Raw genomic sequence first — 70,751 nt, 5'->3', positions numbered from 1 at the left:
GAAGAAAGAGATCTTCGCCTTCGTCCGGGAAAGAGTGTGGGATAAGATTAAATCTTGGAGGGGGCTTTTTTTCTCGAACGCGGGTAAGGAAGTCCTTATTAAAGTTGTCCTTCAAGCTATACCATCCTATGTTGCTAGCTGTTTCAGGTTACCGCAAGGTCTTGTTGACGACATTCACAAAGCTACTGCTAACTTTTGGTGGAGGGATCGGGGGGACAACCGGAAAATCCATTGGTGTAAATGGTCGGAGCTCACAGTCCACAAATCCAACGGGGGGCTTGGTTTCCGCGATATTGGTAAGTTCAATCAGGCGCTCCTCGCTAAAACGGTGTGGAGACTCATCAGGAACCCAGAGAGCCTTGTGAGCCGAGTGCTACGGGAAAGTTATTATCCAGACGGACGTATCCTCGAAGCTTCACATGGATCGACGACATCTTTCCTTTGGAAAAGTCTGTGCTGGGGAAAAGAGATCATACGACGAAGGTCTCGTTGGAGAATTGGAGACGGTGAAACAGTTTCGATGGTTGGGGACAAATGGATCCCTAGGCCACCCAATTTCGAGCTTGATGACCCCCTCCTTATTCCCGAGGATATGAGAGTAGCGGAACTAAAATTTAGTTCTGGCGAGTGGAATACTCCTCTTATCTCGGCCATGTTTGTTCCTGAAGACGTTGAGGCTATCCTAGGCATCCCGAAAAGCCGAGGAGGTGGGCCTGATTTACTCCGCTGGCACTATACTAAGGATGGTGAGTACTCGGTCAAAAGTGGCTATCGTGTGGCTATGGAGACTTCGTCTTTGGCAGGTACTTCTTCACCGTCAGGTAACATCGAATGGTGGGTGAAACTATGGAGTCTCAAACTTCCACCCAAAGTGAAGAATTTTGTTTGGCGGGTGTGTCGTGGGTGGATTCCGGTCCAAGGTAATCTTAAGAAGCGCCACATCCTCGCCGATGCTCGGTGCCCGATTTGTAACAAGCACAATGAAACTATTTTTCATGCTCTTTGGGGCTGCCCGTGGGCTCGTAGAATATGGAAATGTGGAGGCTTCAAAAACCTTCTCCCTTATCTTCACGATGGCGATACGATCGGTCTCTTCCTCGAAGCCGCCTCATCCCTCAAGGTAAGCGAACTAGATTTATTTCTATTATTAACTTGGGAAATATGGAATCACAGGAATGGTTTGTATGCGGGGAAAACCCCTTGGTCGCCGGAGGAGCTCGTGGAATGTTCGGGAGGCTATTTGCGAGATTTTCGGGAAGCGACGAACGGGACGAGAATGGCGGCGAGTGATAGTCGGCAGCATATTTGGAAGCCTCCTCCGACCGGGTCCGTTGCGGTCTCGGTTGACGCCGCGGTTCAACCAAAGAATAGAAGAATCGGGATGGGATGTGTCGCTCGTGACCCAAAAGGAATGGTTCTTTGCTCCGAAACCCACGTGCTTTTCCATGGCCTCTTTCCTCAACTCTCGGAAGCTTCGGCGATTCTTAAAGGTATGGTGTTATCTCTCGATATGGGCTGGAAAAAGGTCATCATTCAATCCGACTGTCTTGAGGTAATATCGGTTATTCGAAACAACTGCATCCCGGCCTCCGAGCTTGGAACTATTATTAGCGATATCTTTTTGCTTCGGCCAAACTTTGAGTATATTGATTTTGTCTTTCATCCTCGCGATTGTAATAAGGTTGCTCATAATTTAGCTTGTTTTGCTTTAAAGTTTGATTCGGGCGCCCGGTGGTTGGAATCGGTTCCTCCTTGTGCTTATCACGAGGCCGTGACCGATCGCCGTGGTATTAGTCCTTGATGTAACCACGGTTTTCTTCCGCCATATGTGAGGGCTCTTAATATATTTCTCCCGTGGTCCCGCCCACGGTTCAATAAAAAAAGGAATGTAATTTGAAATTGATTATTTAACATAAATAAAAATTTATGACGAATTAGAATCTTATTTAAACTCAGTCACATAACAGGAATTCCAAATCATGATTCAATTGTCAGCACAACAGATTGGCTATTTGTTTAACGTTTTGAAAATGTAGACTATATCAAAATCTTATAGTTATTAGTGGCCTACTTGGTTGGAAAAATCTTCTTCCTTTTTTTTTTTTTTTTTTTTTTTTTTTTTTATGTTACGTTTAAATTATGTTAAATTTTAAATAGAAGGATATGACTTGTTTAATAATCTCAAGTTGAAAAATGTTTTTTTTTTTTTTACAAAAATGCGGTTGATGGCCACTTTATGACATTTGTAAGAGTTTTAAAATAGTACTCACGTGATAACTAACATTTTAAAGAACTTTACTCTAATGAAAATATTTTTTTTGGTCCATTAGGTATATAGCTATATTTACAGTTTCGTATTGCTATATAGTCAATGTTATGTCTATGTATTTACACGTGTAAATTGACATAAATACCCCATTCTTTTATTTCAATGATATGGCTAAACAAGAATGTCCCATCATTTTTATGGTTATTTACTTAAGATTTATAAAACGTTGACTATATAGCAATCTCAAACGTTTTAATCGGATAAATACCTAATTTTTGTATTTTTTTAGTGTTAACAAATTGAATATTTAATAAACAAGTACGGGCTCACCTATTTGTTCTCTATATTCAGAACCTTGAGATCTTATTAGATCTTACATGTTTATCCAATAAAATGAGAATTACCCGATTCGTATACACCTTATAATAATAGACCGGATAATTGGTAAGGCTAAAATTGTATCTATATACATCGCTCTAAGAAAATAAATCAAGCTTACCTTCTTGTTTTTTTTATTTAAAATTTAAAATTTTTTGGTAAAAATTTATTTAACCCGTTAAGAAAATGGTTGACTGAGTTTATATTAAATGAGATTTCATCTCTACTTCCAAACAAGCTCGACTTTTTTATTTTTCGGTTATCTATTCAACATTCTATATCTTTTCATTTTTCAACTATAAAGTACAACTGCAATAGCTGCTTAGACCCAAACCTAATCCGAGGCCCAAATTATCGCAGCAACGAAAAAAAAAACGATGGGTCAAGAACAAGAACATGAAGAGAAGGAAACTATGCCTCCCGAGACGGCGTCGCAACCCGAATCTCGTCCTCGTCCACCGTTCGATCCCAGTCGAAGTACGTCTCTCATCTCATTCTCGCAATTCAACGAATTTTGTGTTTTTACAAGTGTTTGATCATTTACTCCGACTGTGCTTCTGCGTTTTCCAATTGGCCCTGAGTTCATCAGCTAATTCTTTTACGTTTCTCGTGTACATGATTCTTGGTCATGCTTAGCAATCAGTCAATTTCTCTTTCTTAATTAACAAGTCAGTTGTGTTTGCAATGCAAGTATATCTTCAATTTATTCGCTTTATGCCTTCAATTTTATGTTTTCTTTCTGACAATCGATGAATTGATTTTGAAGTGGTTGGCATTATCAAAAGGAAAGCTTTGATAAAGGAGCTAGCAGCCGCGTACCACGCCGAATGTCTTTCTTACTCTCAAGAGATTTTGGAACTCCAAAGAAAATGGGATGAGGTTTGTCTGATATTGAATTTTTTTTTTTTTTTAGATCTATTTTTTCTGAAAATTTGTTTAGTTGAAAGTTTAGTTTTGTGATTTTTGGCTTTGGGGATTTGAATTGTGCAGCCGTATATCGACCTGAAAGTTCCAGAGGATCCGAGGAAGGAGACAATGAGACCCCCGAAGCGACTTAAGAAAACTCGGTAGGCTCTGATTTTGGTGGTTGATTTATGATTTGAACACGTTCGAATTGTTCCTGTGCATAGCCATGTTGAATATAGCATCTTAATTTGTTCATCTTGTGAGAGTTTTGCCGAGTATTTTATAAGCTTTTAGGGTCCAAGAAGCCATTGGTTGGTCTTGGTCTCAAGACATTGGCGAATGGTATATAGTTTAATTCTGGTATGTATATTGGCTTATTGAAATTGCTCGGCTTAATTGTGTGTGATTTTTTTTTTATCAATGGGTAAATCCTGATCTTTTTTCGTCTCTGAATTACACGTTGAGTGTCTATTTGAAGCCGCATCCAACTAATTACCATATCTGCGATTTCCATAAGACAACAATAATGATCACCATTGCGTTTAGCGAATAATGTTGCTCTCAATCACCTTGCTTTTAGCATTGCCCAAAAATGTCCATCTTGATGATCTCACTTCATGAACGAGTTTCAGATTCAGAGAGCCGGTTTGGTGGATTCAGCAGATCTCTGACTTTTTTTTTTTTTTTTAAATATATAAATTATAATTGAAATGAGCCATGCATATCAGTATCACATTTCAATTTCTATCAACATTTAGATGAAAGTCAAACAGAAGGACTACTTGTGTTTACATTTGAGAGGGGGTTTTTTTTTTTTTTTGGAAAGAGGCAATAAAAGATTGATGTCCCACAACCTGAAAAATAGAAGCTACTCTTGAAAAAAAGAGACTGATTAAAGAAGATTAAGGAAAGATGGGCTTCTAATTTCAATGCCCTAGTTAGTAGTTCTAGAGACCTCGAAATAAAAGGTCACAACAAGAACGTACTCGTCACACATTTAAGAAAAAAACTGCGAGTACAATAGGGAATGACTGTTACCATTTCTTTTTCTTCTTCAAAGTTCAAACTACTATTATTAATTTCTTAGATTTGTTAATGATACCATAAATACACATTTAAAGATAGGGACTAAGAGCGTGCAAAAAAAAAAAAAAATTGTAAATCGGACTTGACCATCGATTTTTAAATGCTCTACGTACACACATACTATCTTCAACCGGAAGGGACTACATTCAAGACTCATTCCATCAAATAATATCTTCGAAAGAGATTCTCCGTCTCACCACATGATTTTTCATTCTCCGAAAAATGTTTCTAGTGATGAGAATCGCTAATAAAAGATGCGTAATGATTCCCAACAAATATTTCAAAGTTGCCGAGTTCAAACTATATATGCACTCTGTCGCACGCTTCACCCAATTTTACACTAAGATTCAGCAAAAAATTAAAAATAAATTAGAAAGGGACCATTCGTTAAATATTCTCGAAAGTATACTATTTGAAAAGTGAAGTTAATTGCTAGCGCCTATTAAACCTAACATAAATACGATTAAACAATTTTACCCCCCTCCGCTCTTTTGTACTGAAAAAGGGGGGAAAACACATGAGTTTGCTAATTGACTGATCTGATTATTGTCCTCCATATAAATAAGAAAGAAGAAAAAGTATTATCAAACATTAATACATGACTTGTGGTGTACGTCTTTACACTTGAAGAATCGCCACAACTTCATCGATCGATTTCAACGTCTTCTCGTAATACAAGTACGACTCGTACACCCTTGGCGTCCGGATATATTCATCGAGCTTTGGATTCCCAAAAAAAAAAGTTGAATTAGTAAGATTTCGCCTTTTTTTTAATCAATTAGATTAAATTTAACACAATATTTTGGAAAATATCTATTAAAATCTAGTTAAAATGCATGGTTTCATCCACGTCACTTGCTCTGGCGGAGCTAGCTAACGCCCCCAAACTTTTAAAACTTGTGATTTTTATCCAAATTTATATCAAACTTTATATTTTTACTTTAAATTTATATAAATCTTTAAAATTTGTCTCCTGAATTTTTATTTTCAAATTTTTCCCACTGTATGGAATTCCTGGTTCTGCCACTGTTCGGTCGATCGCTTGTAGTAACTTTCACTTAAATAATCAATTATGCATTGGCATATATATATATATATATATATGTATATATATATATATATATATATATATATGTATATACCTCGCCGATGTTTTCGATAAGCTCATTGGCGGCTCTGGCGTAGTCGCCGCGGCGAGACTCGGGCAGGGTTGAGACGGCGTTCTTGAGGTCTTGAGAAAGGTAAGCGATTTTGAGGCGGACGTAGAACAAGACGTACCTCCACGCCTCGTTCTCCAACATGTCCCTTATGCTGTGGAGCCCCTCGGCGGTCTGCTTGATCCGAGCCACCGCGTCCTCCGGCGACAGCCCCGGCTCGAAGAACCTCTCTCGGATGAACGATCTCGTCCCCCAGTGGTGTTCCTCCGCCGCCAATTCCCTCGGAGCTCGGCTCAGCCCGAGCCCCAGGACCAGAGCTGCTACGCACGCTCTTCGACCCGGTGGTGATACTTGTGATGATGATAGCGTGTTTCGCAGCGGTTTGGTGGGCCGGGTTTGGGGTTTGGGAGAGGGGTTTTGGGGGAGAGTTGTGGTGTTTGTTATGGTGTTCATGGTTTTATGGTTATTTGAGTGGGAAATTGTTGGTGTTTTTCTTTTGCACAATGTGTGTGTTTTGAGTGGGAATTTTTTTTTTTTTTTTTTTGGGTGGTTGGTTAAGTTAGTTTGTGGATATTTCCGGGCAGGATTTCAATGGCTGAGGCTGTGGCTGACGGAAAAATGTGAATCCAACATGGACCTTTGCTTTTTGCCACGTTGGATTCATTATCTTGCTTTTCTATTTTGTCTTTTACTTTTTTTAATTTCGGGGTGTATTATCTTGGTATTTATTATTATATATTGGAAGAGTAAAATAGGCGGTAGTGTGGTGATATTTTGTACGTGGAATTTGGGATGTTGGGTTATGACCAAGTTTCAAAATATGGGCGCTATTGTCGATATATCGTAATTTTTTTATTAACGGTAAAATATCATTAATAAACATTATTATTTTATAAAATATCAGTCAAATATCTCGATATATCGGCAATATATGAATTTATTGCGATATTTTGCTTAGTTTTAAGAATTAATGACATTTTTGGCCCTCGTCTTTGACCTCTTTAACACCTTGGTCCCTGATGAAAAAAGTCTGCAGTCTTGGCCCATTATGACCAGACAATTTTCATATTTGGTACTTCTGTTAATTTTTCTGTCCAAATTGCCGGATAATGGTCACGTGCAAGTCACGTCTGCGATACAAGGAGGGTAATTATCGTTTTGCCATTGTTTGTATATGAAAAATAATAGAGTAAAATGGTATACTAAATGAATATATAAATTAATGAATTCTAAATTAATAGAACAAGAAAATAACCCCAAATCGAAAGTCCCGACCTAGAAAACCATTCGAGAGAGAAGTGCGATTCGTGACTCAGCGGATCGGAGGAATTGGCAAGCGTGGAAGATCGATGGAGTCGAGTCAAAGTTCATCGTCGCGGAGGAATTTGCGCAAGCAAGGCAACAACGCCGGCAAGGTGACAAGTGAGCGTCGTGGACGAGTTCCGGCGTGTAAATGCGGTCATATCGGAGTCGAGTATACTTCATGGACATCGGAAAATCCTGGGCGAAAGTTTTATGGGTGTCCTTATTATAAGGTATGGATTTATTCTGGATTTTGTTTCGAGTTTGAGATTTTTCAATGTTTGAATTGGTGAACTTTATACCAGGAGAAAAATGGATGTGGATTTATTGAGTGGGTCGACCCTCCTATTTGTGCTAGATCAAAAATGATTATTCCCGGGCTTTTGAAGAGGATAAATTCGCAAGAAAATAGCTTCCCGGAGGTTGCCGATGTACTACAAGAAGATCAAGTAGGAGCAGTGGAAGAACAATTAAGAGCAATAGAAGCACAATTAGGAGCAATTCAAGAACATTTACTATCAATCGAAGAAAAGAATGAACTGAAACTCCTGAAGCGAATGATTATGTTGATTTTATTGATTGTGTTTGTGTTGTTGATGAAGTGACTGTGGTAACTTAGCTTGGTTATGCAACTTATCAATGGTAAATCTTTGGTTATGTAACTTATCTTTGAGCAGGTCTTATGTTGTAACTTATTTTGGTTATGTAACTTATCTATGAGAAAGTCTTATTTTGTACGTTGAGCAGTTGATGAACAATGTAAATTCTTCCAATGTATTGATTCAACTATGTGTGACAAAATTGTAACATTCAATATATAGTAAGTTATGTCATATAATATGAGACAAATCATGATAGTCATAACCAAAATATCCTAAGCACTGTTGCTTCCCCAACGAAAGATTCTTCCGAACGTACATACTTCGGAAGTTCTGGCAATCTATCGATTCTGGAATCAACCCTTAGGTGAGTGAACATTGACCTTCTTTCAGGAAGGCTGAATTCCATATCTGTCAACCACTTCCCACTCGAATCATGCTCCGAAACTCCCCAGACATAAGCTATGATTAGCATGATAGTAGCCTTTTAGCGAATGAGTCAAAGAGCACGGTAACATGATCTAGTAACCATGATCACTTCGGGATTTAGATCAAGTCTCACTGTGACCATCATAGCGACCCTGGTTAGTGTGTCGCAATGGTACTTAAACGACACATCTACAACCAAAGTCTGTCCAGATCGTGCACTTACCACAAGTACAGAATGCTCACACGTTGTGATCAACCTTCACTAGTGTTCCGCATATATGACTTTAGATACAGCTATCCAGGCATGTATCAGTCATTGACCATGTTTTAGTTCACCGTCCGAACTTAGGTGCTCAACACGTGACTCAGTTTAATACAGAGGCTACGGATGATAGTGGCCTTTGATTCTGATATTCAGAGCTCAACTCACTAATCATATGATGCTAATAAAGTAAACCATTATTCTATTTACTAATCATTTATGATTTATTCATTGTCTCTCGTGGGCAAGAATTCCTAACAAAAATCGCCAAGCGGCTTGAAGATTTTATACGATATCGGCGATCTTCTTCGTCTCGCCTTCTTCTCCGTAGGAAATCGCCGAGCGTCGAAGGAATCTTATGCAGCAACGCGGATAATCACCGATATATCCACCGTGAATGCATGGTAAGCTCTTAAATTTAATTTTGATGTTTTAAATTTGTTTTTCATTTTTACATTGATTTAACTCAATTTAAAAAAAAAAATTCATACGTGAGATTAGTACTTAATTATCTTTTAGATCCCCAACTTTTTCTAAAGCTCCGACGAGTTTTTCAATTTTTTGGCAACCCATCACCAATTTTGACGGCGGTCGACGAATTTTCCGGCGAGTTGAAAATTTCCAGAATCATTACTTTATTGAGGTTAGTGTATGAATTATGATATTGTAGTAATTAGGATATTTCCAGCGTGTGAATTGAAATTTATGATTGTGGACGGAAAATCGTGATATTGAAATTAGGACTGATAAATTATGATTTTAAAAAATGCAAATCAAAACTTGTGAGTGTGATTGTGATTAAAAAATTGCGAATTATAAAATGTGGTTGTTAAGTTGTAAATTAAAAATTATAATTGTGATATTGTGAATTTTTTATTTACAAAAATGACCGACGAAGTGGCAAAAAAGTAATGTACCCACATCAAGGGAGTGCGAACAGGTTCACGTGTTACTTTTGTGATTGGTAAACGAAAGGTGACAGGATAACTCGAATGAAATACCACTTGAGTAGTAACGATCCCGAGAAAAATGCAAGACCATGCGAAAAAGTTCTTCCCGAGGTTCGAATCGAGATCCGAGAAATGCTTCTAGAATGCTCCCAAAAGAGGTGGAAGAAGAAGAGTCATGATATTAACATCGGTCGAAAGTTGACTCAGACTCTTAAAGATTCAAATGAAGAAGCTGAGGTGGAAAAAGAGTTGTTCAGACAATTAAAAAAGAACTGTCAAGAAGAAGCCTCATAAATATTTGCTAGGGGGTACGAGGGTCTCGGTGAAAACTCGGGAATAGCGCCCTCGACTCCATCTCTATATCGATCAGAGAGTATGAAGCAGAAAATGGTTTAAAAAAATTATTTGGCTTTATAGTATATATATATGCTGACAAAGACAGTATAAGCCCCCTCAAATTTTTTTTTTATAAAGTTTCTAAAAAAGTATTTAGGGCATATTTTTTACGTTTAAAAAAATACTAAGATAAGTTAAAATTGATGTTGAAATCCCTCCTAAAGTACTAATATAAATTAAAAATTATGTGAAGACCACTATTGTTTTTTCCGGCTGTATATAATCAGGAGTTGTGATGGCCTTTTAATCTTCAACTCCTTTATAATTTCAATAAATAAAAAGTTGGTTTCGACAGCTACAACATGTAGATCTTAACACACACTCAATTACTTTACCACCCGTTGAACAAACTATTTCTTAGAACCACTTTATTAGAATATATATATATATATATATATATATATATATATATATATATATATGTTTATATTTAAAATTATAAATATCCTACATGCTTGCTCATTATTCATAATGATATCTATATACATATTTTTGTACTAAATTATCCTATAATCTTATTAGAAGATATATATATTTTTTTAAGTGATGTTATTGACCAAAATTACATGATATATTAACGTTGCAAGCGCATGTGATATTACTGACTAATATTACATGATTTAGACACATATGACACTATTGACTAATATTATATTATTTAGGATAAATTTTAAGGGGACGTGCATTCTGCAGCCCATGAAATTTGAATTCAGGACCTCTCAACCTATTGATTAATATTATCACTAGACCAACTCTGCTACCATTTTTTTTTATAGAAAATTAAAAAAGATATATTTTAAGACTTCCCTCCATTCTACATAACATTAAAGATTAATCTACTATAGAATACAATTTAAGATCTTCATCAAGTCCTTCCATCTATCTTTCTTTTGCTTCAAGTGGAATTGTGGAAAGCATATTCGACGTATATAAATAAATAAGGTTTGATTTTCATGAAAACCTTATGACGCCATGCGATGCGAACACACCTAATTCACATGACATCATTAAATAGATTTATTTATGCTAATCTAAAGACTAACCAATATAGTGAGGTATTAATATTCTTTATAATAAAAAAGTATATATTAATATGCTTTGATCTGATCAATGCAAATGTAAACATTTCCACCAAAACTATTTTAAGACCATATATATTTGGTTTTTGTTTTTTTGCCCACGCATACTTTATTCCCTTTTTCCTTCCATATTATTCGGTTTTTTTTATTTATTTTCCTGGGATTCTTATACATTAATCCAATCTCACAACGAAAAAAAAAAAACCATTTCTCGAAACTCCAACTAAAAACCTCGATGGGGAATTTCAAAGGCTTGTTTGATCTGGAAAAGCACTTTGCCTTTTACGGAGCTTATCACAGAAACCCAACAAACGTTCTGATACACATGATATTCGTTTGGCCAATCTTCTTCACGGCCGTTCTGATCCTCTATTTCACGCCCTCTCTCTTCAATCTCCAAGTTTCAATTCTCGGACGACATTTTTCTCTAGCCCTCAACTTTGGGTTCTTGCTTGTCGTTTTATACGCCGCGTTTTACGTGTGCTTGGAACCCAAAGCCGGCTCTTTCGCCGCTCTGCTTTGTGTCGTTTGTTGGGTCTTAAGTAGTTTTCTTGCCAGCGTTCTTGGGTTTTCTATCGCTTGGAAGGTACGTATACGAACACCTTAACTTTTTTTTTTCTTTTGTAATTTTATTTTCTAACAGCTTTTATTCTGATGAATATCGCAAAACTGAATTTCCTTTCTTACACTTTAATCATGTGGTGGAAAATTTCCTTGGTTTTCACTGGAAAATTTCTTTCCACTATAAATTATTCAAGCCTAAAACTATTTTTGAGAACTCCGCATAAGTTTTATTATGCAAATAGCTTAATTTTTTTTTTTAATAGTTTGATCTTCATGTTTACAATTTTATTAGACTTATTTCTTTTATTGTTTACAGTTTTATTTAAATTTGAATAAGCAGTTTCATTTAAAAAAAAAAAAAAAAAAAAAACAAATGAGGTAATGTTATAAAATTTGATGCATTCCGGGAATGACTATATTTAAACGATGTACTTATGAAATTTCACCTAATCTTTTGTAAGCAAAGATACGATTTCTTAGATTAATAAAAATTCCAAAGTATATTGACTTATTTTTAAATGAAAAGAAAACCTCATTTAGCATTTTGATATATAATACAAAAAAATTATACTTAATCATGTAATATATTCATTAGTTGTCGTACATGATCGTATATTTTTTGGTACAATGGGTATTGAACCTTATATTATATTCACATCTTTGGAATTGAGTGTGATGTTTATGCCACAATGTAGATAACGTTTCTTATTAGTCTACGGTACGGTTTTGATAAATTATGTTAGCGTATTACTTCTTCTGAAAAAATAATAATGTAAATTAGGCTAACTTGCAATAAGATTAACTGATATTTTATTAGAAAAAAGAAAAATAATGAAATTATAATGAAAGATCTCAAGCTGATGACAAAGCCAACCCTTTATCAGGTTGTTATTGTGGCTCAGATAGTGTGTTGGACCGCGCAGTTCATTGGCCATGGCGTTTTTGAGGTAATTAAACTAGTATATTTCTACGACACTAGAATTTTCATAAAAATATAAAAGTATACCTTAAATTACTAAAATGTAGATATTGATCTCAAAACTGAGAAATATAATAGTCGATTTTCTATATTCTAGCAAAATTTGTGACAGTATACACATTTTTCTCTTTATCATTTAATAATAAAATTATTTAGAATTAGTCAGTCCAAACAAAACCGTAGTTTCAATATTTTAAATCACTAAATTATAAGAGAAAATATTATCAATGTACGAAAATTAGTTTTGACCGGATCACCAATTTATAAAGAGAAAGTTGGAAGAATATATGGCCAAGAACACATGAAATTTGGTTTGGGCCAAAAAATTCGTCATCAATTTGAAAAATGTGATCATTGCTATTCACAAATACCAAAAAAAAAAAAAAGATGATTGCGGTTGTATGCAAATAAAATCATAGGTTTTTTTGTCTAGGTTTGTGCAAAATAATCGAAAAACTGTAAATTGAACCAGAAAATTGAACTTTTAAAGCCATATCCAAAAAAAAAAAATCCAATTGCGGCTGTACGCGCTGATGAACAATAAAATCATTTTTTTCTTTAGGATCGTGCACAAAAATTTGGAGAACGATAAATTGGCTGAACTATTGATTTTTCAAATTGTTGATCCGCTCTTAAACGGTTTTCCCTAATTCGGTCCGGTCCACTTTTTCATTAGGTCTTAAAAGTTTGAAACGGGATTATTTTAAAATAAAATCATATATTTGATTTTATTTTGAAATTTAGTGCATTTGAACTTTATAGTTTGAGTTGAATATACTATTGTTTGAGTTAATTACATAAAATTTAGCATTTTCACGTATTTTTTTAGCAAATTGATTTCTCGGTGACTCGAACCCATCTCATCATTTTGTCAAGTGGGGTGTTTTACCAACTAATTCCATGCCCTCTTGTCAACATTTGTAAAAAATAAAAATAAAAAACACTTGTATGTTAAACAAGTTTACATTAGACCGAACTGGACTAGATCCGTAAAAAAAAAGTGTGATCTAGTTTTGGTTTATTTGCTTATTCGATTAGGTCCATTCTCAAATTTTTTAAACGGTTAGGTCCATTCTCAAATTTTTTAAACGGTTTGCATACGGTATCGCCCGGTTTCATGCACACCCCTAATTTTCTTAATTGATTCGGTATTCAGGGATATTTGGATCTACTAAGTCATATTTTTATGAACTTTCTTAATAAATTATGCTTCTAATTATAGATATCGAAATTATTATGCAATATGTTCAGAATTTGAGATTCCATCGTAGAGTTGAAATATTTTTATTGAGTTCGATGAGGTTATTATATTGTATATTTAATTTTGTTCAATTTTTTGTGTGTGTCCTCCTTAATTAAATTTCTGGCTCCCCCACTAAACACTATTGTGATCGAAACACAGTTTGATGAGTTATTGGTCATATTCCCGTCATGTGTCATCTAATAATGTATTTGTAATATGAAAGGATCTATTCTCTACTGTGTGCAGAAAAGGGCACCAGCTTTGTTGGACAACCTCGTACAAGCCTTATTTATGGCACCATTCTTTGTATTGTTGGAGGTAATTTAATGATTTCATATTTTATTTTTATATTTTATCACCGCTATTTTTGTGATACAAAATATTACTTGAGAGTTGAGACCAAGGTTTTTCCTGTGCAATTATTGACTTTTTTCGACCTCCAAAAAAGGTGGTCACAGTTACAAAACTTACTCAGTTAATTGAGACATTTTTGTTACTTGATTTCAGGCTCTGATTAGCTTCTTTCACTATGAGCCTTACCCTGAATTTCATGCCAGAGTGCAAGCAAGGATTTCTTCAAATATCAGCGAATGGCAAGAGAAGAAGCAGAAACTGATTTCATAATTCTCATGCATCTTTGTCTTCTTCTAAGCTGAATGTGTATATATATATATATATATATATATATATATGATTTTTATATTTTTTGCGTGTGTTGTGCTTTTATTTTTATTTTTAGCTAATGTTTTTTTTATACTACTGTTATGAAAATACGGATGACCTTAACACGTCTGTACTTTATTTCTCTTTTGTTTTATCACCACAGCTCAGTCGAAATATATATATATATATATATATATATATATATATATATATATATATATATATATATAAAAATAAAAGGAAGGAAAATATAGGATGGTGTTCAAGTTTTAAACGATATTTTTTTAAAAGCAGCTTTGCAGCGAGCGGGAAATGGACCTACGATCTCCACTTTGAAAGTGGCATGAAATTACCAACTAAATTATGTTAGGAACTATATTTTAAAGGATATTGATTTCCCATATTTTATTCTTTTTTGAGTAGGAAATATGATTTTTTTTGTTACATGTTTTTTGTTATCCTAGGATTTCTTTACCTTTTTTTTTTATCAAAGGATTTCTTTGTTACCTATAAATATATGATACCTTATTAAACCTAGCGCCTGCCAATTTATCTAAAATTGCCTGATAACAAAACATGAAGAAGAAATTCTCCAGCTATTATCTTCCGATAGTAACTCTATCCAGCTTTATCATAATCACCTTGGAGAATATGGACCTAGTAACTGAAATCCAAATAATTAGACGAAACCTCTATTTTCTCTTATTCATTCGATTTGTCAATCTCATCATCACACCATAAGATGAGCTGAGACTGCAATCTTATTGTTGCTAGAATTATATTTTACTCGATGTTTATGAGCGTCAGTTCATGAGGCCAATCCTCCATGTTCAATTCGTATTGAGAAAGATCAATTATTCTGTTATACATGCCTTGATACATATGAGCCCTAAGCATGGTTGTTTCCTCGGCGAAAGATTCTTTCGTACGTACTTACTACAAAAATGCGCGCAATCAATTGGTTCTAGAATCAATCTTTAGGTGAGTTAACATTGACATTCTTTCAGGAAGGCTGAATTCTGTATCTGTGAATCACTTTTTTGCTTAGATCATATCCCGAATTCTCAAGACACAAGTATTTAGGCATCTTTAAGTAGCCATTAACGAATGAGTCAAAGAACCCGATAATGTAACCTAGAAGTCTGTGACCATTTCAGGATTTAGATCAAGTCTCACTGTGATCATCATAGCGATCCCGGCTAGTGTGTCGTAACGGTGCTTAAACAACACATCAACAACCAAAGTCTGTACATGTCGTACACATACCAAATGTGTAAGTGATCCACCTTTCACTTGGGTTCCACATATGTGATTTTAGATCCAACTATCCAGACATGGATCTATCACCGACCATGTTTTAGCTCACCGCCCGAACTTAGATGTCCAACGTACATGTAATTCTATTTAATACAGAGGTTATAAATGATAGTTGTTATTGATTCTAACCAGAAAACAACTCACTATTTAATAACGCTGGTAAACTCAACTTTCTATTATATTCAGTAATTATCTTCAGTGGGTAATATTCCTAACATCAAATAGTTTCAAAACTAATTTCATTGTCAACACTAGGCAAAAAAAACTTCAAAAAAATTAATCATGTCTTCAATTTTGTTAATCCACTTTTGAAACACAAAAACAAATTACATCACTTAGTCAAGGTACAAGTGAAAAGTGCATTTCATACGTACGAATCCACCTGTTTTCGGTTTGAATCTAGCTTGTTCTTGAGTACATTTGACGATTATATGTTTCATGTGAAATTCATGTTTTGGGAGCTTAATTGAGTACGGGGACGACATTAGAGCTGATTTTGTGCTTCGGGGGTCAAAACGAAGAAAAACAGCACATTTTGAAAGAAAAAAAAAAATCAACGTGAAAGTCAAGTCAAGATTCACCGCGGCACGGTGAAACTAAACGTGCCGTAGTAAAAGCCTGCAACAGACTGTAGAGAATCATGTTATGTAACGCGGCGCGGTGAAATTTGAAAGCGACTCGGTGGAATCTAGCGCGGCGCGCTGACGATGAGTCCTGAAGTGTATATTTCATGTATCTTAGCAAATGTGAACCATTGGATCTTATTTAATGGACCAGATAGCTCCGAAAATAAGCCCTTAACTTATATATTCAGATTTGTAACCTCAAAAACACACATTTTGCTTTATTTTTATTTTTCTTAGAGTGTTTGACTACTTTGAGAGCTTTTGAAGAGAGAAAAAGTGTTCTTCGTCGATCGTCCCGCCAAAGCCTCTCTTGAGCCGTGAGTGTTTCAAGTTGCAGCAAGAGTCCCTCGCTCACAAACTAAAGATTGTGGGTTTGGTTCCGTTTTGGCTTTATATATTTTAGTATTTAATTTATAAATAATATTAATAATAATTTAAAATGATATAAAAAAAATTGTTTAGAAATAGAAATAATCCCATAAATACTATGGATATGGTAAAAATACAATTATAAAGTCAGATAAGTTCTAACGTGAATAAAAAGCATCTCGGATATGAATGGTAACTGCCAAATATTGACGGAAGGGGCAAAACTCGATGAAAACCAAAATCCAGAAATTTTTTTGTGGTTTTTTCGAATTGAGGGGGCAGTTTGTTACCGAGTCCAGAGTTTAGAGAGAATTCTTGTAATTAATCCAATATATTATTATTCTGGTAAGGAAATAATAGCAATTACAATGAATAGAGTAAATGCATACTAATGAGTCAACCTCGCCACGGTGGTTGCCAAGAACTCCACCTGTCCTACAAGAGCGAGTTGCGGAAGAGATAGCCGCATCGACAGAGATCGCCACTGAGTCCATCTGTGGGTTGGGCCAGCGAGGCTCGGTGTTTGGTTTGTTAGCCTCCCAGCCACCCCTGGCAGTAGCTTTGAGGTGGTCTTCGAGCATCTGAATAGACCAATTAATGAGCTCCACCAAGTTGCGATCCCTGCTCGAGTGACGAAGACCTCGTAGTTTTCTAGGGACTATGTTCTCTGCATATGAATCAAGAAGCCGATAATGTCTGCAAAGATCAAGTGGCAGCGCCAAAGAGCGTGTAAAATGTTCTCCGGGCGCAAACGACATTTAGTCTCCACTTGCACGCCCCGTCGAGCCATAGCACTATGAATGGGGACAGTGACGGATTTACATGGGGTCCACGTGACCCCCTCAATTTTTTTTATTACATGTTTAGCTCATTTTTTTTTTTTTAATTATCCTAAAAGTTTACAAATTAGCTCCACTTTAGATATGTTTGCAAATTTGGAAATCTCTGATCACCAGCCAGAAATTCATGAACCGCCTCCTTCAAGCCAACATCGCAAGGAAGCTTTCTCCGATAACAACTCATCTTCTTCGGTAATGGGTATATCCAAAAAAACTTCAGTCAAAATAGTAAATATTTATTTTATGGTATTTATATTTGTTATATATACAATAAAAAAAAAAATTACTGTAAGAGGACTTACCAATCTTACCCCTTATTAGTCTTCAGCAAGACGTACCACACAAAACAAGTTTCCCTGCTTTCCATCGGCGATTATACTACGACCATCGAAGAAATCTACACGCCGAAGATACCAGGAAACGAAGTGAAACCCACCATGTTCAGTTCTCACTGCCACGGCATCGTATGCGAGGTCTATCGCTTGTCACACCGGCCGTGGTAGTGAGCGAGTCGTCTTTTACAACCCGGCGCTGAGAGAACACCGCTCTCTCATCGCCTATTAGCCGAATAACGACACCATGACGTGGATCAACAACGATCGGCCACCGTGTCCAAGGTCAATGCGTACTCTCTACGCACCGTGACCGATCCGCCACCGTGTCGAACGATTCGCTCCTAGCGGCGGTCACGGGGTGTGCCTGAAAGGCCGTTGATGGTGGTTTGGGCCAAACATTTCGAGATCGACGGGCCTGCGACGATTCAATAAACGGCCCATCGTGTTTTGGAAGGACTCTTTCGACGTACAATATTCGCACCAAACAGCTCAGGAAACTTGATGTCCCCAATCCGGGAGCCTCGAGTTTGTACGTCGAGAGTCTTGTTCCCGTCTAGACTGCGACAACCATTTCCGTGTTCTTTAATTTGTGATATGATGATTTCCATTTTATATTTCGATTTCGCTGTTCTAGTGTTAGTGTGCTACTTTTTTGTAACGAATTTCAAATGAATGAAAAAAGATTTCAAGCTTCACCAAGAAACTTGATGCTTGCTGTTGTAAGAAACTTTCATGAGGAATCTAATTCAAAAAAAAAAATTATTTAATTGATTTATGGTATTTGCATTGGTAACACTTTGTTTATTGCTGGACTATGTTAGAAGAAAATTTTGGGAAATGAAAAAAGTGTTCAAAAAAATTGAAAGAATCTGATATAAAAAAATCTATCATATTCTCTGTAGAAAATTTTATACTGGTTAGTATGTCAATCTAACATAAGCTTTGCTCTTGAATCCAAGGAAATAATAATAAATGGTATTTGCATTCACAGATCGTTATTAGACACAAGTTTGAAAGAAAGCTTGCAAAGAATTGTATTTTGTATAACATAGAGAATCAAAACCCATTGTCACAATTAGAAAAAATTAGTCTCATGGAAAATTTAACATGAAAAAGGCCATCAGATCTCTTTTCCGAATTACCAGCAATCACCGCAAGAGCAAACCCCGCCCCGGAAGCTATGGTATCGGTTCAAGTCCCGAACGACAATATCGCGCTTCACGATCTCCGAGACGACCTTCATAACGGCGTGACAGTCGACGCATATCCTCAGGTTCTTGATGATCCGGATCGGGCCCCGCGTCCTGACGAGCCCGAAAGCCAGAGCCAGCCTCTCGCTGTGGGCCCACAAGTGCCGATCCTTGTCCCCATCGTCGCCGCCGTCCATTCGCCGGAGAATCGCGCTCCGGTCCGGAACGAACCCGGCTCTCCTCGCCTTCAGGTTCAGCCACTCGATCATGGCGGCGATGAGCTTCGAGTCGGGGTGCCCGGCGGTGTCTCCGGCGGCAAAGCAGTGAACGACGCCCCGAGTCTCGACCCAGCTCAGCCCGGGCTCTTTTCTCACGCCGCTCCTCTTCATGCTCCTCCGCACCGAGGCCACGCCGTCCCATCTCCCGGAATTCGCGTAGAGGTTCGAGAGAAGCACGTGGGCCGCGTCGTCCCTCGGGTCCATCTCGAGGACTTTCCGCGCCGAGGCCGACCCGAGCTCGGCGTCGTTGTGGACCACGCACGCCCCGAGCAAGGCCCGCCAGGCCATGAGGCTCGGCCCGGTCGGGATCGCCTCGATTAGCTTCTCGGCCTCGCCGAGCCGCCCGACCCTCCCGTAGAGCCCGATCATGCAAGTGTAGTGCTCAACGCTCGGGTCGACACCGAACTCGTCCCTCATCCGCCGGAAGTAGTCGCGGCCGAGCTCAACGAGCCCCGCGTTGCTGCAAGCCGAAAGCACACCCACGAGGGTCACCTTGCTCGGTTTGCAACGCCCCGTCTTTCGCATCGCCTCGAAGAGCTCGATCGCCTCCGAGCCGAGGCCGTGGAGCGAGTACCCCGAGATCATGGCATTCCACGACACCTCATCGCGCTCGGGGAGCCTATCGAACACCCGCCTGACATTCAAAATGAATAAACATTTTTTTTTATCGATTTATATAAGCAAGTTATAATTTTTAAGAAATTAATCATGGGGTCAAAACATTTTTATTTTCAAATTAGCCAAATAAGCCACCGAAAGTCTAAGAATTGCTAGATATCCAATATTTTGTAAATTTTTTGTATATAATCACCTCAACTTATTTACGGCACCCAAAAAGACAAAAATATCAATAAACATTCCCGCCTATTTTGGTTTTTTTTTTTTTACTTTTTGAGTGCCGTAAATTAGTTGAAGTGGGTATTTACAAAAAATTTGCAAAAAGTTGGCTATTATACAAAACGCTATAAGTCAAATGCCTATATAGCTAAAAGACCCTTTAATTTTTTAAAAAAGAAACGCCTTATATATATCAAAAAATGGCCGGAGCCTTGTTACATTGATTTTAACATCACCAGAGGAGCCGATCAGAACCCAAAGATAAACCGGCCGAACGCCAAAAATCACGCCAACCCGAAAATCAAGAGGAACGCAATTATTGAAACCTGGCCGGCCCAAGGTATTATTTGGCCTTAGACAAGAATAAAAAAAAATAGGATTTAAATTATATTATAAAGAAATAACCCCAAGGGGCTGGTCTAGTGGTAAGGGCGATTTTTGGGATCTCGCACATCCCCGATTCGATTGCCCCTGAACACAACAATTGAGGCCATTGGGGTAGCCTCCTGATCGATAATGTCAGGGCTTCGTGGATATTAGTCGAGTCTAACCCAGACACCACGGTTTAGAAAAAAATATATATATTATAAAGAAATTAGGATTTGCCCATAGTTTTCCTTTCTAAAAAATATGAGGCATTTTTCTCCTAAAATTTGGGACCTTCTTTCAATAGCCAAAAAAAATATTATGGCCTTTTTCTCACTAAAAATATGAGGCCTTAAGCCATTGCCTAAATGGTCTATAATGGTTGGGCCGGCCCTGCTTGCACATCTTAACTATTTCACTAATTTTAGATAAACATTGCTTACTGTGCACATTCATAAATTTCAAATGGCTATTTAGCTATAACACCCAAATTTCAAACAGTTGACATTTGACAAAAAAAAAAAAAAAAAAAAAAAAAAATGACCATTACCTGGCGTCCCTGATGGAGCCACACTTGGCGTACATGTCGAGGACGGCGTTCCCAACGGCCGGGTCTTTGTCGTACGTGGTCTTGACGGCCAATGAGTGGACTTGTTGACCCGGGTCAAGTGCGGACGAGCCAGCGCAGGCTCGGAGCACGCTCGAGTACGTGACCTCGGTGGGCTCGACCCCGCACCGGACCATCCTTGAGAACAGGCCCAGCGCCCGGTCACCGTCCCCGCACTGGACGTGGGCCACGATCACGGTGTTCCACGTCACGCCGTTCCTGTCCTCGCACCGCTCGAAGATCGCCATCGAGTCCCCGACCCGCCCACACTTTGCGTACGCGTCCATGACCGCGTTCGATACGAAGGCGTTCGAGTCGAGCCCGGACTTGACCGCGTGGCAGTGGACTTGCTCTCCGAGGAGCCCGTCCCGAGCCGCGGTGCAGGCTTGGAGGACGCTCGCCAGCGCGAACTGGTTCGGGACCACCGAGCTCCGCCTCATCCGGAGGAAGAGACCGATCGCTTCGCTGCCGCGCTCGCTCTGTGACAGCCTCGCGATCATGAAGCTCCACGGGATCACGTCGTCTTTCGGGGTCTCCTCGAAGACCCGGAGAGCCTCGGAGCCGTCGGAGCGGTTTCCGTAGAGCTCGAGCAGCGCCAGAGCCACGAACTGGTGGGATTCGAACCGGGTCTTCAAAACCAGCCCGTGGAGGCTCGATCCGGCGGGAACCGACCCGAGGCCGTGGCAGGCCTTGAGGGCCGAGGCGAGGGAGAAGTTATTGGGCCTCAAACCGGCCCGTCTCATCCGGTTGAAGAGGCTCAGCGCATCGTCGAACCGGCCGTTATCGGCGCAGCAGGACGTGATCCCGGTCCACGAGACCAGGTCCGGAGAGGCTATGTGTTCGAAGACGAGCCGGGCCGAGCCTACTCGGCCCGAGACCGAGTAAGCGTCGATGAGAGCGGAGGCGACGAATGGGTGGGTGTCGAGGCCCAGCCTGTGGATGCAGCCATGGAGGTCCCGGCCCAGCTCGGCTCGGCCCGAGCGGACCAAGAGGCCCAACGCGGCCGTGAAGGCGAACCCGTTCAGGCCGTGACCTTCTCGGTGAAGCCTGGTAAACAAGGCTGTAGCTTCGTCGAAGTTCTCCGACTCGGACAGGGCTCGGATGAGAGTAACGAAAGAGACGGTGTTTCTCTGCGGCATTTCGTCGAACACTTTGCGTGCGTCGGGAATTAGGCCGGACTTAACGTAGGCGTTGATGAGGACGTTGTAGGCGAACGCGTCCAAGTCGCCGCCTCTTTTGAACACGTGGCAGTGAACCGCCGTGGTTGTCGAAGCGTCGCCGATTTCGGCGGCGCGTTGGAGAGTCAGAGCGTACGCCACGGAATCCAAACCAGGAATCTCCGGCGGCGTTGAAGAGAATCGACATTGAAGAGAATTCACACAACTCAACTTTCTTTGAACGATCAATCTGATCATCCGTTTTCTTATTATTCTTTCTGTAGCCTCCGGAATGACAATGTCTTCACATCGGAATATTAACGTAAAAGAGTACTGTAAGTATATTTAAGAATATTTTGGCTTTTTAATCCTTAACCTTTTTTTTTTACCAAAATCATCCTCACTCTTATCTTTTACAGCATATTTCATCCTTCCCGTTTAAGGAAATGTTTAGATAAATTAAAAAAAAAAAAAAATGGCACGTGAGAATGAAATGCACATGAAAATGTTTTTTAATACAAAAACTAAAATCTCTTCTCACTTCCAAAATTCCCAAACATTTAACAACCTAATTTAACATTTTTGAAGAAAAATATAGGTATTTTAAACGAGAGAGTGGCATCAAGTATTGAAACTCCAAAAGTGTAAGAAAAGTGTGACGAAGCAAGGCGAGACATCAAAATCATTTTGAACCTTAAAGTCTGAGGTTTCTTATGTACGAAATTATGCAATTTGGATATGAAGTTCTAACTCACGCATCTCTTATCGTTGCACGGCCGAGATGATTAAGCTTTGAAAGAACCTAAACAAAGGAAAAATGTGACTCACACGGACTTCAAGAGCATCTTATACTTAAGTTTGAGACATTTCTATTTCGTTATTATTTATGGATTTCAACTTAATTTCAAATTAGATTTACCGAATATTGGACATTGAGCATCATTTGGAGAGTCAGGTCTGACTCGATTTTCTTTTTTATCGTGGGAAAACAAAGCACATAAGGTCTTAACTATATCATTCTTCTTCTTATTCGTTCTTTTTCTGGTAGAAAGCGGCAACGCCAGATGATAAGCGCGTTTAATATGTGTTAAACACCTATTTTTAGGCCTAGATTTCAAGCGTTATCGAGTGACTTTTAGTGTTTTTGATGTGTTTTTGAGTGATTTATAGGTCTGAGATGTCAATTCGGTGTTAAGGAGGTTAGTACAGCATCACATGACGTTATAGAGCAATTTTGAATTGAATCGTAGACTTTTTGAACAAGCTGTTAGAGCGGAACAAGAAACACGGAGTCCTATTTTGCATGATTTTGAGATTCTCTATCAAACATTATGGATGAGCACTTTCCACCATTAGATAAAGCTTTCTCTAAGATTTTCAACACGTATTTATTTGCAAGAATCGGACATCGGAGTAATAAGTTATGGCTATTTTAAGCATCACGTGGCGAGGACACCAAACAGACTCCGTCCGCGCATTCATTATCCGCGCCGCGCCCCTTTCAGCCTTGTTTTTCATTTTTTTTACGAGTTTTGAACCTTTTGATGAGATCCAAGGGCTCAAGTAGCTCCGAAAATAACCCAAACCCCTATATATACGAATAAGAACCCCCAAAACACAAGTTTTCATTAAGTTAAGTTTTATTTTAGGTGAGAGAAAAAGAATCGGAGAAGAAGACCCATTCCATTACCGCCATCACCACCATTAATTCAGTGTTTTTTTCCTCTCTTTATTCTTTGGAACTTGTGTTGTTTATGCTTGTTTATTTTGGTTTAATTATAGATTTTGTTTACTTATTTTTTTTTTCATCTGTTACTCTCGTCGCTGTCAATTAAGCCTCTTAAAGGTGATGACCTAGTTTTACTTGATTATGGTTGTGGATTCATATTTATTTGATTAAAGTATTTTTCGTGTTCATTTTATTTTTTGCTTTATTTAATTATATGCTTAATGCTTGTATGCGATTAACTACCTCGTTCATGAATTCTAGATTGTTTAGTTACTCGAGAGAATAAATAATCATGCAAGTGAATTAGATAATCGTAGTACATTCCTAGACTAGAGATATCTAGGATGCTATGGAGTCGTGTGTACGCTGTTGAATGTAATATTTGTTGTGTTTTTAGGAATTGAGATTGAGAGATGATTTTCCGGATATTGACATAGGTTGTTAGATGCTCGAGAGAGATTTAGCAATATTATTACGTGAGCGTGATTAGTAAAAAGAGAGAACCGAAAGATCGTGCTTAAGTTTAAAAATCCTAACCATTAGAGAGTTTCGCGAAATCGTCTTGGCTTCTTCATAGCCGTCCACTCGTATTTATTTTGTGTTTTATTTATTTATGCGATTTTAGTTAATAATCTCTGAGTTCAATTCATCGATAGTTGTTTTAATTATTCGGTTAAATTAGTACTCGTAGGATCGACTCGTACTTACGAAATATATTACTTGAGTGACTACGTGCACTTGCGTATGAAAATATCGCAACACCAGAGCGAATGACTAGACGAAAAAAAGTCGGGAGAGTGAGTCTGTGGGTAGCTCTGAGCAACGCAGATTTGTCGACATACATCAATGGAGGGGTCCATGTGGTGGAATGTGGGGAGTAGAATGAGAGACACTAATGTGAATTGATCTCAGATTTTTATTCTAGTTCTAGATATATATTACTTTTAGTCGTTTGTGTGTCTTTTGAAGAGGTATCGACAAAGAAGACGGTGGCGGAGTAGGGATAAACTAGTTTTTTCCATCGTCCAACACAAATGGTTACAAATTAGGTTTAAGTTCGAAAATGCAGTTAAACTAAGCACTATTTTTAACAAAATAGAACTACATGGATTAATATCAATAACAAAAAAATAGTAATATAAATCAGATATTGCACTACCATTTATCACTCTGTGTTGCAAATATCATTTTACTTTTAAATCGCGTATCGCGGGAAAATTCACACAATTTAATTTTACCGTCGTTTTCGCAACATTTTGTACAATTTTTTTTAAACGGTAAAACACATAAATCGTAAAAATCTTAGTAACACCCGCACGTGGGACCCTATCATGTTTCATATGGCGATTTAATTTGAAAGACCATGCCAATCTCATTGTAGAAACAAAACAATTTGCTTATTATTTTTTTAGGTAATAAAGCCACCTAATAACGACCGTTCAAAAACAGTGGGAAAATGTTAGCGAGTTTCCAGGACCATATATGTGATACAGCTCGTATTTTATTTTATTTTTCGCTCAAAAAGTCGTATATATATTAAGCAGCCTTCTTGGCACACCATTTTCATTGCATGTCAATGTGATATTAATTATAGGTCTTTATGTGATGCGTACTTGTTTGCAAAGTACTACTGCATGAAGGCTACAAATTATATCAAAAATTTCACACGTCTTCTTTCCCATGTGATAACATAATATATATATATATATATATTTCACACGTCTTCTTTCCCATGTGATAACATAATATATATATATATATATATATATATATATATATATATATATATATATATATATATATATTAGACGGACACATTGGCAGCGAAAGTTCACTGCATCTATGCTAAGTAGGACAAGCCACATTCGGTGAAAATATGAAATATTACCTAATAGTAATAAAATCAAAAGGAAGAAGTCGAGATCGCATGAGTTTCACGACTGAAGGTTGACCTGCTCATCAACTAATGTTTGCCGTTTGGTTCAATGAATATATATGGAAAAGTAATTTACATCTATTAATTTCTTTTCTTTTTGCCCAACATCCACTATTATATATCGTTTTACAATTTTTTTTAAAATAGAATAATTTATAAGATAGAAATGCTATCCAACTGCTAATCCATGATGCACACTTAATATTTTGAAAGAATTTATCTCAAGACAAATTGAACTGAATTATGTGTCAAATTTCGATAGTGGAATTCTAAAAGCCTACACAAATCATCGAAATTATCTCGAGTCACATCGATAAAATCTCAAACGTACATAATTTCATATCTAACATCTACAATACATTTATTACTCTAAGTTAACTTCGAGTATCAAATATCTAATTGAATTTAAATACAGGTAAATCTCAAGATAAAATTCTTACTAAAACACTTGCGAAAAAAAAATCGCCTATTTGACTTACAAAATTCCAAAATTCTGCAGAAATCAAGGTATCCCACTCCTATGTGGAAACAAAATAAATTGAATCAACTAACAAAAAAAAACACATTCAAAATTTCGAACCCCAATATCGAAGGTTAATGTTGGTTAATATCTTTAAATAACCATATATAAAGATATACATGGCTAATATCAATCATGAGCATAGGAGATCGTGCGCGGAAATAAGAAAACTTGGCGATAATTAATATATTGATTAATATATATTATATTAGTTATTTGACTTCCAAAATTTCAAAATTTCGCAAACAAAAATCATGAAAAACTACTTATACACGGAAACAAATCAAATCAACTTACCAAAACTAACTCATTCAAAACTTCAAACAACAAAATTTCGAAGGTCAATATTCGGTTAATATATGAATTACAATTTATAAAAGTGTACATTGGTTTTCATTATCTGATGTACTTAGGATGCAAAATTCAAACTAATCACCACATCATAAAATTGATAAATCTGCTTAAAATATTAATACTTGGCTAGGTTTCAAGTGTCTTAATCTGGGTATTTATTTATTTATTTCATTATTTTTCTTTCGACTATAATAATTGTATGGGACGGACTAATCTTGAAGTATGGTGAAAGATACCCAGCTTGTTGATGTAAACTAAAAACAAAATCCGCAAATCGCATTAGTGATGTGAAAGGATAAATATCGAAACTTAAAATTGATTATTAATTATTTTATTTTGCGAATATACTCTTCAACCACATGTCAAACCATGCAACTTGCAATGCAATAGCCAAAACCAAATGAACTGAAATTCACATAACCATATGCTAAAAATATTACTCACATGACCACTTCGTATATTAAAAAACACAAGACTACGAGTAAGCAATGACGACAACACATATCCTGTAGCTAAACACAATATTGTTTTGAACAAAACATAACAAATATCCATGTCAAATAAATAATTCAATTTCACAAAATCATGTCTATTTAACAAATTTACATTTTTTTTTTCCTTTCTTTTTCTTCATCAAGCCAATTCTACGAGTCATACTAACCAATCAACCAACCAACCAACCAACTATACACGTTTAAAATCCTTAATTTCTAATCTAGTTTTCTTTTCTTATTCTTCTTTCTTATTTTTCAACGGTCCAAACCATAGGCAAAATCATATCCTTGGTTCACGAAAACATGTTGTTGTTGACTCAAATTACTAGTCTGAGCCTGATGAGCCAATTGGTACGGCATTTCGGCGAACTCGACCTTTTGGACGGCGTTGCTGAGAAAGTCATGGGCTGGGCCGAAAGGATTGTTGTCGTTCAACATGTTCGAAATCGGACCCAAATAGTCCATATCCAATAGAGTCGCCAGAGAGAAAGTCCTCGGAAATTTCAACCTCTCTTGTTCTTGCTCTTTTTGTTGCTCACCACCATTATTATTATTGTTGTAAACGTTAGTCTCATAATCAACAATTTGAGGAGGGCTTAATAAATACTCCTCCACTTTTGGCTCCACAACTTTTGCCACGTTCCTCTTCTTGTATATCCTACAAAGCACCCAATCATCCAACTAAAAAACAAAAAAACAAAAAAAAGTTAGATATTTTTCTTTCTTTAAAATAAAAATAAATAAATAAAAATTTGAATTACCCTCATGGAGCCAAGTTGGGCTTGTTTGGTGCGAGAATCGGTGAGTCTATACTCGTGCATGATCCAATCGGTCTTGACGCCTTTTGGCGGTTTTCCTTTGTAGAAAACGAGCGATTTTTTGACACCAACGTATTTGGAACCGCTATAGATTGCCTTGTCCGTACCCGTGGCTTTCCAATACCCTGACACCGTGGCTCGGTTTGGCCTAACCCCATTCGGGTATTTCCTGTCCCGGGGGCTGAAGAAATACCATTCAGCCTCCCCAAACTCTGCCTTGTCTACATGTCCAAACACAAATTAAGAAAAAAAAAATTACTTAATTAGTTCATTCATGTATTATATTGTGGCATGTCACATGAAGAAATTTAATAATGATAACTAACCGGGTAATTGCCATGGATCAAACTTGTAGATATCAACTTCAGGGATTATTGAAACCGGGCATGGCTTTGAGGTGGCTTGGTTTTTGAGGTAATACACAATCAATTCCTCATCCGTTGGGTGAAATCTAAACCCAGGTGGGAGTGACTCACAACTAGCTCTGCCCTCCATTTTATTGTGCCTAAGATAAACTTAATTAGGATATACAAGGAAAAAAGAAAGGTTTTTTCTTCTCTCTTTTCTTTAGGGGCTCTTGGGGTATGAGAGGTGTTTGAAATGTTTGAAAGGAGAAGGATGGTCCTTTTATCTTTGGTGGGTTTTTGTCGTTTAGTGTGGGCAACATATGCATGGATTTGATTGGTTATTCCTTTGACCTTTGCAATTCCTATGATGACATGTTTTTTTTTTTTTTTTTTGGCTTTGAGATGACATGTTTTGTTTATTTGTTTTTTCTTTTTTTTTTTATCGAAAGTTTTGTTTATTTGTTACTCTCAGGGAAGAGAACAAAACGCTTGTATATGGCCACTAAAAAAAGACCAATAATTTGGACTTCCTTTCCATTTTTATTTTATTATTATAATATCATCTTTTATGCTTGATAACCAATAATTTGGACTTTATCCTCGGTTCTTTGCACTTGCCATCATAGGCTTTATCCGGATGGCGATTATTCATTTGGAATATTTTTTTAGATGCTTTTTTTTTTTTTTTTTTTTCCTGTCTTGATTTTTCTTCTTATTAACCATCAAGTCTCAAGCCCATACGTTAACGATTATTTTGTTAAATTCCAACTCAAAATCAATTCAAACGAATTGATCTAAAGCGTAGAGATTCAACCGATATATAAATACATGCATATTCACACATACAATTAATGTGAGATTATCTCACTTCAATACTTCCTCTCACGCATAGTGTGATTAGACCGAGTAATAATTCCGCTCACGTTTCGCGTGGGCCGTGCCAAATTCAAACTGTGTGAATGAACAAAGCTCTAATACCATTAAATTTCATATTAAAAGCAATTCATTTGATCGCAAGTCTACCACTGAATTTAGCATATTCTTGGGCGACTCTCTTATCTCATGGAAGAGTAAAAAGCAGACGGTTGTCTCTCGATCATCCACAAAAACTGAGTATGGCGTCATGGCCTCCATCAGTGACGGATCTAGGTGGGGACCAGGGTGGGCCAATGCCCCCCCTCAATTTTTGAAAATTATTTTTTTAACCTCAAATTTTTATACTTTTTTATAACTTTACCCCTAAATTTTACTAATAATTATGTTTTTGACCCAAATTTGTAAGTTTTTTTTCAATAATGCCCCTCCTAAAAAATATTTCTCAAATTTGCCCCCCTTGATTGAAATCCTGACTCCGTCACTGGCCTCCATTACGGCTGAGATTGTTTGGTTGAGATGGTTGCTCGCTGACATGGATATCTCTCTTTCGACTCTCACTTTCATGCATTATGACAATGTTAGTGTTATTCAGATTACTCGTAACTCTGTATTTCATGAGCGCACGAAATATATTGAGATCAATTGTCATCTCACTCGTCGACACTATTAGAATGAGACTATCACGTTGCCGTTCATCACTTCCGTCACGCAGATTACCGACTTATTTACGAAGGTTCATTACACTCCACATTTTCGATTCTTAATTAGCAAACTCTCGATGCTTCACACCTAATGCATCGTGAATTCGAGGGGTTATTAGAATATATTAAGAGTATTTTAGTCTTAACTTATTATTTATATTTGTCTATTTATTTTCTCTCTTGTATTTTTCATGATCACTTTTATATTAAGGAACTCTAGCTTTTTTTTTTTTGCTCTCCCCTCTCTCAGATTCTCCCGCTTCTTCTCTTTCCAATTTCTACGTATTTCTCCACAACTTTTGCATTCCGTTTTTTCTATTGTATAATACAATTTTATGGATTTGTACACGTTTCAGTTAATAAAATATAATATCTATATGTGGATAGATATGTAGCAACGGTTAAAATATAATATATAACTAACTTTGATTATGTAATCCACAAGTTGGCGATAATATAAAAATTCAGCTTTTAATGTATGGATTGATTTGACAAGTATGACGGACTTCAAATTTTATCTACTCCGGAATTATTATATTTTAAAAAAAGTACGATAAAAGAATCATGCATGTGGACATGTTTATAGTTTTGGTTTACCATTTAGCAATATAACTTTGTATTATATAATTGAATTTACAAAACAACGTTTTAAATACGTGTGTGGGTGATCGATACACCGTATTGATAATTCACTACTTGGGAAAACTTTTTAGACTTGTAGGCTTACTTAATAAGTAAAAAACACGTTGATATAATAAATAAATAAACAGAGATATAGCTATTACAAAATTTGATTAGTGGTATCACATAATTTTGAAAAGAAAAAAAAAAGAGAGAGAATGAAATAAAGAGTACACGACGGTCGATTTTTTAACCTAAAGAGGCTATATTACTACGTGATAAAGAAAAGAAGTGGTGTCACTCAAACGAACTTTGAATTTGAAAATCTTCTTTTGTAATGTCTCTCATTGATATCTGATAGATAGCGCTCTCTATGAACAATTAGCACTTATCCACTAGCTTTACGAGGGAGATAGAGGAAGAAAAATAAAAGTAATGATTATCATGTAAAATATGAGAAATTCCGCTTTATTTTATAATTACACATAAATATTTAAAGTTTTAAACAAGTTGCTCGAATAAAATATTTGGAATTTTTTTTTTATCATGTTTTGCAGTTTTCACAAAATGATGGTCGATGAATTTTTATTAGATTAAAAAAATTGTGTAAGTATAAGTCAATTTCAAAAATCAACATGTTCAGCGGACTTTGTTCACATGGTTTAGAGAATAAGAATTTGCTTTTGATTGACGTACTTATTCTTATGCCTACTATTGTGGACGAGTGAATATCAACTGTATTACAGTATTACCTATTTATTTAAAAAGTCTTATATAGCTGAAAGCTAAATGAATTATATGGGATAATATACGTTCTAGTAATTACCGGCTTTGTTATACGTCCGTAAACATTATATGGTTCAATTTATAGCCGCGTGTTTTTACGGTAGGTTATTATATAAGACAAAATATATTATACATAATTGAAAAAGTTGCCATATTAGTGAAAAACATAGCTGTATGTGTCAAAGAAAATGTAAAAGAGACTAGCTGGTCCAGAAAAAAGTTGCTATCAAACTCACTTATTGTGATGACGCGTGTCCTTTCAAGAATAGTACAAAATATTGGGATAAGCACTCCCATTCTTTATCTTTTTTAAGAAAAAAAAAAAAAAGAACTTTCGAGCAACAAAAAAAAAAGTAACAAATATCGTCGTCTCGTTCTTGTGAGTATCTCTGGCAGCTTCATGGTGCTTATCTTGCCACGTCATCTAGTGGGACCACTTCGTCAGATATTTCTAATTGGTTTTTTTGTTTGCCTTTCGCTGCTGCCAAATGTCTGCATTCCATGTGTGGACGCGTGATCCTTGCGTTTTGGATTAAGTCGCCACGTGGCGGTCAAAGAGGAATATTCTTGAATCGCCGCCACATCTTCTGATTCTTTTTTTTTTTCTCTCTCTCTCTGATTTGGGAAAATTTATATGTAAAGGTGTTTATTTCAATTTTTAATTACTTCGGCCATAACCAATTAACGACAGAAATGTTGTCGAGTGGCACAATCGTAAAGTAACAACTTCAACTTTCCCATTCATTGTTTTTCGTAGTTTTTTTCTTTAATCTCCTACGTATAAATGCTTCTTTCAGTTGCAAATTTGAGCCTAATTTAAATCTGAATTAAGTTAGAATGTTTGTTATACAATTCTGGCAACGATTTTGCTTCCTATTTTGTTGTTGTTTATCGTCTTTGCGCAAAGTCTCAATTGATGATTCACACTTCGAATTGCTTTGAGTAGTAATGTAAAAAAAATATACAAATCATTATTACATAAAAAAAAAATTCATTAAACAAAAAAGTGAAAGAAAAAACTCGTTTTTTTCTCTAATTATATTTTTTTTTCTGTCAAAGGTGAATTTGGAGATGACGGTGGTGTTAATGGTCTGTGGGCTCGGTCATTTTTTTTTCTGTGATCAAAAGGTGCTTTTTTTTATTATTATTATTTTTTTTTTTATCAAAGGTATATTTCGATTTCAAAAGTTGTAAACGTCACTTTTTAGTTTAGTATTTAGTATTTATTATTTTAGAAGTTATTTAGAATATCTGTTAGGTTGTTAGTAAGTTAGAAAATATCTCCTCAGAGATATTATTGTAACAGTATGCTATATATATATAGTGTAATCTGAGTATGCACGTTAATATATACAAAGAATCAATAAATATTTTATTTCTCTCTTCTTGTCATGTTTTGTGTTCATTCCTTCTCTTAATATATTTTTATGGTATCAGAGCGATAGAAGTATATTTTGATCCAGGGAACTATGAAACCTACTGGAGTAAGCGAAGGTACTGGTTCGGACGATTCTTCGATTTCTGTCCAACCAACCCTAAAAAATACTCCCACGGTAACTTCTGAAAATATGATGTCTCTACAAATCTCGTCCTTCAAATTGAATGGACGAAATTTTCTTAGTTAGTCCCGATCGGTTCAAATAGTTATCCGTGGCAAAGGCAAGATGTGCTTCCTCGACGGATCTCTACCTCAACCAGCCGCCTCCGACCCGTCTTTCCCCGACTGGGACAATAATTCGATGGTGATGTCATGGCTCATCAATTCGATGGATCCAACAATCGCAGAAATCTTCCTACTTTATCCTATAGCAAATGATATTTGGAATGCTGTAAGCTTGGCATACTCAGATTTGGAGGATGCATCTCAGATGTTTCACCTGCGTACGAGGGCTCGGGCTCTCTGCCAAGGTGAATCCAATGTTACTGAGTATTTCAATACCCTCACCAAGCTATGGCAGGAATTGGACCTCTTATCACCACAAGTTTGGCATGATCCAAAGGATGCCATAATTTACCGTCAGATACTCAACCGAGAGAGGACCTAGGACTTCCTTGCTGGACTTGATAATGGTCTTGACGATGTGCGTGGCCGCATTCTCAGCGTTAAGCCCCTTCCCTCACTTGATGAAATCTTCTCTGAGGTTCGTCGTGAGGAGTCTCGCAGACGGGTCATGCTCTCAACCATTGCTCATTCCAAGAATGCACCTCCACCTGAAGCCTCTGCCTTGGCCGCCCGTCAACTTGACAACCGCAACTCTAAAAGGCCATCTCAGTTCTGCGATCATTATCAACGGCCGTACCACACAAAGGAAACTTGCTGGAAGCTACACGGAAAACCGGCAGATTGGGATCCTCGTCATCTCAGAAATTCTGGCACCAACAGTAAAGGCCTTCAAGCATCATCGGAAAGCGCCCCTTCTTCTGGAAGCGACACCTAATTCACTAAAAGTCAGCTAGGTCATTTGAGCAAACTCTTAGCTGGGAATTCGTTTTTGGCCCATGGTACTGCCGCAGATTCAGCTCCTTGGATCATCGACTCTGGTGCCTCCGATCACATGATGGGTAATCGCACTTTATTCTCAGATTACTCAACAAATCGAGGTAACAGAATGGTTAAGACAACTGATGGATCCTTCAACCTTGTGGCCGGAACTGGCTTGGTGAAGCTGAATCCAAAGTTTTCTCTCATTAATGTGCTTCATATCCAGATTTATCATGCAATCTTCTTTCCGTCAGCAAAGCCACTGCTAATCTCAATTGTGCTGTCAATTTCTCATCTGATTTTTGTGTTTTTCAGGACCAGCTCTCGGGTCGGACGATTGGGAGTGTTAGAGAAATCTCGGGATTCTACTAATATCTGCATAATCGACCCGGTTGTTTCACTGTCTCAAAGTCATCCTCGTCACGACAAAAAGTGATAGATGCGTTAATCACGCGGAAAACTCCTATTTTCCAGACTAAATCCGAGCTTGTTCTCGAGTATTTGTGATTTTTTTTGTGTGTTTTTGAGAGACTTATAGGTTTTAGAGGCCAATTAGGTATAAAGGAGGTTAGTAGAGCATCATGTGAAGTAATGGAGCAATTTTAAGAAGATTTGAAGACTTTTCGCCAAGTTAGAGCAAAGAATAAATACAGCGTCCTCTTGTGAACAATTCTGAGAGTTTGAAGTAAAGATTTTGGATAATCCAATTCGATCATTGGATAGAGCTTTCTCTTAGCTTTCCAACGCATATTTATTTGCAAGAATCGGACATCGGAGCTAGGAGTTATGGCCGTTACAAAACCGGTGCGCGCAGGAAGAAAAAGCGTGCGGCGCGACCCTAGGGGGTCGCGCCGCGAGGTTCCAAAAATCACCGAAATCGATCTCCGAGCATGAAGCGTGGAATGCGAGGTCCACCGGGATGTCAACCTCGCAGCGCGACCCTCGAACTGCGCGCCGCGAGGTCCGCCGAGACAAAAAAAGAGGAAACGCGGATTTGGAGTCGATCTGAGCCGTTGGATCACTTTTAATTACCCAATCTGCTCCGAAAATTAAGAGAAACCCAAGGATTTTGACCTAGGCCTATAAATACACCTCTCAATGTCTTTTTTAGGCATCTTAGCACTTTTTTTTTATTGTTATCACTTAGTATTTGGGAGAGATAGAGAAAAAGAGGAGAGCCGTTCTTCATCAATTCGCGCCAATCACAGTTTTATTCTTCTCCTTTACTCTTGAACTCCCGTATTTTAATTTACAATTGAGTATTTAATTATGGTTTCTTCTTCTTCCTATTCTTTTATTTTCTTTTTATTTTCTCGCTACGATATGAACTAATTCCATTAAGGACTATGGCGTAGCAGGTTTAGGATTCGGTTATGGATATGATTTAATATATTGAAGTTCAATTTTCATTCTCTACTACTTTGCTTAATTCAAATCCGTTTTAATGCTTGATCGAGATTAGCTACCTTGTTCATGATTTTATACTTCAACTTGATGCTTGAGAAAGATTAGGTTGTTAGTGTTTTGGTTTGAATTACTATGATGCATGCCTAGGCTAGAGATAGTTAGGTTGCCATAGAATCACGTGAATACTCTTGATATTAATGCATGTTTTTGTTAGGGATTGAGATCGAGAGAAGATTTTCCTAATTTTGACATAGGTTGTTAGATGCTCGATAGAGATTTAGCAATATTGTTCTGTGAGTATGATTAGCAAAGTGTAGTGAGTTGATCATTGATTGTGCGTCAAATTCGTGTATCCAAACCGTTGAATAAACCCGTGAAGCCTTGGTCCTTAGCCTCTCTTTCTGCTTACAACTTTTATTTTAGTATTTTGTTAATTATTTGCGTTAGAACTTGTCAATAATTTATGACATCTTTCCATCTCATCTTTAGTTCAATTCGTGCTAGTTGATTTGTTTGTTAATTAAGCTTGTTCCTCGTGGGATCGACACTCGTACTTAATTCACTATATTACTTGAGCGACACGTGCACTTGCGCGCGTAAAAATCGCAACAAGTTTTTGGCGCCATTGCCGGGGAATAAGTTTTTAATTACAATTCAATTAACTAGATTTCAATTTGAACATTCTTTTATTTTCTGTGTCTCACCTGTTTTTGAGTTTTCTTTCTCTTTTGAAGGTTAATGCGAAAAGACGGTGATTCGAGTCTCATTCCGATAGATTCCGAAATAGAGAAAACATGCAAGAGAAATCGAAAGGAAAAGAAGCAAAACATACACGAGGAAGACATAGAAGAAGTGATCATGGCCAACGAAGAAAGACCACTCCTCGACTATGTGTTACCCACCACTCAAGGGTATCAACCGGCCATTGTCAATCCGGCCATCGGAGGGAACCAAAGCTTCGAGATCAAGACGGGGACGATCAACATGATCCAGCAAAATCAATTTTCCGGAGCCCCGAATGAAGATCCGAACGAGCACATCTCCAACTTCAACGAGTTGTGCGGGACATTCCTGATCCACAACATCAACGCAGACGCCATCCGACTCCGACTATTCCCATTTTCCCTCCGTGACCGGGCAAAAGCATGGCTCAATTCGCTTCCCCCCGATTCCATCACCACATGGGAATGGCTGTGCAATACCTTCCTCGCCAAGTTCTTCCCGTTCGAGAAGACGGCCCGCCTAAGAAACGTCATTCACAGCTTCGTGCAAATGGACGGCGAGTCCCTCCACGAAGCATGAGCACGCTTCAAGGAGATGCTCCGAAAATGTCCTAACCACAGGGTCACATTGCCGGTCCAACTTCAAACATTCTACTACGGACTCCTCAACTCGACAAAGACCTTAGTTAACACCGTCGCGGGAGGCACGGTGCTAACTAAGATGCCATCGGAGTTCTAAGCTCTCCTTGAAGAATTAGCGCGCTCCAACGATCAATGCCCGATAGAGATGAGAATCATGAAGGCCGGTCCCGCCACTGCTCAAGCCGCGACGACCACAATTGATCCGGAGATAATGCAATAAATGGCGACGGAGATGGCAAATCTCCGAAAGGAGTTGAGAGAGATGAAAGCCACTGTGAACGCCATGCATATAACTCGGGAGCCATGTTTTTGGTGTAACGGACCACACTACACCGACGATTGCCCTCAAGCGATCAATGTCCACCCCGAGAATGTCAATTACGTGGGGAACTACAACAACATGCCCCCGTTCCAAAACTCCAACAACTAAAACAATGGAGTCTGGAACAACCAATACACCTACGGGTGGAGAGAGCCACAACAACAACATGGATTCCTACAAAACCGGCCTCCACCGGCGTTCCAAAATCAACAACAGTGGCAACAACAAGGGTTTCAACCGCGTCAACAACAAAATCAGCCTGCTCCCAAGGACAAGCTAGAAGAACTCATCACCTCTTTCATCACCGAGTCTCGAACGCGAATGACAAATCAAGAGGCGCAAATCCGGAGCCTCAAGACGACGGTGCGGCAACTAGCGAAAGATTTCCATGCGAGAACCCAAAACGCGCATCCTAGCACCTCCAAGGTAAACCCAAGAGAGCATTGCAACGTCATCTCACATTATCATGTTGCAGCTGTCGAAAACTCGAAGAAAGATGAGGGAAAAGCTATCCCGATCGCTGTAACTCCGAAGCCACCCTCGCCGGTCCACATCCACGAGCCGCCACATCCGTTCATGCAAAGCACCACGATGGAACTTTCTGTGGAATGTAGCGCGATTCTACAACAAGAACTTCCACCAAAATTGGAGGATCCCAACCAATTCACACTGCCATGCACTATTGGAGACATCCGTATCGACAACGCTTTGTGTGATTTAGGATCGGGCATCAACCTCATGCCTGTGGCCATCTTCAACGAGCTGGAAATGGGTGAACTAAAACCCACGCGCACCATTCTCCAACTGGCGGACCAATCCGTAAGGTATCCGCGCTGCTTCGTGGAAGACATCTTCGTCAAAGTCGGAAAATTCACTTTCCTTGCTGATTTCTACATCATCGACATGGACGAGAACCGCGACATCCCTATACTCTTGGGAAGAGGTTTCTTGGCCACACGTGGTACTCTCATCGAAGTGACGAAAGGTGAACTGAAGACGCGAATGAAGAATGAGGAAGAGACGTTCGGGATCTACAAAGCCCGAAAGCGCAAAAATGAGAAAAAATGGGTTTTCTTCCTCAAGACAGATGAAGTCAAACCTCTGCCACTCCCATCACCACCACGTACTCCTCCGGACAAAAGTACGAAAGGAAAGAGAAAGGATGCGACGCCGAAATCACCAATCAAACCGACGCGAGGAGAATGGCCAACACCGTTTAAAGAGGTGTGGAAGAAAACAGAGAACCAGAATGAAAATGAAGATCCACCGCCGCTTGAGTGCGGCGGTCACGAGTAGGGGCGTTCGGCCACCCCCGCAAGGTAAGTCCCTCTATCCATGTTTTGCATAATTACATTGGGGTCAATGTAAGTTTTAAGTTTGGGGGGATAATTGCTTGTCTTGCGGGGGATTTCTGTACATCAGTAGTAAATTTTCTGTTGTCAATGGTGCCCACAAGAAAAGTTGTAATCCTTATATTGTACATTTGATGTAATAATGTCTCATGAAGACTCTTGCTTGTAATTTCTTATTCATTAATAAAAAGTTGAAACGTTCATTCATTCCTCGTTGTCTGTTTGAATCTTTATGATAAAACATTAGTCTTTAGTCCATAAACAAACTAAACAACTTACGAAGAGACAAATGTAGATTTGCATGAACAAACTCTTCGTAGTTTGCTTAAAATGATATATTCGCAATCTAAGGTCAAAGGACTATTGACCTCAGTATGATTGTTAGAAGAATCTATGATGTCTGGTTATGAGGCATTGAGAGTTGGAGACTCTATAGTTCTTCTAGGTATCTTCCGAAGGTACTGAATTGACCAGTGCACTTCTAGAGACAAGATAAGAACAAACCATATAACCTCTTATGTCTCGAAGTCACTACGTATGAATTGCATCGTGCTTACCTTAATCCTGAAATGAGACATGCCATTTCATAGCTTACGTATTCTCATTTGAGAAAGTCAGAGTTCGGACTCACTATGTGATTCCGAACAAGGCCTATTGGTGAAGTACTAAGTTGTGAGAATGTCATGAGTAACTTTGTGAAGTTCTCATAGATATGGAATTCATGTACAAGATTGCTGAAATGCAATGTATATCACTTCATGCTTTGTTCCTTGGAGTGTGAATAAATGAACTGGCTAATGTCCAAATTGTGTCTTGACTCTTTTGGATGAAACAATGTGACTTGTTAGCTCCTCGTCAATACATTGTTTCTAACTTATTCACAAGCGACAAATGAGTTGAGGAAATAACATCTAGAAGGGTAAAATGGTAATTTTGTAAATCCCAACTAGCTGATGATATTCATGAAGGGTAAACACTGATAATATTCTGTGGATCCACTCATTACAATTAGGTTGAATTCTTGAGTAGAAAATAAATTCATTTGAACCGAGAGATTTTCAGTGTCAATTCTTTAGTGGAGTCAGTTGACATTAAGCTAAACTTGGAAAAGGTTTGTGAACTTTTAAGTCCAAGTATTTAGCTCGTATCACCCCACCTCGTACAAACCATCTCGTCCTTTTGCCACAATTCACAGTGATATATGGGGGCCCTCAAAAGTTCCCAATATCACTGGAGCTCGATGGTTCCTTCTCTTTGTTGACGACCACACTAGACTCAGTTGGATATACATGATGAAACAAAAATCTGAAACATCCAATCTATTCAAAACCTTTCACAAAATGATCCAAACACAGTTCGACACATCCATTCAAATTGTCCACACTGACAACGCTCGAGATTACTTTAATTATGAGCTCGGCGATTTCTTCAAAACACATGGCATAATTCACTCCAGCTCGTGCGTTCATACCCCGCAACAAAATGGGGTAGCCGAGCGGAAAAATCGACACATTCTCGAAGTCGCCTGAGCCATCATGTTCTCCTCAAACGTCCCATCTCATTTTTGGGGAGAAGCTGTCCTCACAGCCACCTACCTCATAAACAGAATGTCATCTCGTGTCCTTGGCTATAAAATCCCATCTCAAGTCCTTCTAGAGACATACCCTCACTGTCGACTCATCTCAACCCTACCTGCGAAAGTGTTCAGCTGTTCAGTCTTCACCCATTCTTATGGCCAAGGTAAACTTGAACCAAAATCGCTCAAATACATCTTCCTTGGCTATTCAGCAACCCAGAAAGGCTACAAATGCTATGAACCCCGATCACGAAAATTCATAGTCTCAATGGATGCATCTTTTCATGAGTTCAGTCCTTACTTCGCCAATTCAGCTCGTCAGGGGGAGAATGACGAAAATGACTTCCCAAATTGGCTCATCATAAACCCAGAATTCAGCTCGCCTCAAAATCCGACCTCACCTGTTCCAGAAATTCCCAGCTCGCCCAACTCGCCTCAAAATCCGACCTCACCTGTTCCAGAAATTCCCAGCTCGCCGACCTCACCTGGTCAAGAAATTCCCTGCTCGCAAGCCATTGAACCCTCTCCATGCGAACTGAATATCACCCAGAGTCCGGTACAAGCTCGCGACCAAGATGTCTCTCCGAACTTGAACCACGACACTATTGAACAAGGTACCATCGAATCTCCAGACTTACCCATTGCATTGAGAAAACCTCCTCGGTCGTGTGCTCAATACATGATGGCGGATTACGTGTACTATGGGAATTTATCTACGAGCTACCAAGCCTATGTGGCGAAGTTAGATGAAGGAAAAGTGCCGAACTCCATCGAGGAAGCCCTTCAAAGTTCCGAGTGGCGAGACGCAAGTCATGCTGAGATCCAAGCCCTCGAAAAGAATGATACGTAGGATATCGTCGAGCTACCACCAGGCAAGCGAACTGTTGGATGTAGATGGCTCTTCACCATCAAACACAATCCAGATGGCACAGTGGAGAGATACAAAGCCCGACTTGTCGCAAAAGGGTACACGCAGGCGTATGACATTGACTATCAAAAAACATTCGCTCCAGTTGCAAAGTTCAATACCATCAGAATCCTCCTTTCACTAGCAGCCAACTTAGATTGGCCTCTCATCCAGCTCGATGTAAAGAATGCTTTTCTAAACGGCGAACTGGAAGAGGAAGTCTACATGCAACTCCCACCAGGATTTGACAAAGATCAAGGAGCCAATAAAGTTTGCAAACTCAAGAAGTCACTATATGGACTAAAACAGTCCCCTCGAGCATGGTTCGGAAAATTCACCAACGTGCTCAAACGTTGTGACTACGAGCAGAGTCAAGCAGATCCAACACTCTTCTCAAAAATCTCCACACAAGGCAAGCACACCATTCTTAGTGTGTATGTGGACGATATAGTCATAATCGGAGACGACCTGGAAGAGATCAGGAGGCTGAAGCAAACTTTGTCATCTGAGTTCGAAATCAAGGACCTCGGCAGCCTACGATACTTCCTCGGCATGGAGGTAGCTCGATCAGAAAAGGGTATCTCTGTTTCCCAGCGCAATTACACGTTGGATCTCCTCAAAGAAACTGGCATGCTTGGCTGCAAACTAGTTGACACTCCGATGGATGCCAATGTGAAACTTCTAGCTCACACCAACGAGGCCGCCACCGACAAAGAAAGATTTCAGCAGCTCGTAGGAAAACTCATCTACCTAACTCACACGAGACCAGATATTGGATTCGCAGTGAGTATGGTAAGTCGATTCATGAGTAATCCCTCAGAAACTCACATGGACGCAGTCATGAGGATTCTCCAATACCTCAAATCTGCCCCAGGGACTAGTCTCTCCTTCAAGAAAAGACAAAGTCGAGGTGTCGAAGTATTCACAGATGCAGACTGGGCCGGATATGTTCCAGACAGACGATCAACATCAGGCATGTGCACATACGTCTGGGGAAATCTTGTTACCTGGAGAAGCAAGAAGCAGTCCGTTGTCTCAAGAAGTAGTGCTGAAGCCGAGCTCAGGTCCTTAGCAAGTGGAGTATGTGAAGGCATCTGGCTGAAGAGAGTTCTCGACGACCTCAAGATCATCATCGAAGGTCCAATCAAGCTCTTTTGCGATAATCAAGCTGCTCTCAGCATAGCCAAAAATCCAGTCCATCATGACAGAACAAAACATATCGAGATCGACCGATACTTCATCAGTGAAAAGATTGAAGAAAATATAATCGATATGGAATACATTCCGTCAGGTCATCAGCTCGCCGACATTCTCACCAAAGCCCTTCCGCGAGCAACCTTTTCCGAGCTATGTAGCAAGCTTGACCTCCTCAACATATACAGTCAAGCTTGAGGGGGAGTGTTGAAATCGAGCTCGTCAGCTCGCCCTTCCGCGTCGAGCTCGTCAGCTCGCCCAGCTCGCCCTTCCGCGTCGAGCTTGCCTCGGAAGTCCTCTCCTTGGAACTCATTCCACATGGGAAATTGTCGCATTTATTTCTCATGTTATTTCCTATGTCTTGCTCTCTGTGTATATTTATTATTCTCTTTTTCCTAGAAGTAGTTATTACACATGTATTTATTACACTCTCTCTTGTACCCACCATATGTATAAATAGGTGATACAAATTAATATCAAATATAAGAAATATTTCAAAGTCTCGAAACACTCTCTCTCTTCTCCGATTCTCTCTTTCTTTATCCTCTCTCCAGATTCGACTCTCTCTCTCTCTAAACTTCAACATGATGTTTTTGGAGGCCATGGTTTGCTCAACCGTGGTGAAAGCCTATGCGAACCACCATGTTCGATGACACCATGAGAATCTTCCAGATGTTGCAAAGCAGCAAGGCCATCCTCAACGCGCTCGGATACATCAGGGAGTGTTCGGTGTCGAGACGTGGTGATGTTTCATATGGCGGATGCAATGGGACTGGTCGACGGAGTCAAGGCGCAGCGGGAAATAGGTTCTTTTTTCTATTCTTGTTTTTTAGGTTACAATTTAGTTTGTCTTGCTCTGATTAGCTATTTGTGTTGGAGTTTATGTGAGGTTCTTGTGACCTAGTTAGTTATTTTAGTTGTTGTGTTGTTTGTTTCAATTGGTTGTTTTCAGAGGGATTTTTTTTAGGTCATTAAGCCCACCATGTGGGTGGTTCTTGGAGTTCCAAGGTGAGCTATTCACCTTGGTTTAGTTAATCTGGAAGAGAAAAAATGTCTCTGTCCAGGTTAGAGTCCCTCGAGAGGTCGAAGTGGGTTTAAGAACCGAGCTCGTTCTCGGTTCAGAAAATTTTCAGAAGATCTCTTTTAAGGAGTCCGAGGAGTTCGTGACGGGTTTCGTCATTTCGAAAAGACTAGAACCTTGACTCGTTTGCTTTTCTTTATTATCTTATGCTTCTCAGTTTTCATTTCAAGACATATTGTGTTGAATGAGGTACCAATCTCTGTCCATAATCTTTGTATGGACTTAGTCAATTCTGTTTGTTAATGAGAATTGCTCGAGTTTTCCTTCCTCTATTGATCGAAGAGGTTTGAGGAGGCCTACTTAACCAAAAAAAAAAAAAAAAAAAAAAAAAAAAACATGAGGTATATTGTCCCAGTTTTGGTCCTCTTATAATTTTTCTATTTTGTCTTTAGGTAATGACCTGATTCATTGTGCCGGCAGCCGGCTTGTCCTTATCGAATATATGTATTTAACCCCAAAATAACATAAAATACAACCGCATAGTTATCTCAGCTTTTTACAAACAAAAAAATTTAACATATATAAAAATATGTGGTTGCATTTAGAGACGGGATAATGAATTTAAAAATATAATTAAACCGTGTTATGCACACTCCTAGGCAATTGGAAAGGTTGACGATAATTTAAATTACAAGTCATCGTGGAGCCACGTACGGTATGGTTATAGTATGCAAACGTCATATGAAGTGATATAAATATTTAATATGCAGAAGTATCGTCCGTTGATAAAAGATTTGCTTACTACTAACATGCAGTTCCTATAATAACAACTATAGGAAATAAAATCAATCCCAATATAAATTAAGCCACGAAAAACGAAGAAGGAATATATCTCCATTTGAACAAATCATCACCGAATCATATCTTATATTATATGAGTAGTTCTTTTAAATTAAAGATGGAAGATTGGTCACTGAAAGTCAACCAGATAAGACGAACAATTAATAGGAAAAAGAAATTAGCCAAATATTGTACTAATTCAACCATTTATGTGTAGACAGCAAGCATGTTTTGATACCGTTTTTAACGATTCCATTGATAGTGAGAGATGGCTTATGAGTTGGTGTCTTAGTCTCAAGTTTTGATCATATCTAAAATTAAATAAATAATTAATAAAAAAATGATCGTTCAAAAGAAGATCAGAACCATGTCATTAATTTATAGTATGCCACAAGAAGATTCCGGTCATTAGTTTATCTAGCGGCCTAGAATGATCTGGCAATAATAGCCACTCGGTGGAGTTACATGACTTGGATAAATTCAAGATGATCTCTGAAAAGTTATCTGAAATATATGAAAAATTAAGTTATAATAATATTAATGTAAAAAAATAAACAAAAAATTAGTAAAATAGTCAATTTAAACGTTTGGATTTAGCGAAATAGCCAACGTTTCGTAAATTTTAGATAAATAGCCACTGTATTTTATTTACAAATGTATTTTTACAAAAATACCCATAAATAAGTTCAATTTTTTTTTAGAATTTATGGGTATTTTTTTTTTCTAAATAGACGCTTGTAAATAAGTGTAAATAAAATACAATGACTATTTATCTAAGATTTACGAAACATTGACTATTTTGCAAAAACAAACGTTTAAGTTAGCTATATACCTAATGGACCCAAAAGTAAATATAACATTTGTCTCAGCAAAAATCCATGTATGCATAACATGATATGAAGGATACATAAAAATTTAGGTCGGATTATCCATATAATAGACGAATCGAGTCATAAAGAGAAAAATAAATAAATATTGGCAACGCTGATGATAGGTGATAAGCATTGCGGGTCTAAAAAAAAACGAGAGCCCCTTTTTCCACCTTCTTGATATTCGTATATAGTGCTTATATTGTCTATAACGTGTGTTGAGGAGACCCACGTTTTGACAATCATACTGATAACTGCTCATTTCGTGTGCATGAAAGTTATTTTGATAATTGCTTTGGCTTATGTGGCCAATTTGGCTAATGTGCGCTAACTTCTCCGATCTTCTCAGTTCTGTTCAAGGGTTATCACACCTTAACTTATGGTCATGTTCGTTTCTCATTCAAAGTTGCCACGACATATTTGTTCGGCATATAGTTGGCTATTCGATATATATTTAATCAATTTTTCCGTTTGAAATTCCTTTTTTACGTAACTTAACGATATTTCAAATGGACAGTTCAAATAGCCATTTTAATATTGCAAAAGTTCGGATGAGATTTCCTGTTGAGATGATGTGCCAAACAGACTCATTAGTTATTATTTATTAAATTTTCTCAAATATATTATTTGATTATGTTTTTAATAATTTTAATAAAAAATAAATGTACTAAAATTACATGAGCTTAAAACTAAGTTATGGTGTAATAATTATAATGTATGGTTGATTTTTTTTTATGAAATATTATTACTATAAATTTTCACAATGATAAAAAATATACTATCAATAATATAAAGACTTATTTGTTTTATATGATATTTGAGATCATTGAATATGTTAAAAGATGAATTAAATATTGTAAATGTTTATCTATAAGTCACACATAATAAGTTAAATTAAACTACTGAACTTCATGTCAGCCATGGCGGCGAGGATGTGACGAGAGGGGATGGTGACGAGATTTAGCGACGGCGAAGACGTGGTGAGAGAGGATAGCGGCGAGGACGTGGCGAAAGGGAATGGCAGCGAGATTTAGCGGCGGCGAGCATGTGGCGACGAGTTTTGGGCAGCGGGATCTTCATAGACATCGGTCGAAAAGTACTATCTCGGCTTTGGGTCAAAGAAAAAACTGAAAAAACTGAGTTTTGCCTTTTATAGTGGAATCCTAAAAATTCGTGAAACCTCGCCGCGGCGAAAATCCTTCTTTGTCGCGGCGAGAACCTCATGCAACAGATATTTGAACTGTTGTAAAAATATACGTTGTAAAAAGGCCTCGTTGCGGCGAGAATCTCTTCTGCAAAAGTGTTTGATCTCGGTATCTTTCTCTCCGTGGCGAGTTGAACATGCCGCGTTGAGAAAACAACTTCGCCGCGGCGAGATTATCCTACAACAGATTTGATATCTGTTGTAGGAGGTCTCCGCAGCGAAGAAGGAATTTCGCCGCAGCGAGGTTTATTAAATATCATAATTCCACAACGCTTAGACTATCCGTTGTAGAAGGATTTCACTGCGACGGAAAACACACGTCACCGCGGCGAGGATTCTACAACGGATAGTGTAAGCGTTGTGGAAAATCTGAAATATGTGAAATTTTACAACACTTATAGTAAGCGTTGTAGAAACACCAAGTTTTTACAACGCTTAGCCAAAAGCGTTGTAGAAACACCCAATTTCAACAACACTTATTTTAAGTGTTGTAGAATCCCTTGTTTCTATAATACTTAGCCGTAAGCGTTGTGGAAAATGGGTTGTAGAATCCAACATTTATAGTAGTATGACGATACTTTTATAATTTAAATAGCATTATTAAAATGTATTTAGTGATTTTTTGAATAATATAATCATATAATATATATCAATTGAACGATTTTGTAAACTTTTAATCACAATAATTTTAATTTTTTTTCAATTAATAATAAGGTAGTGTAGCTAAATAACCAAACTACTTTGTTCTCGACATTTTTGAAAGATTTTGCAAAATACCAATGAACCAAAATTATCAACATAAAATCTACAGATATATCATTTTTATACGCTGCCTTATGTAAACAGAAAAATAAATTATAATAAACGTCATTAGTACAAATTTTATGCTTTTTAGTTGACATTGAAAATAATTTATTTAAGTTGATTTATACAACCTTGTTTAGTTTTGTTTATTATTTTTAATTTTCACGTAAAACGTGTATGGATGACAAAATCTGAATGAATAATCTATTATGAAATATACATGTATAAATTTGGGGAAAAAATGAAAAATTGTGTATTTTGTAATATCAGGTTTATTATGATAATTTTTTCAATAACATGAGTTTTAATTTTTACATTACTTACATCATATATTGTTTATGTGGTGATAACTGCACGCTTATTTATCAGATTTCCTTTTGAATTGCCTTTTTTATATAATTTTTTGAATGACATTTCAAATGGACAGTTTGGATGTCCAGTTATAATGGAATAATTCGGATGAGATGACCAGTCCAGATGGTGTGCCAAATAGATCCTACGTAATGATGCTTGTTATTTGACATTTAAACTTCAAAATGCAAAAGAATGTGATAAGTAAGGACATAAATAAATCATTATTTTTAATTTCCCCCTAAAATTATATATTCAATTTTTCCAAACCCACTTCATTTTATGTTAATATTAATCTCTCTCATGCTATGTTTTCAAATATCATGTCAAAACGTTTAGGGATAAAGAGATTAATACCAATTACAATTTAACGAATTCCACAAAAATATGGGTGTAGTATCTCTGTAATTCTCATGAAAAAGGCTTTTCTCTCTCTAGAAATCAGTTATCTCTCTAAAACTAGAGTTTTAAATCCCTCTTACGTTTTGACCAAGATTGCCGCCCCTCCGCTAGCCGTCTTTGGCGCCGGCCTCGCTCTTCGAAGCTTTTTTCTCTCTAGAAATGAGTTTCTCTATAAAACTAGAGTTTCAAACCCCTCTTTCGTTTTGACCTAGTTTGCCGCCCCTCCCCTAGCCGTCTTCGGCACCGGTCTCGCTCTTCGAAGATGAGGTCGTGATGGGGAGGGGGTGGCACGTCTTTTTCAAGATATCATTTTCTTCTCTTTTACTTAGCTTGTGTTTTCAGATCCAGTCTGCCCTGTTTTTATTCCGGTGACCTTCGTCGTGGAAGCTCCGTTCCTCACGCTGAGCTCTAGCTCTATCCAATGAAAGTGTCGTCGTTTTCGTCGCGCAAGGAAGACCGAGAGACGCACTCCGCAAGCTTGTAGTGGGTCTCGTCTCCTTGGGATCTCGTCTCTGGAAGTGATCTGCTTTCCGGTATGTCTCGTCGAGGAAAAGCTGTGCTTCACACTGGTTCTCCGGTTATCGTTGCTGCCTTCGGTCGACAACTTTGCTGCTCGGGGGAGTTCCCGAGATGCCATTCGCAAAGATTTTTGCAGGTTTCCGTATCCGGGTGGTCTTGTGACGACCCGACTTTCCGGACCGTCATACTAAGCTTAATTCTTTTACTTAGAAAAAAATCGTGGATATATTTTTTTTAAAAACATCATTTCATTTATTTATTAAGTCTAGACTTTAAAATAAAACAACTTTGAAAATAACCAACATTTGAAATCTTACAAAAACATTTGATGAAAATAAGAGAAATACTTAATTCAGAAAGTATCTTAAGCATAAAAATCTCAAACTGAGTGTATAGAAAATTGCGTAGCGGAAGTCTTTTAAATAAGCGAGCGGAACCACAACCCAACCTCTTAGCCATCGAACGCCTCTGATCCACCCTCCTCACTTGTTCATTTGTTGCTTACCTACAATACGGACGAATACACATAATATAAGCTAACGCTCATCGAGAATAACTATGACTCACAAAAAAGATTAGTAATGCAATGCATGATCGATTAATTAGTGTTTTAGTTCGAACGGTGTCATGGTCTTTCGTATCACAAATCTTATCATATTTTATCTGGGGTGCCCTAGAGTAGTCGTACCAATTTCAGTGTACACTTTGGAAACGAACTACGGGGCTGCGACCTCCCATAGTTTGAACCATCTAATAAACATATCATATGAGAAAACTCCCTTTATGAGCCCGTAGGTCGGCTCGAGAGAATTCTCTTAATACCTCCGTAGCTCGAGGCGGTACGACTCTCTTACTTATCTTATCACTTGATTATTTGCGTTACATACAAAAATGACATATGACGTAAACATAAATAAAACATGCTAATAATTAGAATATGTTATGCCAAAGTTGTACTAAACTCATCATAACAAGACATAACATAATAATCACAATTCACTCAATAACAACATACACGCATATAAGAAATATCACACTCAATCATATAACACATCATAATTAATTTTAAACTAATCCGTATTGTAGTGAGATTATTCTCACCTTGTTTTGGAAACGTGCGATTTTAAACTATCGAACGATCGGAAAAAGTATTTGGATCATGACCTAAATGAAAGAATGACAATTAGGTTCTAATAATCAATTCTAAACATAGCCAGGGTTCTGGAAAAACACAAAGATGATACTCAGTAGTAAAAAGACGAAAATACCCTTCGCCCAATGATTTCGGCAAGAGAAATAATTTCCGAGAAAACCTCGCTGTTTGAAACAGGAATAAAACTTCGCGCAAGAATTTTAATTGATTTTTAGAAAATAAATCGTTAATCCAAAACTTACAAGATTTTTAAGACATACAAGAAACATGTTGAATATTGGGGTATAAAATTCCAAATCACGATTTGTTTGTTAGCTATTTTATTTTAAATCAAAACCTTGCTGTTTGAAACAGAAATAAAAACTATGCGCACTAATAATAATTGATTTTTAGAAACAAAACGGTTCGTCCAAATATTATGAAATTTAAAATACATATTGATAACATCTTGAATATTTCGGTATAAAAATTACGGATCAAAATAATATTCATAAGTATATAAGACGTAAACATTTTCTAAAATACACCAAAATTCTTTTCAACAATATATTCTTTGATGATCATAAGGAAAGAAATACATAAAAATAAAACATTACCATTAAATTAAAAGACATGAAAAATACCTTGAAAAAAAACGTTGAAAGACTTCTCTAAATTCTTCTTAGAACCACAAATTAGATGATATTGAGTATTTGGGTTATTAGGGTTTGTCTTTACTGATAGGGAAAAGTATAGAGGGGAGATAGAGAGATTCTACGAGAGAGAGAGAGAGAGAGAGAGAGAGAGAGAGAGAGAGAGAGAGTGGATTTTTGAAAAAATGAAACTGTTTTTGATTTTTTTTTGTATCGGCTGAAGCAAAGGTCTAAATAAAATCGGTAAAAAAAAGTACTAATTGCTTTCTTATTACATAGAATCTATTAGCATTAATTGTAACGAAAAAACAAAGAAATGTAAAAGTCAACTTTTGCTACTAGGAAAAATTATCTATCAGTATTGTCTATATCATGCGTATTTATATATTTCATATAAACACAAATACTAAAGTGGTAAGTCTATGCATAAATATACCCATGTATATAAGAAATAACACATAAATGTATATATTTCCTCCTCCTTTTTTGTCGGTTACAGTGATTGCAGAGTATCCTACATTTAAAAAAAATCTTAAAAGTATATATATATATATATATATATATATATATACTTAGAAAGTATGTTTTAATGGTAATATAACAGCCTAAAGGTGTATGAAGACCTATATAATATCATCATACATATTTAATATATAAATATATACATATACCCATAACGATCATGCATATATAACTTAAAATTTATATATACACCTTAAAAAAATAGCTCATATCAAACAACAACGGAACAAACTAAAGCATATATAGTAGTAGCACATAATAAACAGCTCATAAATAAAATTCACATACACCAAATTTTAAATTATGAAATGGCTAAGTTTCGGGGTTCCACAGGTCTCGTCGTTGGAGGCGGTGAGTTTTTGCGACGAAGATCGGGCACGTGTCTTGCTCTGCGTTGGAACTGAGATATGTTTTTCTTTATTGTCGTTTGGTTACTTTTAGATTTCGGTTTTTAGTAGTTATATTAAGTTAGTTTGTTTTGTATGATATTGCTAGTGCAACCGGTGCATCTTAGATTAGTTGTTATCAGGCGGTTTATGTAGTTGTTTAGTGCACCAATATGTGTTTTTTTTGGAGTACCAAGATGATCTAGATACCCTGGCTTATGAATTTATAGAGGAAAAAAAATATATATTGGTTGTCTGGTTGGAGAGACATATACGCTGTAGTCTCTTTGGCCGATGTGGAGTACCTAAAGCATCCCAGGTTGGCGTAGGATTCGAGCTTTTGTCTGTTAGTAGACAGTGTTCTTGTTCGAGTCAGGATTCGCAGAAGATATATGTTGAAAGAGCCCAATGTTGTTTTTGTCGGGGTTGGATCCTGCAAAATAAAACTTTTTCATTTTTATTTTCTTTGTTTTATCTTCTACTTATCGTTATTTTGTAAGACATTTATTTGTTTTAAATGAGGTATTGGCTTCTGTCTAGAATTTTCGTATGGCTGAAGCCAATTCCGTTTGATAAGGAGGAAATTCCGTAAAAAAAAAGGTTAACGAATGCCACGAAATGAGTTTATAGAATGAAGGATAAGAGTAAAATCGAGAATGCACAACGAATACTGGAGGTAAAAATTTAGGACCGATATTTTTGAAATTTAGTGTAATAATTGGTACCTCAAGTTATGTCTTCAAACCTGTGACCTTTGATGTCTTGATGGCGCTCTGCTACATTTGAAACATTGCTCCAAAAGAATATAAGGGGCTGTTTGGTTTGTGATTCCAAATTTGTTTTCTATTTTCTAATTCTAAATTCTAGAAAACACTTTTAGAAAACATGTTTAGGTATAGTACCTAGAAAACAAATTTAGAATCATGTTTCTTTTTCATTGAAATTTGTTTAGAAAACAGAAAATAATGAAAATGTGTTTTCTATTTTATCTCTTTTATATTTTAAATTAAACTCTAAAACAAGTGAATGTAAAACACAACCAAACAACATTTTAAAATATTGTGAGACGTAATTCTAAATCTGTTTTTTAAATTTAAAATTAGAATAAGAAAACAAAATTTAAAAACAAAATACAAATTTAGAATACAAAATCAAACGGCCCTAAATGACTTTAGAAGTATAATTTTTTTTAAACTTAATTCTCAAAATATATTTTTATAAATATTTATTTTTACAGTATTTTCTTGTAGTTTACAGTTTTATTTCAATGTTATTTTCTACTATTTACCATTTTTTTTTTTCCATGATTACAGTTTCATTTAGGGGCAAACTCACCTGAAAATTAAAAAAACAAAATGATTTATGGGATGGTTAGATATGTAACTATTTTCGGAATTATTATCGTACTTTAAATAGGATATTTGTGGAACTATTCAACTAACTAAATAATGGGTTCATTGAAGCCCAACTTGTTATTAGTGGCCCAAAAATGGTTCACCTTCAAAAGTTCTTAAACGGCGTGTCGTTTACGATGCAGGGGTAAGAAGAGAAGGAAAGCTGTTCTTGTCCTAAGAACACAAATACAATCTAAAGAGTCCTCCGTTATTTTGAGTCTCTATGTCGTGTTTTCAGAGTTAGGGTTTTTCTCCTCTCTCTGGTCGAAAAAAAGGCTCGTTTTTTCTCATCTTCATTTGTTTTGTTCTCGCTAGGTTTCGATTCCCCTTCTCTTCGTGAGGTTAGTAACGAGTGAGATGATTTTATTTCACGTCAGATTTGCTCGATTCTATATGTTTGATAACGAAATTCCGATGCTTTTGATTTCAAGAAAACAAAAAAGATCCGAAATTGGTTTGACGCTGTATTTCTTTCTTGCAGGACCAGTAATAGTTCTATATGCGAAAGAACATGTATTCCTCCAGAGGAAATAATGCGTACGGTCAACAATCTTATCCTGGGCAATCTGGTTATGGCCAAAACGTAATTATGGTTTTTTCCTTCTTTTTACATCAGTTTTTGTTTCAAGGCTATATTGATTTTATCGATCATGTTCTTTTTCAGCAGTCGCAACTTTTAATTCTTCATTAAATTGACTGCCTTTGTGTAAAATGGCCTTTTTTTTTAATCTCTTAACTTTTCTGTGACCTTTTATGTAGTTGGGTTCCAATTACTCTGGAAGTACTGTTGGAGGGCCTGATGGGAATTCTCAACTTTCCATGGCCTCTCGGCACTCGTCCATGCTAGCTTCTTCTGCAGAAGCCGATGGCGGTGCTTATAGAGGCAATACTTCGACCGCAGGTCATTACGGGAGTCAATATAGTTCCATGTATGGATCGTCTTCTTTGAGCAGTGCATCTCAGGTAATAGATGAATAAAAAAAAAAACCCTCATTGTTTCTTGTTCTCAATCGTTTTCTTGTCAAGGTGGTTCCTTTAATTTTGTTTTTTAATCGTTCGTTGCAGGTTCCTGCAGTAGCTTCGAAAACGGGTTCATCGGCGTTAGAAGGTCGTGCTGGCTATGCCTCTGCTGTGTCTCAGTCACCGAAGTTTTCATCCACAGAATATGTCCCGACCTCGAGTCACGGGTACGGTCACAAAGGTGCTCCGTTATACGGGGAGAAGGTTTCTGACTATCCCGGGTTAGACAGAAGGCAATACGGAGAACGCCAGGGTTCGTATTTGGGAAGAGACATGCAGACCGAGCCAGCCGGAAGATATGCTGATTCCGTTAGTTATGCTCATCAACAACAGGTGAAAATCTGTGTTTGTCATTTTTTTTACTTTCTCTGTTCTTTCTTTCGTTGCTTGATTGTTGTTATTGATGCACTTGTAATGTCTGGCAGAATGAGATTTACGAAAGGATTGATCAGGCAGTCATGCTTCGTCAAGAACAGCTGCTGAAATCACAGCAATCACTGCAATCGTCTTCTCTTGATGGGAATCCCAGGTACTTTTCTGTGATGTGTACGGTCTCGATTGATTTGCACTCAAGTAAGCTTTTGTTCGACTAGGTTGCTTTACTGATTAATAAAACAAAACGAACTTTGTTCGTGCCAAAGCATTACGACATTGGCTCGGGGTTTTCCTGTGGCGAGCTATTATAGAGTAAAATGTTGTAGTAGAACTGAGCAGCAAATGAATTTCTGGCAGAGAAACTGACTATCTTGCAGCAAGATCCGCTGCTAATCGTCACCCACCGCAAGATCTCATGTCTATGGGAGGAAGAATAGACGGCGATTCTCGCGGTTTATCGATGCTGAGTTCTTCTTCTTACAACGCACATCACGCGCCCACTCCTTCTATTCTCGGCGCGGCTCCGCGCAGGAACGTCGACGATCTCGCCTACGCACAGAGCTCTTCCAACCCCGGCTATGGAGTTAGTCTCCCCCCCGGCCGGGATTACGTGACGGGAAAATCGATGCATGTCTCTTCGCTCGACTCGGATTACCCAAGCAACGTGCTGCCCCGCGGAGGCCTCTCGAGGATCGACGAACGCAAGGACGATAGGGCTAGTTACCTCCGGGAGTTCGAGATCCGGGAGGAGGAGCGCCGCCGGGAGCGCCTCCGTGACAGAGAGAGGGAGAGGGAACGCGAGCGGGAACGCGAGCGCGAGCGCGAACGGGAACGCGAAAGGGACCGCGAACGGGACCGCTTGTTGGAGCGGAGGGACCGCGAGCGAAACCGCGTGCTCGACCTTCGGCGCGAGAGGAGCCCGTTGCGAATCTCCAGAGACCGGCGCGGCTCGTCTCTGTTGAAGGACGGGAGAGCTCTTCTGCGGCGAGATTCTCCGCAGCACGAGGTTTCGCATAGGTGGATCTTCTTTGTTTCAAATTTTGCGTCGAGTAACTTCTTCTGCAATATAGCGCTTGTGTATCTTGCAGCCACTTGTCACTAACTTGGTGTTCTGTTACTCTGAAGGCGCCGTTCCCCGGCTAAAGATAAAAGGAGAGAATATGTCTGCAAGGTAAAAAAAAAAATAAAAAAAATCAAGAGATTTGTCTTTCAATGAATGTGCTCGCTCCTCTTCGTCCAATCAAAATATGTTCTTTTCCTCTGGAATCTGGAATTTCGATGCTGCCTTGTGATCTAATCAACCATGGCTGCTCTACCAATTCACTGTTTTGGGGAATTTCCTTTCACGCTTCTTCATGTTCAGTTGTTGCTTTCATTCTCATCTCAGTTCTATTTCCTTTTTCCTAAAATTCTCCTCTTCCTCTACTCCTCTACGTGTCTAGTTCATTTTCCTTGCATATTCGCCCGACTCTGGTTGACTTCTTTCTCCCTTCTTGTATCTTCTTTTCATTTCGACCCCTTCTGTTGCTGATGTTTAGAATTTGGGATTCATGGGCTTTATGTAATAAATATCTCGACACACACCGTTATCATGATCTTTCTTAGCCATTGTGGATGGTCTAGGAAATACAATCAAATTAGATGCATAATGCAGTTGTAAGAAACTTTCAGGGAGAAGCTCAGTTATCGCATGTTTTATGATTTCTCTCTATAAATGTCACATTTTCTGGCGTTTGCATCGGTAACATTCTGGTTATTGCAGGTTTACACGTCCAGTCTCGTTGATGTGGAGAGGGATTATTTGTCCTTGGAAAAACGATACCCAAGGCTGTTCATAGCTCCAGAATTCTCAAAGGTCTATCTATATGAACTGTTAAACTTTTTTTTAATAACTTCCTAACATTTTTTTTTAAATTGTTTAGGCTATTGTATACTGGCCAAAGGAGAATCTGAAAATTTCTATTCACACACCGGTCAGGTATGCTGTATTGAATTTTATGTCGGTTAGTATTTGTTAGTTCTTTCTTTTCAATCAGGATGTGGGGTATATATTGTCAGAATTGTTTACTTCTGCAGATACTTGCTTTTATGTTCTGATGTTTTCTTAATTTTCTACTTCTAATTATATTTTACCCTTTTTGAAAATAGAGAAGAAACAAACCTTGGGGGCGGTTATAATATTTTAATATGGTCGTTTCTTCGGTGTAAAAGCTTTCTTTGCCCTTTGCAAACCAAATATGTTTTGGTACATGAATTAATTTATGTGTACTAAATGGAGTTATTTAGTACCTTGTTCTTGATCCTCTTGACAGTTTTGAGCATGACTTTATTGAAGAAGAGGGTGTGGGACCGAAAATGGATTCTGCTGAACTGACAGTACCTGCTACGAGTCATGGGAGTACAATTTGGAATGCAAAGGTCAGAATTTTCTAACTCTGAACGGTTATTTACAAGTTTGTTCGATTGAGGGGATGAATTTGAAGTTATAATGTATATGCAAACAGCAGAGATTGAACTTTTGTTTTATTTACCATCCTTGCTGTGGGTTCGGATATATATATATATATATGTATATATATGTATATATATATTTGTACAATTGTAATCAGTATAATCTTGTTTCAGCAAGTTTCAAGCTTTTATGTCATTTGTTGCATATTCCTATGTTATGTCACCTTTTTTTGGTAGCCCCAATAAGATGTGATAAAAATATTCTTCGTATTTTCTAATGCATTCAATTTTTAAACTGTATGTTTACACTTCATGGTATCTTTGATCAATTGTGTGCTTTTTAGGGTATGAGGAAGCACGATGACTATTTCTCTTAAATTTTTTTTATTAATATCGTTTGGTTTTTGTCTTGGGTCTCTTTGAGCCTTTGTGGTTCATGATTAAGAATTTTTTATTTTCACACATCATAAAAATTATAATTTTTTTTTTATATTTAGATTATAGAATTTGGAACAAAATTCATTTTCGTTGTTTCTGTTCATTTTTTTTAAGGTGTTAAAATCTTATATGCTTGTAGGCCATGAGTCTATGGGAATTTATGGCATGAACCTTATGTTCCTCTTTGTCATTTTGTCAGGTTATCTTGATGAATGGAATGAGCAAGAATACTCTAGAGGAGCTCTCCTCTGAAAGAATTTCCGATGATCGTACACCACATATCTACAACATCCTTCGGTTTGCTGTTCTTAAAAAAGATCGCGCTCTACGGGCAATCGGTGGTCCATGGGATTCTATTGATGGTGGAGACCCATCAGTTGATGATACCTCACTAATTCAAACTGCAAGAAGGTTATTGTTTACCCTTTTATTTATTATTTTTACTGTTCTTACCGAGAAGAATAATGGTGAAAGATTTTTTAGTACAATGTGGTTTTATGGATTTTCATTGTAACTCGGGAGTTAGTGATCTAGATATTATCTGATTTGTAAACTATGCCCTATGTGCTTGCGTAGTTGAGGATTCCTCATCCTCTTTGAACTCCCAACTTGATAAGATTTTTTAAAATCTTAAATTCTTTTAAATAAGTTTTTTTTTTTTTTTTAAATTTTAAATGAAGTAAAGTTAATTTTACTCGTGGTATGCATTCTCTGAATTGACAAATTAACTGGATGACTTTTTTTTTTTATAGACATGTTAAGGAGGTTGCTCAGCTTGATCTTCAGAATTGTCGGAACTGGAATCGATTTCTTGAGGTTCGTTTCTAACTTTTTTTTAGTTGAAAGTATTTACTTTCAATTTCATTGGCTTAGTTTAACATCTGGTTGAATTTACAGATACACTATGACAGAATTGGGAAGGATGGATTATTCAGCCATAAAGAGGTCACTGTGCTGTTTATTCCAGATTTGTCAGAGTGTCTTCCTACGCTGGATGCGTGGCGAGACCAGTGGATTTCGTACCAAAACACCATTGCAGAAAGAGAACATCGTATCTTTTTGAGAAGAGAGGTTCGACCTTTATAGCCTTGACCATATATCTCTGTTTCATGTTTAGGAATCGTTAAAAATAAATGTGATATACTAGCATTAATGACAGATTTTTTAGGAATTGACATCCCTTATTAACTATATGTAACTTGTTCAATGTTTCAGAGATTGAAGGAAAAAGATACTCTTAAAGGTACTGAAGTCTTTGCTTATTTGTGTGAACATTTTTATATTATTTTCTTCTAAGTCTGTAAGGTTAGCTAACTCCCAATTTTGGGTTTTGTTATATATTAGACAAAGAAGGAGATTCCTCAAAAGATGTCAAAAGGGTGGACAAAGATGAAAAAAAGAAAGATTCTGTAACTTCTGCAAAGGCAAAAGATTCGGAGACAAAGGAGAGAAATGGTAGTAAGGATGTAAAGGGGAATGGAGCGAGTGACAGGCCAGAGAAGAAGGATGAGGTGAAGGGTAATAATGAAGGCGTCGTCAATGATGATGATAAAGATGACGAAGAAACTACTCTTGCACAGACACCAACTACTAATGTGAAGCCTGTAAAGAAGAAGATTATTAAGAAGGTTGTCAAACAGAAAGTTTCCAAGAAAACAGACGACACTACGGGCAAAGAACAGAACGGAAAAGAAAGTGAAGATAAGACAAACGTTGAAATTTCAGGTCAACCCGGTCCGGCTTCAGCTAGTGGGGTCAAAACTTTTGCGAGAAAAAAAGTTGCCAAAAAGGGGGTTGAATCTGACGCGAACGAGGGCAAAGATGCTCAGCCCGAGAAGGAAATCGAAGGTTCCAAGGAAAAACCGAAGGATACTTCTGATTCAAATAGTGGTCCGGTTGTGAAGACGGTTGTAAAGAAGAAGATCATTAAGAAGGTACCTAAAAAAAAGATCGCTGGTTCGCAGTCTACTGATGAGAGTCCCGAGGTTAAGAAAGACAAAAATGTAGTCGATAAAGGAGATGTAACACCGAACTCTGGGAAGAAAAAAGCAGAGGCTGATACTAAGTCCGCTGATGTTAAGAAGATTGAAACAAAATCAGCATCTAAAACCGAGGCGTCGAAGCCACAGGCTAATGAGAAGAGAGAAAACATTACAAATCCAAGCAAAGTAGAGGTGAAGAATGAAAAAACAGACGAGAAAAGTGGTTCTGGTTCCAAGGAAGTGAGTCAGAATGACAAGCAGAAAATAACGCAGAAAGATACCAGTGACAGCAAGAGAGCAAAACCGGCAGATGATGACAAAACTAAAGACGAGAATGAGAAAGAGAAATCTAAAAAGGACGAGTCTAGAAGCAAATCGAATAAAGAAGTTAAAGAAAAGAAAAAGTTTGAAGAGCCTCCTCGACACCCGGGTTTTATTCTTCAAACGAAGTCGAGCAAGGATTCTAGGGTAGGCTGTTCTGACCCAAAATATCAATTTGATGACCTGTTCTCTCAAGTTCTTGTTTGTTTATTTTTCAGTAAGTTTGATGTGATGGTCTATATTTTTCTCAGATGAGATCGTTGTCACTGGCCCTGGAGACACTCTTGGATTATTCGGATAAGGATGTTGAAGAATCGACATTTGAGGTTTGCTTTTTTTGGATCCCAACTCTATAGGACTGTCAAAGTCATTACATTGTAGTTTTCAAGTAGTTTGATGGGTTTCGTAATTGTTAATGGCTTCTCTACCCTTTTATTTTCTAGATCTCTCTCTTTGCGGAGACACTCTGTGAAATGTTTCAGTACCAGATGGGTAGCCGCATATTAGGTTTTCTACAGGTTGGTCCACTAAATTATATTCATCTGTGTATACATAATTCTAATCACGGTCTAAATATTTCTCGTACATATTTCGCTTATTGTTTTTCTGTACAGAAATTGCGAGTGAAATTTGTGAGCAAAAGGTCTCAACAAAAGAGGCGAAGGGAAGAGAAATCCGAGAGCGAAAATGAAAAACTCTCGCCTACTAAGCGCCAGAAGGCTGACGAACTCCCCGACAAGAAAGAACCTATTCAAGCATCTGACCCGATGAATGAGGAAAAGCCAGATGATAAAAAAGAGGACCAAAACAAAGCAGAGGAGCTGAAATCAGTTGAGCTAGTCAAAGAGGCTCAAGTGGAGAGTGAATCGGACGAGGAAGACCCCGAGGAAGATCCCGAGGAAGACCCTGAAGAAGACCCAGAAGAAGATGTTGAAATGGATGACCCTACACCTCAAGAAGAACCTATTTCTGTCCAAAGCAATGTTGCGGAGAAGAGCTTTAAATCTGATGATAAACCCGCAAAAGAGAAACTTGAAGCTGACAAGTCAGTTAAAGAAGAGCCTCACGAAGAGACTGGGGTCAAGACCGATGCAAAGAAAGTTGAGGACAAAGTGGAAGCTGTAAAGAAAGCGCCTATAGACAAGGAACTATTACAGGTATTTTGACTTGATACTTCTATATAGTGATATGCTTATTATGCATCTTGTTAAAAATGTGCACTAATGATATGATTCTGATCTGAAACAGGCCTTTAGGTTCTTTGACCGGCAAAGAGCAGGCTTTATCAGGGTAATATACCCTTAACCACTCTTGTTTTTTGCTTATTATTTTGTTACATGTTCATGAATGTTTCTTTTTCAGGTTGAAGATATGAGGTTGATTATCCACAACTTAGGCAAATTTCTCTCCCACAGAGATGTCAAAGTGAGTCTCCCTTCATAAGATGAGAAATTTTATTTTCTAGACTCAAAAGTTATGGAAATATCTCAATTAGACCCGCTAGTTAAAAAATATCCAAAATTGGACTTTTGTACCAATTTTGGACGAAAATACCCTTAATTCAAAAATAAACCCTCTCTCCATCTCTTTCCATCTCTTTCCATCTCTTTCATTCTCACTCTCATTTTCTCTCCACGCCAAAGAAAACCAAATCCGACGTGAGCCCCATTCCGACGCCCAACCACACCAAATCCGACGAGTTCCAACGCCCACCACACCAAATTCGACCGAATTGGAGGTTATTTTTTTTTTTTTTTAAGGTTGAGTTGAATGAAATTTAGAGGTGATTTTTTTTTTTTTTTTAAAACTGAGAATTTCCGATGGATTCCGACGAAGACCATCGGAATCCATCGGATTCCGATGATCTTCATCGGAAATTCCCAGTTTTTAAAAAAAAAAAAAAATCACCTCCAAAGATGGATTCCGACACGTTCCGACGAGTTCCGATGGATTCCGACACGTTCTGACGAGTTTCCGAAACCCTCAAAAACTATGGAATTTTTTTCACCGAGAGTTCTAATCCTAGCGCAACCAATTCGAAAGTGACAAGAATTGTGATGAAGATGATTTGAAAATGAGAGAAGAATATGAGTTATTTTGAATTAAGGGTGTTTTCGTCCAAAATTGGTACAAAAGTCCAATTTTAGATATTTTTTAACTAGCGGGTCTAATTGAGATATTTCCATAACTTTTGAGTTTAGAAAATGAAATTTCTCCATAAGATCGTGTCTCTGATTTTTTTTATTTATAAATTCTCATGGACAATATTTGGTTTGGCTGCTCCAGGAACTTGTTCAGAGTGCATTGTTGGAGAGTAATACCGGAAGAGATGATCGGATCCTTTACAGTAAGCTCATTCGGATGTCCGACGACCTATAACTGTTTAGTGAAAAATTCTTTTTAACTATTTGGGCTCACTTCCTTTCCTTAAGTTTTATTTCGTTCTCTAGGCTTTCTATGTATTTATTAATGGAATTATGAATTTTTCATTTAATTTGATAGAAATTTAAAGTGACGAGTACAAGGCATGTCTGAGTTTATGAATATCAACAGTTCCCTATGAACTTTTTTTTTTTTTTTTTTGTATTTTTTTTGTTTGTTAGTAACTGTCAAAATCTGATCTTCATCTCGCACCTATAATGACCTTAATCTTGGCCACAACCTCATTACTTGGCAGTCAAGGAAACAACAAACAATTTTTTCGCTCCAAGTACAAGGCATGTTATCAAAGTTTAGCATGTACTGTAGTTGAACTTGCCTAGTTATAGTCAATATTGAAGTACTATTTGAGCAAATGAGAATTGAGGTCAATAGCATAAGGTCAAACGGAAAAGCTTAGAAAGTGACAGACTAGAAGAAAAGTATATCAATATCGGGGAATGGACATGTTTGTCCCAATTTTTTTTAGAGTGGTATGCCCTATATCATATTTGTTTTCAAATCAAATACCATATTTGTTTCCAAATCAAATGCTTCGGTATAAAAATGTGTAAAAAATATGACGGAATCTATGAAGGGATGTCTAAAAATCATAAAAAAAAATTGATTTAATGTAAGGTAATTTGACAACAATTATACCATTTGGTGTGCACGTACCAAAAACGAATCAAATCCAAAAATTGACATCTAATCCTAAATACTACTAAAGTGAGGTGGTGGTTCCTAGTATAGTTTAGTTGGTAATTCCACACTTTTAGAGGTCATGAGTTTAATCATCACTAGCAGCAAAGCTGCCTTAAGAATAAAAATACCAAAGTGAGGTGAGAGAATATATTTCTTACATCATTCTTTCTTTTTTGCTTTCGTTTTCCATTCTTTCCGTCACTTCTACTCTTTCAACTTCGAATATATCTCCTAAATCTAACAAAAAAAGAAAAAGGAAAAAAAGAAGAGTTAATCCGAACCTGATCCTCGGCGGCGGCTTTCGTCAGCGAGATATCACCAGTGCCTCAAGACGCTGGTTCCAAGCGATTTTGGTCTTGGCCAGGTCGATGACGTTGAGGATGTAATCAATGGCAAGAGGAGCGAGGATAGTTGAGTATTGATAGACGACCTTGTTGTTCAGAGAAATGACTGCCGATTTCGTGAGCGCGTCGCGGTCAGAGAGCTCGACAGGGATGGCCATAGCGACGAGGACATCGAGGGCATTCATAGATGTTTTGTGAAGGGCATCAGAGATCAGAGATCCAGTTCCAGATCTCCCCGCCAGTGAAGAGATACGAGTGTGGGTTCGGGATCGTCGTTGCTTGGCACTTATTCGAAGACGCTTGGATCTTTTCTCTTTTTTTTTTTGGCTAAAAAAAACCCAAATCGAAACCCGTAATAGTTCATCATCATCATCAATTTCTCCGGTCAAAATTGGAGTTTGAGAGAAAGGTAGAGAAATATGGCAGCGGTAGGCGGCGTGGAGGGCTCACTCGGCGATGGCTTTGGTTCAACTCTTCACTGTCACTGCGAACACGACCCAACTGTCGTACCAAAAAAAAAAACATTGTTCGAACACCTCTAATTAAGCAAACATTGGGAATAACAACTTTCTTGATGGAATTTTAGCATAGTGCTAGTCATCCTTTCAAATTTGAAATAAAATTTCAGATTTGCTGAAATGGAGTTCAACGTATTCATTATGGAGAATTAGTGTTTAAATATTTAGCCTTTTGGAATTATTTATAAGTCTAGTTGAGTTGTGGTGTGGTCTGAAGCTCATTTGGATGCGACTTTTGTCGCATCCAATGGTCAAAATGGATGCAGCTTTGTTGCAATAGTCCGCATCTGATGACCATGGATGTGGCTAGTCGCATCCAATAGTCCAAGTTTTTTTATGCGACTTTTTGGATACGACGGATCGCATCCATTATCGCATGAAAAACTATTCCGTCATATTTTATTTGGCGGGATAGTAGACTATTGGATGCGACAAGTCGCATCCAATCCCAATCATGCCAAAACACGGGAACGTTTAGGATGTGACTAGTCGCATCCAAAGGTTTTTCGAAGCTAATGGTGTAAATTTTTCCTAGTGTTTTGGCGGTCGTAATGACGGTGCTCATGACGAGGCAAAAAGGCTGGTTTAACGTATTTTTCGAAGGAGATCGCAAGCTTCTCTTTACTGCAAAGAGATCATTTCCCTGCTTGGAGAGAATCCTCTTTGTTTTATGAATTTTGAATTTTTTGGATGTTAAGTTTGGCTGGATTCATAGGCTGTGTAATTCTGTAGCTGATGGGTTGAGTAATTGGGGCTTTCGGTTACAATTTTGAAGGCTGTTGGTTCCACTCTTCTCTCCCTGCAACTTTGTAATTATTTGTTGGTTTTCTAGTTTGGCCGTGATGCCTAATGTATTTATACTAATAGTGTTCCTTCAATTATGTATTCAATTCTACATTATGAAAATAAGAGATTACACTTTTGAGGATGTGTTGGTTAATTTCCGTTATATGTAATGCTGCTACAATCTGGGATTCATATTCGTTAATCAAATCTTGTGTTGTCTTCTTAGAATCCGTGTGTAGTGCAGGTTATAGATTTAGAAAAAAATGTACAAAATAACCATTTTGTGACAAGTCTATTACGAAATTGAAGAATTTCGTGACATATCTGGCATGAAAATATGTGTTTTGTGACACATTTGTAACAAAATCCTGAATTTTGTGACTCATCTGTCATGAAATCTTGAAATTCCGTGATCGATCCATCACGATATCTTGTTTTTTGTGACCAATCTGTCATGTGTTTCATGACCAATCTGTCACGAAATCCAGAGATTCATGACCGATCTATCACGAAACACATGATTTTGTGACACATTAGTCACAAAGTTCTCAATTTCATGATAGATTTAATCTCGTGACTTATTTGTTACGAAATTCTTTAATTTCGTGACTGATTAGTCACGAAATCTTATCAGTTGGTCACGAATTTTAATTACGTGACCAATCTGTAACATTACGTGACCAATCTGTAAAATTACGTGAGTATTTGACACTCCAAAAAATAACGTTAATCAAAATCTACATTCACCACCCAACTTCCCCTTGCTCTTCTTGGTCATGTACCGTGATTAGCGTTTTCCGAATGAGCGTTTGTTTGTCCCGTCATATCATCATGATAGATGCCACGATTTCTTTATTTTCTCATTCTCTATGTTTGAAACTGAGGTCAAGAAAATAAAGCACAAATAATCACTTCCCAAAGAAAGTTTGGATCTTTTTAATTGCTTGAACATAAGAAACGAAAAGTATTATATAATCATATGAGAAACAATTTCTAGCCTTGCATCTTACAAATCGTCAGTCTAATCACATTGCAAAATATAACCAATAAAATTAACCAAGAGCCACAAAAGTTATTGTTCAAGCTTAGTATTGACAAGTAGAAAAAATCACTCTTTTATGACCCCTTTCATTGATTTTCGGTTAACTGAGTAACTGAGAACTTCAAAAAATCGAAGACAAAACTGGAGAGAATCTTTCGACAAACTTCAAAAGTTTGGTGCGAAGAGAAAAACCTAAACCAAGTGAATCAGGAGACGAAAGTTCAATGCCAACAAGATTAATGGGAAGCCGTGAAAGCCTTGTTGTATCATGATAACAAAAAAAAGCGATGACAAATATAGTGTTACAAACAGAGAAATTTAAATAAATTAATTGTTTAATCATACATAGAGCTCTTGAAATGCAAATTATTCTTAAATAGCTCTATAAAAGTATTAAACTTATTCTAAAAACATTACCAAACGAATAATCACCGCGCTTCAGAAGAGAGCAATTTTCTGCAAGAATTTCTAGACAGAAAGTTTAGGAAATTTAATATTTCGAACCCTAATATTTTATTCTAGACCTCAACCCCTAGGTTAGGATCGAATAACAGAGAGAATCGAGGCTTCCCTGTCCTTATATGGAACGAAACAACTCTGTCAACCTTCTCTCTCTCTCTCTAGAGAGAGCATTGTGAAATAAGAGAGAGAGAAAGATGTGTAAGAAATGAAAGAGGAAAAAGAATAGAAAATGGAAAGAAAATGAATGAGGGTATGCTAGACTTTGCATATGTCTATTATAATAGATGTGTTAAATTTTTTGGTTGATTTTCAGTAAGTGACACTAAATTAGTATTATTGCTGTCAAATTCCCTTAACTTAGTTAAGAATCAGATATATTAATAAATATGAATAAAAAATGATATTTAAATAATAAAAAAACTGAATTAACTTAATTAAGAAACAAAGATATTCATCAATATAAATAAAAATAAAAATAAAATATAACCATTATGCTAATTTCACCTTTAAAGGTGGTTACAAATTCCTCGATAAACCTATAAAGTCGGTTAATATTTTGGAGTGGGACTATTTTGGATCGGTTAATAAACCTAGAATTTAGCCGTCAAAAGTTGCTACTAAATAATTTTAAAATGTAACTTCATGAAGTATCAAATTATGTTTTTTCTTTTAGTTTTTGAAAACTCAATTTAGCTGCGACAAAGTTATTATGTAACGATTATTAGGGGTGTGCATAGTCCAGTTCGGTCTGAAACCGATCAAGAAACCAAACCGGACCGACCTAAACGGTTTTAAAAAGTATTTAGTTTGACCGGTTCAAATAAGAATGAATTGAACTGGACCAAATTGATTAAAACGGTATAGTCTGTTTTAGACCGTTTCAGATTAGTTTAGACCGAACCGTTTTCAACTGTTAGACGGTTTTAAACATGACTGTATTAGAGCAGACCGTTTTCGACCCATTTTGTATTATATTTTTATTGAATAATAACTTGTCCGGTTCACTTTTGTATATTTTATACCGATCATTTTAGACCGGACCATTATAAACTGATTTTTTAATATATATATATATATATGTATATATATATATATATATATATATATATATATATATATATATATATATTTAAAGACTAACTTGTCCTGTTCGGTTTATACCGCAGTTTTAAAAAAATTTAGAAAGCACATGATATTTTAAAAAATACCAACCGATCTGACCAGTCTAGTGAAATTTTAAACCGTTTAAAAACGGACCATTGGTCTAGAAACTAGTGGTCCCATTCGGTTTAGCGTTTCACCGTTTTTTTGCACCGCCCAAGTGATTATATGGTTCTATATGGCTAAAGCCAACATTTGCTTTAGTATGATAGTAGATCGAGGTAGGCCGACATGGTTCATATGTTTTCGGGATATTATCAACAATATTATTATTTGGTTGCCACTTACCAAAAATAAAAATTTGAAAGATCTATTGCTATATGAATTTAAAAAGGCTGTAAGACCCTTAATAAAATTGTAACAAAATTAAAAGATTTCGTGACACATTTTGTGATACATTTCGTGACTTATGACACATGTCACAATTTGTTTTTAGTTTCATCATGTGAAAGATTAGTCACGAAATTCAAGATTTTATGACCAATCTTTTACATTATCTCACTCACGTGTCCCTTTTTTTTTTCTTTTTTTTTTTCTAACCCTCCATAGAGAATTAATTTATGAAAATGAAAAAAAGACTGTAAGACCCTTAATGAAATCTATTACAAAATTGAAGGGTTTCGTGACACATTTTATGATACATTTCGTGACACATGACACAAAATTTTGTGACACATCTGTCACGTGACAGATCCGTCACAAAATTCACGATTTTATGATCAATCTTTCACGAAATCTCACTCATGCGTCTTTCTTTCTCTAACCATCCATAGAGAATTAATTTATGAAAAAGAAAAAAAAAAACGAATATGTCATGAAATTTTGTGATTCAACAAACTTATAGCAACATCGACCCTTTTTAGGGTACTTATTTAATTTTATGCCAAGAAAGATAGCAACAGGGACCCTATTTGCTTATTCTTGATTATATATAAGGTTAAGATAAATTAATAGTTCTCAAGCACAACAAATGTATGAAATTGACCTGGATGAACCAATCGTTGAGTAGGTCGAAGAGGTTGGTGATGAAACCTGTGGCGATAGGCATAGACCCCAAATATCCTCCGCTGAGAAGGTTTGTTAAGAGATTGCTTGCATTATCCCAAATGTTTCTCATCGTTTTCGCTTCCTTTGTAGTGCTCGGTTGGCATCTGCATTGTATTTGTATTGTTCCTACTTGTTATAAGCAATTTAAGAACTAACAACATAAGACATATAAATTAGAAAGGAAAAAAAGGTGAGCCAAAAAAGCTACAAAAACAAAACCCAAGACTCGTCCTTTCCTGTATGAACAACCCATCCGATATTTACATGGAAGCAGTGATGAGAATTCTTCAATATCTCAAATCTGCTCTAGGTACTGGTCTTTGGTTCAACAAGCATCATAACCGCGATGTAGAATTTTCACAGATCCAAATTGGGAGGGGTCGGTACCATATCGGAGATCCACCTCGGGTATGTGTAACTATGTTTGGAGTAACCTCGTAACTTGGCGAGATAAGAAGCAATCAGTAATAGCTTGGAGTATTCTCGCAAGTGGAGTTTGTGAAGGTATATGGATAAAATGGATGGATGATCTCAAAATCAAGCTCGACGGCCCAATCAAGATGTTCTGTGATAATCAAGACACACTGAGTATTGCAAAGAATCCGGTCCAACATGACCAAACATATCGAAATCGATCGACACTTTATCAGCGAGAAGGTTGAGGCTAAGACTATCTCCATGGAATATGTTCCAACTCAACATCAAGTAGTCGACATGCTCACCAAACCTCTCCATCGTGCAATCTTTACTTCTATCAGAGCTCGATTTGCTCAACATTTACCATCGAGCTTGAGGGGAGTGTAGAAAGTTCATGAGTCCCAATGCATCTTCTTGAAAGTTGCATGGCCATCTTGGAAGTTGCACTTTTTTTTTGTATATTTCCTTGATTGACTTTATATTTCTAATGTACAAATGTATTTATTTATTCATTTCCTCCATGTATAAATAGAAGCTCTCACCTCTCGTATCAATACAACAAGTAGAAAATCATTTCTCCATATTTTTTTTCTCTAAGTTTCTGTAGATAATATTACGACCCTTGAAGAAATCTACATGTCGAGGATACCAGGAAACTAACTAATAGAGACCAATGTGTTTAGCTCTCACTGCCACGACATCATTTGCCTGGTCGATAACCTTCGGCCTCAGAGGCAGCGAGTCGTCTTTTACAACCTGGCTCTTATAGAGCAGAGGGTGTTGCGATTTTTGCGCGCGCAAGTGCACGTGTCGCTCAAGTAATATATTGAATTAAGTACGAGTGTCGATCCCACGAGGAAAAAGCTTAACTAACAAACAAATCAACTAGCTCGAATTGAAGTAAAAGAGGAGACGGAAAAATGTCACAAATTGTTGACAAGTTCTAAAACAATTAAGTAACAAAACACTAAGATAACAGTTGTAAGCAGAAAGAGAGACGAAGGACCAAGGCTTCACGGGTTTATTCAACGGTTTGGATACACAAGTTTCAGGCACAATCAATAATCAACTCACTAACTCTTTGCTAATCATACTCACAAAATAATATTGCTAAATCTCTCTCAAGCATCTAACAACCTATGTAAATTTGGAAAATCTTCTCTCGATCTCAATTCCTAACAAAAACATGCATTGATATTAAGAGCATCCACACGATTCCATGGCAATCTAGTTATCTCTAGCCTAGGAATGGATCATAGTATTTCAAATCAAAACGCTAACAATCTAATATTTCTCAAGCATCAAGTTGAAGTATAAAATCATGAACAAGATAGCTAATCTCGATCAAGCATTAAAACAGATTTGAATTAAGCAAAGTAATAGAGAATGAAAATTGAACTTCAATATATTAAATCATATCCATAACCGAATGCTAAACCCGCTACGCCATAGTCCTTAATGGAATTAGTTCATGACGTAGCGAGAATACAAAAAGAGAATAGAAAAAGAAGAAACCATAGTTAAAAACTCAATTGTAAATTAAAATACGGGAGTTCAAGGGTAAATGAGAAGAATAAAAACTGTAGTTGACGCGAATTGATGAAGAACGACTCTCCTCTTTTTCTCTATCTCTCCCAAACACTAAGTAAAAGCAATAAACAAAAATCAAGATCCTTAAACAAGAAGTTAAGAGATGTATTTATAGGCTTAGGTCGAAATCCTTGGGTTTCTCCTAATTTTCGGAACAGACTGGGTAATTAAAAATGATCCAACGGCTCAGATCGACTCAAAATCCGCGTTTCCTCTTTTTGTCTCGGCGTACGTCGCGGCGCGTGGTGGAAGGGTCGCGGCGCGAGGTAGACATCTTCGGGACTTCGCGTTCTACGCCTCACGCTTGGGGATTTTCGGCCGCCCAACTTTCTTTACCTCGCGGCGCGTAATATGAAGGTCGCGATGCTAAGTATACATTTCCACAGCCTCGCGGAACGCGCATGACGCTCGGAGCTCAACTGGTGATGGGTCTCCAGACCTCGCGGCGCGAGTTTACTCTATTCCTTGACTCCTTCGTTTTTGACTTGTTTTCGATCCCGAATGCCTCGTTTTGTACAGATTTGCCCAGAGTATGATAAGAATCCCAGCTTGACCTGAAAGCCCTCAAAACACACGAAAAACCTCAAAACTACTGAAGAACAAGCTCGGATTTAGTAGGGATGATAGGAGTTTTCTACGTACGACACACACCTATCAGACGGCAGTCATCACCCGATGGAAAATAAATATCAGCTACGGGTTCGGCCATGACCCCAAAACCGATGACTACAAGTTTGTCAGGATTATATTCGAATTCTCGCAGGTGTTCAAGGCCGAGGTGTACTCTCTACGCACAAGCTGTTGGAGAGAATACGAGATCGAAGAAGTCAATCGATCCGAACCATCATGGGGTATACTTGAAAGGCCATTGCTATTGGTTTTCCCACATTGCGAAAAATCTCATATGGTTCGACATTGCACGTGGCGAGTCGCTTGTGTACGTAGATATTGATACTGCAAAAACAACAAACTCTTTTGAGGTGTGGGTGATGGAGGGAGACAGTGGTTGTTGGGCCAAACAATTCAAGATCAATGGGTCGTTGACGTTCCTCAAAAGGCCCGTAGCATTTTTTAAGGTGGAGGAGGTATTGATGGAGTTGGATGATCAAAACTACCCAACTTTTTTGACGTATAACCTCCACACCAAGAAACTCGTGGAACTTGATGTTCTTGATCAGGGAACCTTAAGTCCGTACGTTGAGAGCCTTGTTTCCGTCAATGTTTCTCTATAGCAAATCTCATGTCTTTCAACTAATTTACTGAGCTCGTTATTTGAATCCAACCTGAAAAAAGATATTTGAATAAACACATGGTCATTTAATATGTATAAGAAAATGTATAAGAGTCTGTTGAGATTTTCGAGTACGAGGAATATGATTTCATATATTTTAGTCGTGTTTGATTATCAGGAATTGGATTTCTTTATGTACGTAACACTTTAAGCTCTCTAGCATTAACCGTAGCAGAAACAAATTCTTTTGCAACATAGACTACGTACAGGTTTAGATCCAAAGGCAATATAAACGAGAGGAAGAGGAGATTGTGTGAGTATAATATCTTGGTGAACTTGTTGGTGAATTCTCTGTTCCGATTCAGAATAGTTTGCAG

General features: G+C 37.5%; 7 protein-coding genes across 7 annotated transcripts; 4 read left to right on the top strand and 3 right to left on the bottom strand.

The window, feature by feature from the left end:
- The first annotated feature begins 2,948 nt into the window (after positions 1-2,948).
- Positions 2,949-4,006, top strand: LOC149402994 (uncharacterized). Its single transcript, XM_089609748.1, has 3 exons — positions 2,949-3,124; positions 3,414-3,526; positions 3,638-4,006. The coding sequence occupies exons 1-3, from the start codon at positions 3,025-3,027 to the stop codon at positions 3,716-3,718; spliced, it is 294 nt and encodes a 97-aa protein (XP_089465874.1). The 5' UTR covers positions 2,949-3,024; the 3' UTR covers positions 3,719-4,006.
- Positions 4,007-4,985: 979 nt separating this feature from the next.
- Positions 4,986-6,393, bottom strand: PNSL2 (PsbQ-like 2). The gene is made up of 2 exons (XM_089609646.1): positions 5,782-6,393; positions 4,986-5,359 (listed from the first exon to the last, which is right to left on the bottom strand). Exons 1-2 carry the CDS (start codon positions 6,247-6,249, stop codon positions 5,258-5,260), a joined length of 570 nt encoding a protein of 189 aa, XP_089465772.1. The 5' UTR covers positions 6,250-6,393; the 3' UTR covers positions 4,986-5,257.
- A 4,462-nt stretch (positions 6,394-10,855) lies between these two features.
- On the top strand, positions 10,856-14,422 carry LOC149402992 (2-hydroxy-palmitic acid dioxygenase mpo1-like). Its single transcript, XM_089609321.1, has 4 exons — positions 10,856-11,399; positions 12,262-12,324; positions 13,846-13,917; positions 14,107-14,422. The coding sequence occupies exons 1-4, from the start codon at positions 11,049-11,051 to the stop codon at positions 14,221-14,223; spliced, it is 603 nt and encodes a 200-aa protein (XP_089465447.1). The 5' UTR covers positions 10,856-11,048; the 3' UTR covers positions 14,224-14,422.
- A 4,279-nt stretch (positions 14,423-18,701) lies between these two features.
- LOC149402991 (putative pentatricopeptide repeat-containing protein At5g13230, mitochondrial) lies at positions 18,702-22,506 on the bottom strand. The gene is made up of 2 exons (XM_089608802.1): positions 20,970-22,506; positions 18,702-19,850 (listed from the first exon to the last, which is right to left on the bottom strand). Exons 1-2 carry the CDS (start codon positions 22,439-22,441, stop codon positions 18,887-18,889), a joined length of 2,436 nt encoding a protein of 811 aa, XP_089464928.1. The 5' UTR covers positions 22,442-22,506; the 3' UTR covers positions 18,702-18,886.
- Positions 22,507-27,109: 4,603 nt separating this feature from the next.
- Positions 27,110-28,645, bottom strand: LOC149402990 (NAC domain-containing protein 2-like). Its single transcript, XM_089609146.1, has 3 exons — positions 28,361-28,645; positions 27,978-28,255; positions 27,110-27,897 (listed from the first exon to the last, which is right to left on the bottom strand). The coding sequence occupies exons 1-3, from the start codon at positions 28,527-28,529 to the stop codon at positions 27,472-27,474; spliced, it is 873 nt and encodes a 290-aa protein (XP_089465272.1). The 5' UTR covers positions 28,530-28,645; the 3' UTR covers positions 27,110-27,471.
- Positions 28,646-33,029: 4,384 nt separating this feature from the next.
- LOC149402989 (uncharacterized) lies at positions 33,030-33,803 on the top strand. The gene is made up of 2 exons (XM_089608596.1): positions 33,030-33,352; positions 33,467-33,803. Exons 1-2 carry the CDS (start codon positions 33,030-33,032, stop codon positions 33,801-33,803), a joined length of 660 nt encoding a protein of 219 aa, XP_089464722.1.
- Positions 33,804-52,234: 18,431 nt separating this feature from the next.
- On the top strand, positions 52,235-61,235 carry EMB1579 (ATP/GTP-binding protein family). Its single transcript, XM_089608746.1, has 21 exons — positions 52,235-52,407; positions 52,548-52,649; positions 52,826-53,029; positions 53,132-53,419; positions 53,512-53,615; positions 53,819-54,478; positions 54,587-54,632; positions 55,224-55,316; positions 55,384-55,439; positions 55,774-55,879; positions 56,550-56,761; positions 57,103-57,166; positions 57,248-57,421; positions 57,566-57,593; positions 57,695-58,800; positions 58,905-58,979; positions 59,097-59,171; positions 59,268-59,810; positions 59,902-59,943; positions 60,016-60,078; positions 60,940-61,235. Exons 2-21 carry the CDS (start codon positions 52,566-52,568, stop codon positions 61,030-61,032), a joined length of 4,116 nt encoding a protein of 1,371 aa, XP_089464872.1. The 5' UTR covers positions 52,235-52,407; positions 52,548-52,565; the 3' UTR covers positions 61,033-61,235.
- The last annotated feature ends 9,516 nt before the right edge of the window (positions 61,236-70,751 follow it).

This window comes from Urtica dioica, chromosome 3 (assembly GCF_054948205.1).
Source record: "Urtica dioica subsp. dioica isolate 48M chromosome 3, U.dioica_male_clone48M_v1_H2, whole genome shotgun sequence".
NCBI lineage: Eukaryota > Viridiplantae > Streptophyta > Magnoliopsida > Rosales > Urticaceae > Urtica > Urtica dioica.
The sequence above is the reverse complement of the archived record's forward strand: the minus strand, read 5'-3'. Positions and strand labels throughout refer to the sequence as shown.

What these genes read in the sequence shown, in the direction of transcription:
- PNSL2 (XM_089609646.1), bottom strand. Translation starts at nt 6,249, where the DNA reads ATGAACACCATAACAAACACCACAACTCTCCCCCAAAACCCCTCTCCC. An exon ending in TTATCGAAAACATCGGCGAG is followed by an intron (nt 5,360 to 5,781) that starts GTATATACATAT and finishes GGGAATCCAAAG; the next exon opens with CTCGATGAATATATCCGGAC.
- LOC149402989 (XM_089608596.1), top strand. Translation starts at nt 33,030, where the DNA reads ATGTGCTTCCTCGACGGATCTCTACCTCAACCAGCCGCCTCCGACCCG. An exon ending in CTCTTATCACCACAAGTTTG is followed by an intron (nt 33,353 to 33,466) that starts GCATGATCCAAA and finishes CCGCATTCTCAG; the next exon opens with CGTTAAGCCCCTTCCCTCAC.
- LOC149402991 (XM_089608802.1), bottom strand. Translation starts at nt 22,441, where the DNA reads ATGATCAGATTGATCGTTCAAAGAAAGTTGAGTTGTGTGAATTCTCTT. An exon ending in GGCTCCATCAGGGACGCCAG is followed by an intron (nt 19,851 to 20,969) that starts GTAATGGTCATT and finishes TTTGAATGTCAG; the next exon opens with GCGGGTGTTCGATAGGCTCC.
- LOC149402994 (XM_089609748.1), top strand. Translation starts at nt 3,025, where the DNA reads ATGGGTCAAGAACAAGAACATGAAGAGAAGGAAACTATGCCTCCCGAG. An exon ending in ACCGTTCGATCCCAGTCGAA is followed by an intron (nt 3,125 to 3,413) that starts GTACGTCTCTCA and finishes TTGATTTTGAAG; the next exon opens with TGGTTGGCATTATCAAAAGG. An exon ending in TCCAAAGAAAATGGGATGAG is followed by an intron (nt 3,527 to 3,637) that starts GTTTGTCTGATA and finishes TGAATTGTGCAG; the next exon opens with CCGTATATCGACCTGAAAGT.
- EMB1579 (XM_089608746.1), top strand. Translation starts at nt 52,566, where the DNA reads ATGCGAAAGAACATGTATTCCTCCAGAGGAAATAATGCGTACGGTCAA. An exon ending in TCTCTTGATGGGAATCCCAG is followed by an intron (nt 53,616 to 53,818) that starts GTACTTTTCTGT and finishes AATTTCTGGCAG; the next exon opens with AGAAACTGACTATCTTGCAG. An exon ending in TCTCCCACAGAGATGTCAAA is followed by an intron (nt 60,079 to 60,939) that starts GTGAGTCTCCCT and finishes TGGCTGCTCCAG; the next exon opens with GAACTTGTTCAGAGTGCATT.
- LOC149402992 (XM_089609321.1), top strand. Translation starts at nt 11,049, where the DNA reads ATGGGGAATTTCAAAGGCTTGTTTGATCTGGAAAAGCACTTTGCCTTT. An exon ending in GGTTTTCTATCGCTTGGAAG is followed by an intron (nt 11,400 to 12,261) that starts GTACGTATACGA and finishes ACCCTTTATCAG; the next exon opens with GTTGTTATTGTGGCTCAGAT. An exon ending in TTGGCCATGGCGTTTTTGAG is followed by an intron (nt 12,325 to 13,845) that starts GTAATTAAACTA and finishes TACTGTGTGCAG; the next exon opens with AAAAGGGCACCAGCTTTGTT.
- LOC149402990 (XM_089609146.1), bottom strand. Translation starts at nt 28,529, where the DNA reads ATGGAGGGCAGAGCTAGTTGTGAGTCACTCCCACCTGGGTTTAGATTT. An exon ending in TGATCCATGGCAATTACCCG is followed by an intron (nt 28,256 to 28,360) that starts GTTAGTTATCAT and finishes TTGGACATGTAG; the next exon opens with ACAAGGCAGAGTTTGGGGAG. An exon ending in CCCAACTTGGCTCCATGAGG is followed by an intron (nt 27,898 to 27,977) that starts GTAATTCAAATT and finishes TTTGTTTTTTAG; the next exon opens with TTGGATGATTGGGTGCTTTG.